Source organism: Girardinichthys multiradiatus, chromosome 1 (assembly GCF_021462225.1).
Source record: "Girardinichthys multiradiatus isolate DD_20200921_A chromosome 1, DD_fGirMul_XY1, whole genome shotgun sequence".
Taxonomy (NCBI): domain Eukaryota; kingdom Metazoa; phylum Chordata; class Actinopteri; order Cyprinodontiformes; family Goodeidae; genus Girardinichthys; species Girardinichthys multiradiatus.
In genome coordinates, this window is record NC_061794.1 from 39,729,133 (window position 1) to 39,791,468 (window position 62,336).

Genomic DNA, 62,336 nt, shown 5'->3' on the forward strand with positions numbered 1-62,336 from the left:
TAGCTGTAAGTGGAAAATCATCATAATTAATAGAAATAAAGGATAGAAAACATCAGTCTGTCTGTAATTAATCTATATAATATGTTTCATTTTGGGAATTTAGCACTTTAGCTTCCCTTCATTGGCTCCCTGTTAAATCCAGAATATAATTTAAAATTCTCCTCCTCACATATAAAGCCCTTAATGATCTAGCTCCATCATACATCAGAGATCTGATTGTTCCATATGTTCCTAACAGAGCACTTTGTTCTCAGACTGCAGGTTTACTGGTGGTTCCTAGAGTCTCTAGAAGTAGAATAGGAGGCAGATCCTTTAGTTATCAGGCTCCTCTCCTGTGGAACCAGCTCCCAGTTTTAGTCTGTGAGGCAGACACCCTGTCTACTTTTAAGACTAGGCTTAAAACTTTCCTTTTTGATAAAGCTTATAGTTAGAGTGGCTTAGTTTATCCTGAGCTATCTCTGTAGTTATTCTGTTATAGGCTTAGGCTGCTGGAGGACATAATGACCACTTTCACCCTCTTTGCTACATTCTCAAACTACTCTCCAATTTTGGATTATTTGCTGTTATTTCAGCTTTTAACTTTGTTCTCTCTCTTTTCTCTTCCTAGAAGCTACACCTGGCCTGACTCTGTATCTACCTGTGACACCTTTCTGGAGAGGGGCATCGTCCAAGCTTCTGCTGGCAACAACTTAATGCTCACCCTCTACAGATGATCCACATAGCCCTGCCTTTCAGTGTTTAACCTTTTCTCTCTCCTAGACATAGCAATTGACTGAGCTTTTACTGTGACTAACTCTATGTGCTCTCTTTCAGACTAACCTTGAAAACTGGCTCAGAGTTTATCTGTTCTTTCTTTCTAGGTGAAACGAGTAAAGGAACTACATCCATTAACATTTACTTTTCCTTCCCATAGAAAGGACTCCTGGATCAGTGCTTCTTTGTTCTTTTTGTGTCTCTGCTCTGTTCTCTCAAATCCCCAGTGGGTCGTGGCAGATGGCCGCTCACACTGAGCCTGGTTCTGCTGGAGGTTCCTTCCTGTTAAAAGGGAGTTTTTCCTCTCCACTGTCGCTACATGCATGCTCAGTATGAGGGATTGCTGCAAAGTCAACGCCAGTGACTGTCCACTGTCTCTACAAGCTCATCCAGGAGGGGTGAATGCTACAAATCTCTGACTTGATGCAATCTGCTGGGTTTCCTTAGACAGAAAAACTTTTTATCCAATTTGAATAAATAACTGTATCTGACTGCACTGTTCAATGATTAGGATTAATTGGAATGTATGGACCTGATTTTTGTGAAGTGCCTTGAGACAACATGTGTTGTGAATTGGCGCTATATAAATAAACTGAATTGAATTGAGTTACTGAAAAAAAAAAATACTTTTAAATAAACGTTATTGAATGGGTCTGTACTCTTTGCTGTTTCGTCCTGGATGTTGGATCTGACATGTAAGCATTGATGAGAACATTATTGCTCTGCATTTTGAGGGCCGGTTTGAACCTCAGACATTCAGTTTGATGTGATCCTGACTGTTGAAGTAACAGTGAACACTGAGGTGAAGTTAAAAGAGCTGCCTGTGGCATGCAGACAAAATACTGTAGAATCGTATGTGTCTTGTAAGGAATATAAATGGGTCCAACAACTACCAACATGCCAAAGTCTGGCTGTCCGAGAAAGTTTACCAAAAGAGCAGATCGCTAAAAGAAGTCTCTAAAAATCCTGAAATGTCATCAAAGGACCTGTCAGGCTTTTGCTGCTGTTGATATGCGTGGCTGTACAATCAGAGAGAGACTACACAAATTTAACTCTCATGGAAATTGTGCAAGGGGAAACCTTTTTTCTCCAAGAAAAACATAAAGGTCAGACTGAAGTTTCCCACAGAATATGCAGACATAGCCCAGTACTTGTGGATAAATGTTCTTTAGACCAATTACTTTAAAATGTATTTATTCAGTCACCAAACCCTTGAACATGCTTGGCATCAACTAAATACACCATTTCAGGAAAGAACCTTATACCAACTGTGGAGCACTGAGGTCGATGGTTTGGAAATGCTTTGCTGCAGCAGAACCTGATCAGCTCACCATCATAGGAACCATCATGAATTCAACCATATATCAAAGACAATCTCTAGAAAAATTAAAGGTGAAACAGAACTGGACTCTGCAACATGGCATTAACCCAAAACATGCCAGTACTGACTAAGAAATGGAAAGTCCTGGGCTGAGCCAAAGCCTGGATCTTGATCTCATTGAGATGCTGTGGCATGACTTGAAATGAGCTGTGTCCATTCTTCTTTTTCCTATTATTATTATTATTGTTCTTCATTTGGATTATAAAGTAAAAAAAGTATGGAATAATCTGGACAGTCATTTAAAACCCTGATAATCTGTGGGTGACTTTAACAAAAACTATAAAGACAAATAATGAGATTTCAGGAACATTTGGAATAACATTACTTGCATGAATGATCTCGTCTGCAGTTCATTTAGTCTGTCTAGAGTTGACTTTGTAAACAAAACATTTCCATATGTATGGTTATGTGTTTTTATTGCATTGTAATTAGCAAGGGGTCAGGTATAAGATTTTATTCTTCCGGCTACTTGTCCACTAATTTTTGTTCAATTGTGTTAAAACTCTACACATATGTGTAAGTCTTTATTTATTAAGCCCCTTTCCAACAGGCATGTATATAATGGATTTTAACACAACAAAAATAAAATTGCTTGGATTATATGTGAATGTTTACTAAAAGACAAAATAATGATTCACACCGTAAAAAAAAACGTAAAAAAATAAAGGGCCAAAAATGAAAGCAAGAAGTAAAAGATAGTATATTCAAAATGTACAATTGCAACCCAGAGACAAGGATTAAAAACCTAAAGGCAATAGCAAAAAAAAAAAAAAATAGCGACATAGGGTGATTTATGTTTAGACTAGGAACTACTATTGAAAAATTAGGCTCAGGATATTCTACACTAACTTTGACCTCAACCCCCAGTGAAAAGAAAGGTTTTAAATCCAACTTTTCTGTGAAACAGGAAGTTGGTTCCACAGTGAAGGGCTAAAATGTCTGACACCCAACTTTGTCTTGGAAACTCTTATAGCCACATAATCTTCTTTCTGAGAGTGCAGTGCTCTATTTGAATAATAAGGACAGAAAAATAATTTCTTATTAAACTCTGCATTGTAAAAGTCCTTTTTTCATATGTAATATTTAGAAGGCAAGTTCAGTGATCTACAAAAAACTTAGGGGTTATTAAGTATTTACTTACATACAAATTAAATTTGTAGTGATAGTAAAATAAAAATAAAAATTTAAGTAGAATTTTTTTAACATTTTGAATATTCTGTTTCATATCTTTTTATTTTTCCCATTTAGAGTGATTCTATTATTACCATTGACTTTACTGGAAGTTAATAAGATATCCCTGACATTTCACCTCCAGTCCAGCAGGTGGCAGCGTATTTTAGCTGAAGAAAGGAACAGTTTGTCCCGTCACCGGCGTTTTATTTAGCAGCAGAAGGTCGTCAGCAGCTGGACGGAATTTAACACAAAAAAAAAAAAATCAGGTCACACCCAGATGAGAGAATCAGACTTTGTTCCAGGTGTTGTGCCGTAGACACAGGGTGATGTGAGTATAAGTGAAAACAGACAGTAACGCGGCCTCACGTCGCGTTTTGTCGGGTTGTTATGAAACCTCGTTAGCCACAGTTAGCCGCTGACTACCATCGTTCGGCTCGGAGCTTTGAGAAGTGACCAGAGACGCGGGCAGTTTGCTATTGCTGTAGTTAACTGCTCTGACATAAGAGAGTTTGGACCCGAACTTTAATTCTCTCTGTCCTCTTCCGTCTCGTTGGACCTGAACCCGGAGCTCCGCTTCTCAGATCCAGGATCATCCTTGTTTGAGCGGAGAGTGGCTGGTTTGATGGCAGCCACAGCCGGTGCCCGGCGGTTACCCATGGGTGTGCGGACGTTCAGTGACTTTCTCCAGATCGCCACTGTGGGCTCCCCTCGCTCCTGTCGTTCGGCTTTACAAAGAGGATGTCTGAAACAAAACATCAGGTAAGACTTTTCTATTAGGACATCTGGCGGAGACCTGCTAAATATTTGTACTTTATAATGTTCAAATGTCTTGTCTAAACAAAGTCACTTAGCAGTGTCGTATGCATCCAGGCAGCAGGTCGCCTGTCTACTATTTTTCAGATGTTATAGTGCTGCTAAAAACATCTTGGGATTGCAGTGTGTGGACCATGTCATGTGATGTTCTGATGTTGTAACTTCAGAGTCGATTAAGTGATATGGGTTTTTCCATGGCAGATACCAACACTTAAAAAATATGGGCCAGCTGATATGCAGATAATTTCTATTTTATGTGGTGTTTTCTTTTTTATTTGTTCTATTGGAACTGGTATTAGACTTTTGCTCATTTCAAATGTCATGTAAGATCTGATGGGGGTTTATCATTTCTCTCTTTCACTACTTACTTCATTATAGATCTTTTGAAATAACATGTAAAGCCAGTAATTAAGACACTTACAGCATTTTAAAAACCAACACGTTTCCCTCAGTTGACAGACTGATTAACTTTGAACTGATTAACTTTTTAAAGTTAGGTTACCATGAAACTTTCAGCACCTTTTTCACAATAACTGTATTTTTTGTGACATGTAATAGTGTATAGGGATTCAGTTCACATTCATTTTCAAATGAAACATTGCCCTTAAATCTTCAACTTAAGATGTAAATAGCTTCAATTTTGACTGGAACCGTAATTATGTTTCCACATATCAAATCGGTAAGTTTTTTGGTATTTATGTACTTGTAGCCATTAACTAACAGACTATTTGGCTGATTTCGGTTAATCAACATGTTCCCGACTCTTTAATGTACATAACAATTACTTGCAACTCACTGTGACCTTTAGCATCACAGCCACTAAAAATATTCACTGAGGGCAATGGAAGTCCATCTAACAGGCCAGATATATTATTGGCTTGAAGAATTTGCATGCTTGACACCTAAAAACAATATCCCTTGACAGCCAAATAAATTTAAGTGATCTACTTGAATCTACCCATAGAGGAAATGCACAAAGTTTTATGGATGTTTTAAAGCTTTGTCCCACAGATAACAATTTTAGCCAGTGCACATTTTTGTTTAGGAACTATAATATTAAGGTGTAAGAAAAGCTTTCAGCATAGTTTTTTTTTAGCCTTCCTGCTGTGAGTGGTCAATAATTAGAAGAAGATGCAACTTCAATCTCTGTGTGTAAGAGAGGAGTCCTTAAAAACCAAAGATTTACTATTTTAAAACAAAGTGATTAAAAAGATCACATTTTTAACTTACTTTACTGTCTTTTATGAGCGATTAGGTGGTTAGTATCACTGAAACATCGCTCTGTGTTCCTCAGTAACTATAGATTGTTACACTAACTCAGAGATTTCCATGAGGCTGCTTATGTTCCTTCACATAAAGAATGAAACTAACACTTTACTGTACTCAGCTAAGCCTTCCTGTTATCTGCTGTGTGTTGCTCTTTCTTATAGCCTGAATTAACCATCAACATGTAGTAGATAATAAAGTTCCAGTTTAAATCGCTTCTTGCATCTCTGTGCTCGCTTTGAGTCATAAAAGGTCATATTTTTGAGTTTCTGGCCATTAGGATCTCACTTATCGTTCTTTTGGTTTTTACCAAGGATGATCATTTCTCTTATGTAATATAAATTAGTCCAGTATTTGACTTCATATCCATGATCAGCCTTGCCTGAGCATACTTGACTAATAACCAAGCAGGAGCATCTATGAGTGTTGATGTAGCTGTGTGAACAGTTAGTGTGAAACACATGAGATTACACTGTCCTTTCAATCAGTCACAACAGCCAGAATTGGAAGGATGGCAAGGAAGGCCCCATCGTCTCTCTGCTACCGGATAACAGCAAACCTTCCACTTGGTTGTAGCTTCATAAGACACTGGCATGGCACTCAGGCTCAGAGCAAGTAGCTCAAACATTATGGGGACTCTCTTTCCTTGGAAAGCGGTGCACAAGCCAAAGCAGATCTGTACACATGATGAGAATCTCCTGAATGCGTCCACCGCCAGATCTCGAAAGCAGTTATTTTTGGGGGCCCTGAGGAGCAGAGTTGGAGAATCTACTGCTTCAGCCAGCTTATAAAAAAAAAAAGACAATATATAAGTAATATTTGATAGGAGTATTTCAAGCCAAAGTAGTTTTGAAAAGCCAGACATTTTTAAGGTGTCTATATATATATATACACACACACACACACACACAGCAGTATGGCTTCTGCCTAAAGGAAAGTGTCAAAGCTCTGATTGCAGGGCATGTAACCCATATCAGATCCCAACATGTTTGGTCAGACCCTCCAAACCCAGAAAATGCCAGCAATCTCCAAACAGTGACCTTTTATACCATTATAGTCGAGCTCAATGAGAGCCTGTGGTAGCTGGAATCCAGAACACAGGAGACCTGCTTAGTTGGTTTCTATGCCCAGGCCACCTTTTTGTCCTTCCTAAATGGAACCTACAGAGTATTTGATTTAACCTTCTAGACACCTGTCTTCATGTGGCATTTTGATGACGAGAAGTCCCAAGGTGCTTTGCCTTCAAGAGTGGGACACGATGGCTGCTGTTCACCAAAGCAGAAACTTCATCAGCCTCACCAACAAAAGGAAGGAGTACTCAGAGCGCCGTATACTTGGGTAATATTCCACTATAAGCTATCACTGATTGTTTAAGATTAAGAAAACTAAAACTTATAACCATTTTAATGCTTTCTGTTGCAGTTATTCCATGCAGGAAATGTACGATGTGGTGGCCAACGTCGACGACTACAAGCACTTTGTGCCTTGGTGTAAGAAGTCCCAGACCATCATGAAAAGGGCAGGTCACTCGAAAGCCCAACTGGAAGTGGGATTTCCTCCTGTGATGGAGAGATACACGTCTATGATCACTAGTGTTAGGCCTCATTTAGTCAAAGTAAGGATTCACTAGTGTAGTAGTGTGAAATATCTGCAATATTTCAGCAAACATGGTTGTCAGTTTGTCTGCCTGCTAATATGTGACTTCACTGTATCTACAATGTCGGCAGTCACCCATTTCTGTCTTTGTGTTGTTTTAGGCTGTGTGCACAGATGGAAAGCTGTTCAATCACTTGGAGACGATATGGCGCTTTAGTCCTGGGATTCCCGGTTACCCTCGCACCTGCACTGTAGACTTTTCTGTAGGTATTCAGAAGCCTGTATCATGAGGTTGTGGACTGGGTGGGGAAATTACTTTCTTTAGCCGGTCACAACGATTGTTGTGGTTTTACAATAAATATAAGAACTAGTTTAAAATTAATCAGATTTTTATAGTCGGGCTTCGTTCAGTAGCTGCTTTATTCTATTAGTCAATTATGTTAATGGTATAATTAATATGTAACTTTTTTTAGTTCTCCGTTGACAAGCGCATTTGTTAAGATTTTATTGTTATTGAAATGTATCATAAGTGCACCTCAAATAATTTGAATATGACTGAAAAGTGTATTTCAGTAATTCAGTACAAAAAGTCAAAGTTGTTTCAGTACATAGATTTTATACATACGTTTTGGCCTAAGCTACAAAAGGTTATTGTTAAAACAGCTGGCTATATTCCAATATACGTGTGAGTGGAGGAAAAGATGCACAAGCAACAGGGAAACCGGCAGCCTTGAGAGGATTGTCAAACAAAGAGCATTTAGGAGTTTTAAGGAGGGATTCATAATGTGTAGAGCGGCTGGAGTCAATGCTTCCAGAAACACCAGGCACAGACGTATTCAGGACATGGGCTACAACCGTCACATTCCTTGTGTTAATCTGGTCCTGAAACAGGGACAACATCTGAATGTCTTACCAGGACTAAGGGCAAAAAGGACTAGGCTGTTCAGTGGTGCAAACCTTTGCAATTCATCTTGAAATCATGGTCCCACAGTCTGGAAGAAGAGTGGAGAGGCACAGAATCCAAGTTGCTTGAGGTCCAGGGTGGAGCTTTTACATTCTGTGAGGTTTACAAGGTAGAAATCAGCTCAGGCGTCTACCAGGGCGTTTTTGAGCAATTTATGCTTCCCTGTTCACCACACGGCTCCACTCTGCTCGGCCTCAGTCTACCCCACACGAAAGCTGTTGTGTTTCCATGGAATTACTGACAGCTGGAGTTATGGCTTGAAGTTCCACCTCCAGCCGTCATGTTGTGCTCTGAGGCAGGTACCAAGAAAGCCAGTACCGGGCTGGAAAAGCTAGTAATGGAAACGGTTGCACAATAGGCTGAGTGGAGCCCATGGAGAAGGGGCAACAGAAAATCTATGGGGTAATGTCAGGAGGAAGATGAGAGACACCAGACCCAACAGTGCAGATGAGATGAAGGCCGCTATCGTAGCAACCAGTGCCACAGGCCATCAGCTCCATTCCACGCCGCCATGATGCAGTAATTTATGCAAAAAGAGCACCGAAGAAAAGAACTGAGTGAATAAATTGGGTAATACTTTCATGTAAGCCAACATTTCGGTATTAAAAATCCCTGTTTTTCATCTCATGTAAATTTCTGATTTTCCTAGAAACTGAATATTGGGGTAAACACATGAATATCACTCTGTTTGCAAAGAATCTATGAGTTTCAATTTCTTCATTTAATTACTACAAAAGAATCAAATAAAATAGAAAACGGTAGACTCTACCTGTTGCTAGTTTTTAACATAGGATACAGTGTGGTGGCATCCTGTTGGGGAAAATTAGATGATGCTGGTTTATCATAGAACAGACTAATTTTTGAGAGCTGCAGTCTTCCTCTATTTATCACTTGGCAAGATTAAGACGAGGCTGAATGTCTACTTGCATTCAACCATGAGCGCTGGATATTTTGTGACTCCTCCCCTCTCTGTTGTGTCTATAAAACATCAACTCTTCCTCTCTTTCACAGATATCCTTTGAGTTCCGGTCCTTGCTCCACTCCCAGTTAGCCACCATGTTCTTCGACGAAGTTGTAAAGCAGAATGTTGCAGCATTCGAGCGGCGAGCTTGCAAGTTGTACGGCCCAGAGACTCGAATTCCACGGGAGCTGATGTTTCACGAAGTGCATCAGACGTGATCTCTGTGGCGGCACGTCCTCATCTGGCCTTAAACCACACCAACGTTCATCCCTGTCGCGCCCTCCGACCCGCATGACCCAACCTGGCTCAGCCTCCCCACATTCAGTCTCCACTGCTGTATAGACATCGCAGGTACAAACAGACCCATAACTCCTAATGTTGGAATTCCTTCCTCCTCTCCTTTGGCCTGTTTCATGTCCGTCTACCTCCAGTTTAGTTCTTGTTGAGCAGAACCCACCATTGCACTAGCTGTTGCAGCTGTATTTATGTTAAGTAAACAGTAAATTGTTACAACACCTGCGTAACATTGACTTTAACTTTAAAACGACTTCCTTTTTATTTTATTTTGAAAACACACAGACGCCCTCAGAGTTGAACCCATGTTTAAGTATCACGGGTCTCTGTGATGTGAGGAAACTGGACGCGGCGAGAAAACGCCACCGCTGATCACACTGCACTATGAAAGCACATTCTGTCTTTTACTTTTACCATTTGCTCCTACTGCAAATGGACATTTTAATATATTCACCAGAAAGTAGTGCTATGCCTTCAAATTATTCATTGTTTTTAATTTATATTGCTGTAGATATTTGAAAACACTTGTTTTATTTGGGCTTATCAATGGTGCCATGTTTTGGGGACATCATGTGTTGTCACTGTTGCAGTATTATAAAAAGTAAAATGCTTCATTAGTAGCCAGCTGCAAACGAGGGTTTGGGAAAAATCGCTTTGACTTAGATGCTGTGCTGCTTCTGTTTTATATTATGCCTTATTTAAAAGTCCAGCTGGAGAAAACAGCAGCTGGACTTGGCAGGAGTGAATGAATGAAGTCAGAGAAATGCTGGAGTGTACTGTAAAAGGGCTAATGAGAGAAAAACATCTTAAGAAAACAGCAATATTTGCCCAATTTTATTTTATAAAATATATACAGGTTAAAGGATGGAAATTAAAATGCCATTTTACATAATCACGTCTTACAGTGCTTTTTAAACTGAAGTAAAACGATGCTAAAAATCAAAATGTTGCAAAGAAGGCACATTTTTCCCTTGTTAGCCAATTGTATTTTTGGTCCATCTTCTGGAGGTGATCAGGACCATGAGATCCTTATTTCATCTTCATTCTTATTTTGAAACATACTGGTAAGCTGTAGAATAAAATGCTGCAAAACTATTGTCTATGGTTTAAATGCTTCTTATTTTAGTGTTGTGATGATTGAAGGTGAGTAAAAAACATTTAAACTGAACTATCATGACATGACTTATTTTGATGGGTCAGAATTTTCACATGATGTGTGCCGTTAGGCTTCTTCAAAAAAAGGTCCAAAGTGAACTATTCATTCATTCATCTTTTATACCATTTCTTCCATAGTGGGTCACGGGGGTAACTGGTGCCTATCTCCAGCAGTCTATGGGGAAGACCCTGGGGGGCATCAGCCTGCACCTCTCCTGAGGTGTTAAGGGAACCCAGGCACTGGTACCTTTGGCAATGTGGTCAGGTGCCTCGGTCCTGCTAGAAAATGAAATCAGCAAACCGTGAAATGCTCTAAAGTTTTCTTAGATGGTTGCTCTGATTTTGCTTCACAATCTTTTCAAGGCTGCACTGATTCCTGTGGCTTGTGCACCTTTCCATGAATATGCTTAGACTGTAAACCTCAAAACGTATAGAAATAAAACCTTGAAATATATCACTCTATAATAAATGTACATATTGTATGGGTTTCATTTTTTAAATTCAGTTACTTTATATATGATATTCAAATTTTATTATGATGCACCTGTACAAGGGATGACCCAAAACAGCCTAATTGTTCTGGATCGTCATGAAATTTTGTTCACAAACTATGTGAAGTCAATCATTTTAAGATGAAAATAGTTTTAAATTCTCAAATTCGATCAATTTCAATAATGCCAATGTATATTTTAAAGACTACCAGCATTGATAACTTTTCATCTGACCAGTGCTTTCCTCCACCTGCAGAGTAAATATTGAACTGGGTGCCTTTTAAAACAGATTTATTTATTGCAAAAGCACAGCAGAGGGACACAGCTGACCAGCAGGAAACCAGAGTGGGGTTAAGGTATGTGGGACAGTTATTAATAACGGTGCATGTGAGAAGTGGGCATTTCTACAATCTTCTTTCCATGATCACGGTGATAGAGACATGAATAAAGCTAAATGTAAACATAGAATCAGTCATAAGGTGGGTCATATTTCATGAGGTGTGTGTGTGTGGGGGGGGCATTACCGTTACAGGACTAAGAATTTAGTTGCTTTAAGATGTGTGCCGCAACTCTAAATTAGCGGAGCTTGTTTGGAAACAATAACCAGAGCTTAATAAAAGAGTAACCATGTTACCTCACGTCTCAGCGCCTTGTAAATGTATACATACCTACTGAGCGTTTTGTCACATTGTTTTCCATGAAAGATTAATTTGTACTTGATTCTATTTACTCCCATACCCCCAAAATAAAATCCAGTGCAACCAATTGCTTTTAGACGTCAGTCAGTAAAGAGACCCTTCCTGAAGTATTTTAAGAATTATTTTACCATAAAGAAATTGTTTAAATGTATACTGCTAACATACCAAAACATGACCATCCAGTTCAACTGAATGGGCAAAGATATTAATAAGCATTAATCAGAAACCAGCCAAGAGGCCCATGGTAACTCTGGAGGAGCTGCAGAGATCCACAGCACAGGTGGGAAAAAAATATATAACTATGATCCACAAATCGGGGCCCATATTTACAAAGATCCTTGGAGTCCTCTCAGAGAGCTCCTATCTTAGTCTAAAATTTCCTGCCAAGGGGTCTTTGCTTGAGAGTGATTCAGTTTGCTGCTGAGAGACTGAATGAAGAGAAATTCCTACCTTAGTGAGGAGGTGGGGTTGACCCCGTTTCTAGGTGTGACCCTGTCTCCTAAGAGCTGTGATTGGTTGTTAAAAAGAAACAAAAAAATGCCTTCCTAGTTATCAATAAAGGGAATTTAACCTATTATATAATTTAGACTGGATTCAAAACTGTGTAAATCATGATAAAACGCTGCAAGATTAAATTAATTGTCACACAGAATCAGTGTTTGAACGTACCTTACTTACATGCTCATTATTTTGATTTGCTTATTATGATTTACTATGTTTACTCGCCCTGCTGGTCATTTTAACTACTTCATCTATTCGATTTTAAAGTGGACAAACACCTTTCGGCATTTTACCGATTGCTTTCTTGTCTAAAGAGTTTTGATTGGGCAAAACGTTCACAACCAAGCGGAGAAAAAAAAGGTGGAGACAACCGATCTCCTCTCTGCCTTCTGCTGCTATCAGAAGGCAGAGAGGAGATTGCTGCACACCAGCGAACCTTTTCAGAGACAAGGGGTTGTAGATGAACATTTAGGCTATGGCTACCGACATCATCATGTACAATGCAGCAAATACTTATTCACCACATTTACATGTTCCTTCTATGTAGATAGTTCTTAGATTATTGTACTGTATCATGTTTTTCCAATTTTTTATTAACAGCATTTTATAGTCTGTAAATATTTAAATAATTCTGTACTATATTGTTTTTAATTTTGTTCATTTTTTATTCAATATTGTTTTTATTATTTATTCATGCTTCCTAATATTACCTTACTAGAGGTTCACCTGCTGATGAAACAGTTTCATTTCCCCCTTGGGGGATCATGAGGCTAATCTTATCTCTATATTAATATTTGTATTGTTATAGAAGTCATTTACTCGACTATTAAGGTGGTGGATCCCTGCACGACCGAGCCGGTAGCGTTTTAGTAATTCACCGTTGTTCATTGTACGGAGAATATCTCTTTTTTTTTTCTCTTCTTCCACCACCTACTCTGCTTAAGACACTCTCTGGCTCACTAAAAGTCCTCACTACTTAACATTTCCTCACGTTCGCTCTCTTAGGCCTAAGATGCTTCGTGAATCACTTTTATCTTATTGAGGGAAAATTCTAAGAAAAATCTTAGAATTTCAGAAATTTAAAGATTTTTCTTAGATTGACATCACTAGGAGCTACTCAGTTTTAGGACTCTTTGTGAATATGGGCCCTGGCCTTTATGAAACAAAACCCTTATCCATAGAAAGTCATGTAAGGGACACAGCATTATGAGGAAGAAGGTGCTTTGGTCAGTCAAGACCAAAGCACCTTCTGTCCAACATGCATAAAGTTATGTGTAGTGCAAAGGAATGCACACGACCCTGATCACACCATCCAACATGTCAACGGCAGCATCCTGCTGTGGGAACGATCTTCTTAAGCAGAGACAGAAAGGCTGGTCAGAATTGACATAAGTGGAAAAGAGTTAAGAACAGGCCTGGAAGAAAACCTGTTAGAAGCTGCAAAAGACTCAAGACTGGGGCGAGGTTCAACTTCCAGCAGGACAACGACCCTAAAGATACAGTCAGAGCATGTTCATGTATCAGAATGGCCCAGTCAAAGTCCAGACCTAAACTGAGTTACACAACCTAAATTTGTTACTATTAATCTTCTCTGAATGAGCTTGAGGTCCACTAAAAAAAGGGCAAATATTACTGCACAAGACAGTTAGACGTACCCCAAAACACCTGCAGGTGTTATTGCAGTGAAAGGTGGTTCTTTAAAGGACTTTTAACTAAGAGGGGTTCAGGCACACCACACTTAACTCTAAAAACCATGCATCCTTCCCCTTTCACATCAACATGTTTTGCTACTTTGTGTTGCTCCATCACATAAAATGTCAATGCCTTGAAGTTTGTGGTTGTAATGTATAAAAATATGAAAAAGTCGCAGGGACATAAATACTTTGCTAGGCCCCGAATTTTCATGGAACAATAAAGAGGACAAGAAATACTAATAAAAACCTTTATTTTTCATTTTTTTGTCTTTTTCAACAATTGTTTTTTTAAACTTATTGTTTTGCCCATTTGACCCATCCAACTCAATCTGCTAAAGCATCTCTTCAATGAAACCACCTGCAATCAGTTTGCCGAGTTACACACAACCTTTGTAGCCCTCTACGATCAAAATGACCACATCTCAGGAACCACCCAATACATGGAAGAACACAAGAAAACACAGATGCCTGATTGAGCCTGAAATCACAGTAGTAATGAATCAGTTGTTTGAACTACCGACTGAAAGTTTGGGAGGGGAGGGGGGGGAGTAAATATGCAGGAGCAGAAACTTCACAAACACGGAGTGCTGACCAACCCAGAACCTAAGAGCAAGCTTGAAACATTTATTTGAAAAGAAAAAAATAAACAAAACCAGCAAGAACCTGTATTTACAAGACAACTGCAGGTTTTTTTTGTTCATTGTCAGAATGAGACGGAGACCAATGCGACCGAACTGGACACCGTGATTACATCGTTGGTAAACTGTGGGACTCATTGTGGTTATAACAAGCAGGTGATAGCATACAGCTCATACATTCAAGCTATACACATATATGTACACAAAGTATAAATAAAACCACAAAATGAGAACCCAAAGATTACTTTCTTTGCATTTTCAACATAAATAAACCCGCAGTAAAAAAAAAAAAAAAAATTACACAATCAAGCTGGAAGGGTTCTACTGCTATTAGGAAACCCAATCAAGCGCTCATTTTCAAGTAGTTGATGTCAAAGCGCTCTCCTGTGGGGATTAAAATACACTACAAAACCTCCCCATCAAACCTTTTAATCTCAAGCTTGCTCTTAAGGATTTTACAGGCAACTACAACACCATTTTGAGTCAAATTTGTCACACTGTTGGTGAACATTCTTCATCATCTACAATTCTTAAGACCCTTTCAGTAGAAACTTAATAAAACCTGAAATTTTAAAGGAAAAGTGACGATATTTCTATGCAGACAGGCATTTTGATCATAGAGGTATCCGAAGTCATTTATTAAAAAAAAAACAAAATAAAAATACAAGCAGGAGAAATGGGGGAGATCAAAGATTTAAAGGGGCAGTAACTTTTAATTAAACAGATATCTTCAACAGATTACACACTGGGTTACTGCTTAGGACCTTTTTTAAATTTATTTCAAACTGGAGTGTTCATATGTGGGAGTGAAACACACCAATTACCTGTATAGGAAAATAAGATTGCATAGAACACAAAAATTTTAATCCAAAGCTGAAGGGTTTTAGAAGATTTTTTAATATCTAGGAAGTGTAGTTCACTCCCACAGCTCCCTTTGAATGCTTCTGCCTATTCAAAGCTCAGACTCGGTGCTCAATGTGAACCATGCAGGCAGTGCTCAGGGAAATCTTACAGATGCTTGCAGACAAGGACTGGAAAACATTTTGAGCCCACTCAAGGTTTCATATGTGCATGTCTGAAGTTTGTTCCTCTCAAGTTCCAAGCATGCAAATGTGATGGGGAAACTTGTCAGTGGTTAACTAAATGCAGGACATTATTGGTGTGACAATTTAAAAGGCCCTTCTTTAGTGTAATAACATTAAAAGCGTACTGTCTCTTTGAATCCCAATAAATCCCTGGGGTTGGAAATGACAAAAGGGTCAACTGATGTCTGCCTTTAGATGTTTCCACATCGTCTCACCCTTCATGCTAACCCCCAGCTCCTTTGAGGTGTCGCTTCAGCCTGACTTGGGTCCGACCAGGGCCATCAGTCCATCTGTGCTCATGGACTTGGGGCGCTCCAAGGGGAAGCCTAGGGCTCTACTCCACACCAGCTGGGCGAGGACGCCCAGAGCACGGGACACACCGAAGAGGACAGTGTAGTAATTCATCTCCGTCATTCCGTAGTACTGCACACAAAGAGAAGACATGAATGCTTTTGCAGGGCACTATGACTGTAGACACAGCACCGCTTTATCTGAAGAACCTCCTCACATTTCGCCACAATGAAACCACAAACTTCCATGTATTTTAATTGTAAGGTGAGTTCATTTATACAGCGCTTTTCAGCAACGAGACACTCAAAGCGCTGTACATACAATTATAATACAATCACAAAGCAAATAAACACAGATACAGAAAAACAAATCAAATGATAAAATCAAACAGAGGTCATTTAAAAAAGTAAAATAAAATAAAGAGAATAGAATAATGGACAAGAAAATTAAAGGAAAATTGGACTCAAAACGCAACTAATCATGCCTAGATGGCCCAGTCAAAGGCCACTCTAAACAAATATGTTTTTAATCTTGATTTGAAGCCACTTAGGGTTTCGGCACTTTTACAGTTTTCTGGGAGTTTATTCCAAATTAGTGGAGCATAAGAACTAAAAGCTGCTTCTCCATGTTTGGTTCTGGGTATGCAGAGTAGATTTGGGCCAGAAGACCTGAGAGGTCTGGGTGGTTGATACACTGACAACAACACTATAGTGTATTTTGGTGCTAAGCCATTCAGTGATTTATAGACTAACAGAAGTATTTTAAAGTCCATTCTCTGAGCTACAGGGACCCAGTGTAGGGACTTTAGAACCGGGCCGATGTGCTCCACTTTCTTAGTTCTAGTGAGGACGCGGGCAGCAGCGTTCTGGATCAACTGCAGCTGTCTGATCGACGTTTTAGGCAGACCTGTGAAGACACCGTTGCAGTAATCAATTCTACTAAAGATGAACGCATGAATTAGTTTTTCAAGGTCCTGCTGAGACATTAGTCCTTTAATCCTGGAGATGTTCTTTAGGTGATAGAAGGCCGACCTTGTTACTGTCTTTATGTACCTCTGAAGGTTCAGGTCTGAGTCCATCACTACACCCAGATCTTGAGCCTGATTGGTGGTTCCTAGTTGTATTAACTGAAACTTTTAAAACGCTTTTCCTTTGGTCCAAAAAAAATTATTACTTCAGCTTTGTATTGATTCAGTTGAAGAACATTTAGGCCCATCCATGCATTGATTTCTTCTAAGCATTTACCCAGCGCTTGAATGGGTTCATGGTCACCTGATGACATCATAACGTATAGCTGTGTGTCGTCTGCATAGTTATGATAACTTACATTGTTGTTTATTAAAATCTGAGTTAGGGGGAGCATGTAGATATTGAATAGGAGGGGCCCTAAGTATGTAACAAACAAACAAGGTCATGAGGAACTGAGAGGAACTTACATTTTGAAAACCATTTTCCTTCCATTTCACAATTATGTGGTAGGTTAAGTTGGTTTGTCACAGAAAATCCCAATAAAATCCAATGAAAGGTGTGGTTGTGACATGACAACATGATAAAGTCCAAGGTGTTGTGGATGGCAAACGTATGATTCACTCTCATCTTACCTGCAGAAGAACTCCACTGTGAGCGTCCACGTTAGGCCAGGGGTTCTTGGCTTTACCCTGCTCCAAGAGCACATTGGGTACAATTTTGTAAAGCTGGGCAACCAACTTAAACATGGGGTCATTGGGCAGATGTTTCAGGGCAAACTCTCGCTGGCAGGTGTAACGTGGGTCAGTCTTCCTTAGGACCGCATGGCCATAACCTGGAACCACCTAGAACCAGAACAGAAATACTGTACTCAGCTAAAATACTACTCTTAAGTATAAATAACTAGAGCTAGTACACAACAGATGAGATCACAACCTCCCTGCATGGCTTTTGACAAAACAAACTCCTGATTGAGTGGCAATGGTTGAGTTTTTACCCTTCCAGACTTGAGTGTGTTCCAGATATAATCCCTCATCCTCTCATCAGATACTTCCCCTCCAAGCTCCTTCTGCAGGGCAGTCAGCCACACCAGCACTTCCTTTAACAGAACATAATTATACACACACACAAGTTATTCAGGTTTCCAACTATGACGTTCATACATAACATTATCACCCGGTTAGTAAAAACAAATGCACCAGTGTGGTGGACACTGGAGAATCTACGTTCAGACACTCAGCGTGGCTCTGAAAATGACAGGAATGTTTTACGTTTTTTACATTAGCTAATGATCTGTAAACACTATGGTCTCAAATAAGTTTAATCATTAAAACACGTCGGTAGGTAAGGAGAACCTAAGATTAATAGGTTTGTGTGCATAAAACATTTTCAGCATCCAGCAAGATTATACATTAAGTGCTAAAATGCACAAAGTTAAAACAAATAAACATAAACCCACACAGAGTCAAAACAAACTAAAAAGCATTTAAAAAGCAGTGAGGCAGAGTTGTAAATATGTGTGGTTAAATTTAGATTTCCTAGTTTAAAAAGGTTACATCTAAAGAAAAAATTATTTCTTATAGGATTTGTTTCTGTGTCACTGGTACCTTAAATCTTCTCAACTGAAACTGTGTGTGAAGAGGATGAGAAAAGTCTTTGTACATCTCAGCAACTTTCTCATGCATGGATCAAATAAACATGTCTGAGACATTAGGGCTTACTTGTTTTAGTTATAAAAAAAATCTCTTCAAACAAAAAAAATTATTTGGTGGTGATTCGAGCTGAAAGCAAAAAGAGCCAAAAACACTGAGAAAACTCTGATAATCATTAGTAACATCTTTATTGTGCCTGGGTATGTTTAAAAACGCTCTGTGTGAGAGGGAACCAGGGTGAGTTAATAAGCTGCTTTAGTTTAAAACAGAAAATGATAAGGTATGTACAAACCTGATTGGCCAGACCATGAAGAGGACCAGCCAGACCATTCATAGCTGCGCTGAAGGACAGATAGGGATCAGAGAGGGCACTCCCTACTAGGTGGCTGGTATGGGCACTTACGTTGCCTCCTTCATGATCACTGGTGTGAAGAAAAACAACATTATTAACAGGACATGACAGCTTAAACATGCTAGCTTTGCTGTTTTACAGCGTTACATTTCAAGTACATAAATAAAATCAAGTTTTCTTCATAGAAAGATTAGATGGCTGGAGGCTGAGTGAGTAACGCCCTCTTCAAAGCCATTTTTGGGACGACGAAGGGTAAAGTTTTGGTTTTACAGCATATTTGTTCCAAGATATAAAATAATCAACAGTCTCCAGGGTTGTGGATCCTTAACCAATTGTAAATTTAAACTATAGGAATCGCAAACAAGTGTTTTAGAGGCCTGCTAAACTCATCCTGAGTGCAACAAAAACAAAATAAAACAATTGTTTAGCATGATCATAATTCCATTTGTTTTGATCTTGATAAACATATTAAGAGACTACAGAAAAAAATAAAATGTACAGAAAAAAGCCAGAAGCTGCTGGAGGAGAGAAGACATCCAAGGAACATTGAAGCTTCCAGTAGAAGAATTTGGGTAATTTTGTAGAGTTATCCGTGTAGGATTGAGGTTCCTAACCCACTTCCTCAGTCCTGATGTTCTGCATATTTGTTCAGGTGTTGCGCTCAAATAAAAAATCTGGTGACAAACGTGAGTACTTTAAAAAAGAAAAAAACAACACTTTGCTAATCACAGCAAGTAGCTTCAATATGCCACATTCAGAACTTCAGAAATTTGAAAACACCACTAAAAACACACTTTATACTTCGCTTTTTCCAGTTCCATATAACATTTAAAATGTTACTACTAGTTTTGCATACAGGGTGTTGCCAACAGCTTATAAAGGTGGAATCCTACAGCCTGCCATTCTGGGTCCCTGAGAAAGACCCTCAGCCCCTGAATGCTCCCCTTGGGATCCGCAAGGAATGGGTAAATGCAGAGGATAATTTCTCCATTGTGAGATCAATAAAGTCTACATTTTAAAATTTTTTTTATTCCTGAATCTGATCTTAACATTTCAGTCCATTAATAAAAATCAAGTTTGTGATGTATAAAGTTTTTTTTTTTGTACCTCGTGTACATAGGGTGTGTTACTTTTTTAATTTTATGTCCTACACTTTATAGTTCATTGTTTTTTTGTGTTTTTCTTTAAATTTTATTAAAATGCTCCAGCTACACCAGGTCAAATTCCTTGTAGAAGATGCATTTTAAGTCCCACCTGTGGATGGTGAGATAGAGCCTCATTAGCTCAGTGAACTGGGCGTCGCTGTAGCCCAGCATGTTGGTGAAGTTATGGGACCAGTCCAGGTTGGAGTCGATGGCTCCGATGCTGCTTCCTTCACGATAAAGGTTGCGGTAGATCTTAGCAGCAATGCAGGGCAACTTGGCAATCAGGTCCATGGAGTCTTCATAGACAAACTAAGAAAAGCAGCATTAATCACTTCATTTAACCAAACAAAGTGTAACAGAGTGGACAGAAGCTTTGTGAAGCTGTAAAGCTTTCTGAGCAAAACGCCAAATTAAGTTTATAATTTCAAAATTAACTTTAGTCCTAACTTTGTCCCGCTTCACCATTTGGGTGTGATATTTTCCACTCAGTTCTAAGCCACTGTTTATTAGGACATGACGGGTTATCTAGATTTACACTCACCTCCCAGTACTTGGACTTGTGAACTCCCTCAGAGTATGCCTGTGCAAAGCTGCTCTCACTGTTCAGAGCTGTGATAGCAGCACTAAGCTGAGACATGGGGTGCAGGTTTGTGGGGAAATTATCCAACATGGTGACAACATGAGAGGGGAGTGCTGCTCTCTTCGCCCACTCTTTGGACACCCAGTTTACCTAAGGGGCAAAAAAAACCAAACAAAAAAAACAAAAAAAAAACACATTACTTACTTTTATGCAACTCCTTCCAGGTCAGCTTGTTTAAGAGAATAAAATATCGGTCTGAATTTTCCTTTTCGACTTCCTTCTTTAAGCCTACGCAGATGGTGTAAATCTCACAGTTAGGACGAAGGAGGTAAAAGCCATTACATGAGCGAATCATAATCAGCTAAAAGAATGGATCTTTTCAGCTGCAGCAATAAAGGTCAGACTGTGATTCAGTTTAATTTTTGGTTCTGTAGGTCAATGTACAATGACAGAGAGGCCCTAATCTATAAGCAGCCATCTCTAACAGTTTTGGAAAACAGCACCTCATAACTGCCAACTGCTTATGTAAATACCTGAATCCTTTCCAAGTGTGGATAATCTACCACAACTAGAACTGACCCACCAATCTAACTTTTATAGTAGCCATCTCAATCCCCATTGTAGGTTCCAAACCAATCAAAATTTTACTCCCGAATAATCAATCTTGTGTTGGGATGCTTTGGGATCCACAGCCATGGATTTCAACATTAAACTCCGGTACGGACCTTTCTGGAACTTTCAAAATAAAGTGCATTAACCTTTTTCCGGCACAGCCAGGAAACGGGATAGCTGCGGACTTCCTGTGACGCCACTACCCAAATAAAAGCACAGCTGTTGCTACATCCGCCCTCTTCCACACGGCCTTCCAGAGGGACTGGATAGGGGAGACAAAGCGCGCTGATGTCTCTTTGCTGGCAAACAGACATAAACTCTTCAACTGGATCCAAGGATGTCATACGATCATCAATCATATGTAAAGATAAGTACAAATGAAATACTGTTTGTGTATCCGGTATTTTCATTCATGAACGGGGGTAATTAAGGTACAAGCATTGCTTGACTCTCTCTCCGAGCCCTGTAGGAGCAAAAGGTGTTCGAGAGAAACCCCCTGCAAAGACGTGGTCTCCCAGTCTGGAAGAAGACAGCAGAGACCGCAGCGGACAGAACGAGCCGCCCAGCTACAGCTCCGGAGCTAGAAAGCGAACGCACCTTCTGATCGTGAGAAGCTGAAGAGGTTAGCGGGAAGCTAACCCTTTTGTTCAGAGCGAACGCACCTTCAACCCCCCGCGAAGCTACCGAGCTAACCGCTTGTTGACTGTGGATACCTTCTTCAAACTTCATCCTTGGACAACGTTTCCTCACCACGGTTTATGAGGTTAAGTGTTTTGGGCAGATTAACAGTTAGGATGAAATGATCTGAATGTTTTCATTCTATGAAGTTTGTTTTTGTGAAACTCGGCTATCTTAGTGCTAGCAGGCTATCTGCAGCACACGTGCCCTGCTTGTGTTCTGTGTTTGTGTGTTTTTAAGTTAAGTCAAACTTTACTTGAAGGGTGATTTTAAACACAGATGATTGATCATAACGCGCCGTCCGCGCTTATGCTTTTTAACCCGTATATTAACAGTATTTTAAAGGTATGTGCTGATTCTGTTGCTAAGCTATTAGCTTCTTTGTTAGCTCAAATGCTAACCGGTAAGAACACGTGCTTGCTACTAAAGAGTATTTAACAGAAAGGTTGTTAGTTTTCAACCCAGTAAATAATAGTTCCTAAACATTATTTTACTAAATTTGATAACTAAGTAAAAACCATTAAGCCCCATTTCTCCAGATAGATTTGGCTCTTTTCCAAAATATTCCCATAATAATATTTCTTCAAATATTATTTCAATAAAGGCAGCTAATTAGACACCGTGGAGAAATGGTCATCCAGAAAGTTGGTTTTATTCAGCAGATCATTCTTTAAAACATTATTTTATTAAAATAATATTGTATCTGATCTTGCATTGTGATTGGTTGTCTAAAGGTTTGCTGATTATTGTCTAAGTTGGTTCCAAGACTAACTTAACTTCATTTCCAGATTCTTCAAGATAATCCTTGGTTCTCAAACATAAACATTGCATGGTAATGTTGCATCACTCTTTCAGTCATGGTTTCAATCATCTTTAATCAACTTGTTTATATTGTACATAGTCCATTAGTCTTCATTATTCTTTAATTCTGCTTGGTAGTTTAGTTGGATTGTTTTAGCATAGTAAAGAGTTTGTTGATTGAAATATGTTTGACTTTGAGTTGACTTATTTTTGTTAATAAATTCTTGTATTTTAAGAAATTGTGTGAATTCATTCCATGTGTGTGCAGAGTTTTGCTGTTTAATAATGTCAGAGCTCATCTCCCACCTTTCTATTTTGTCCTAATACCATCGCCTTACTGGGCCGGTATTCACAGGACAACCCTTAACAGAGCAAAATATTATTTGATAAAATATTAAAAACAGAGACCCTGTGTCATTACTTCTTTCCTCTGAGTTTGACTAATTAATACCTAACAAAAATATTAATATTAAATATTCTCAGATTCATAATCACAACAAATGTGTTCAAATTGGGTGCCTTCCAGTTAAGAAGTGCATTACTGCTTGCATTGAAGAGGCTACTGCAACCATTAAATATATATTTATACTTTAATAGACATCAGATCAGAATTTGAACTTATGTACCAAAGTACTTCATTTGTGTAATTTTCTCAGAAAAAAAACCCAAAAACACATCCCACGCCTTCCTGTTCAGATTTGCCTCCTGATTGGTATAAATAAATAAGAAACTGTGTGGCTTCTTGTTTGCGCTGCTGTCATTTACAGTGAAGCTAAGCCATCATATATAAATCAAATTAGATATTAAAATGTTTCTCTGTACTTACATGTTACTGTCAATAGTCTTCCAGTATGGAGCATAGGTGCAAAATTACTTTATATATATTTTTTTTTTATTCCAGAATAATTTTTATCCTTCAGCAAGTGGAAAATGTACCAATATTTGAGATACAAGTAGAAATAATAATAAAAATAAAAAAAAACTCCTGGTGTACATCAATCCTTGTTTCAATTTACTGCATCTTCCGTCTTACTCACCTGCTCCTCAGTTGGTATTTGTCCTGTTATCAGCAGCCAAAAGAGGCCCTCAGGCAGTGGCTCCTGACCTGCTGGAGCTTTAGGCAGCAACTTCTGACACTCTGGAATGCTGTAACCTCTGAAACGAATGCCCTGCGCAGCGACACAGAGATGCAGAGGAAACACATGATCTTGTGTGAAGAATTAAACGTGTAAATAAAAGAAGTTATATTAAAATGTGTAGCATAAAACCATGGGTACTTAGAACAGATGCACATAGAGGTGCATCTCGATAAATCGTTTTGTTTCTTTGGACTTGTGTAATATTAAAATTTTCTGAAAAACTCGATCTTTGGTGTTCATCAGCTGTACGGCATAACAATAAAACAGAAATAAATTGCTGAAATATACAACTACATAGGTAATGGGTCTGTAGGAGTCCCCCTTTTTGAATTGAATTACCGTATTAAACCAAACTTACAAAGATATTGTAATTTATTGAGCGGTATCCGTACAGCCTATAAACTACCAGGAGTTCTACATAGTACTTAAAAGTACAAAGTTACACAAGCTTTTATTAAAAAAAATCTAATTACGTCTTTCATGTTTGAACAACAAGACAACATTACCAGGCTGAATGTGACTGCAGGAATAATTGATCAACTAAACTCAGTTTTAACAGTTTTTATTTATTAATATTTTTGTTTATTAATAGTTATTAATAGTTTGTCATCACTATGACCCTAATTTTCCTAAATGTTCTGTACTATATTATACATGTTGAACACTTACCTCCTCTGGATCCAACACAGATGTTTCATATACCAGACCCTTCATGCCTCTCATACCACCATAGACCTATCAAATAACAGTAAAAAATAATTTGAAAAACCTTGAGCTGCAGATCACAAATTACCACAGACTTTACTTAAAGCTAATTATTCCATGTAGAAAACAGGTCAAGACTGGAGGTAAACTTGCTATAACAAAATAAAAATAACCAGCAGGACAAATTTCTCTTCAAGCCACCTAAAAACCAGCCAGTAAGCATCATTGCACTGGTGTAAATGCCTGTGAGTCAATACATGCTTGTTTGGGATCTGCAGCTTACAGCAGAGATTGTGAGCGACTCAGCTGAAATATCTTTGTTGGCAGGAATCGGTTCATACTGTGACCTCTGAAGCAGATGACCATACAGTGATACTTGACACAGTACACAAGCTGGAGCAGGCCTAACTGGATTACGTGTTGCAGCCAAGCTATGATTAATCTCTGCCATGGTCAAAAGCAGGGACAGACCTCCCTAAATTAGTATACTGACTCAGGCCTTTTTAAACAGACAATTCTTTCTACTTTCTTTATTCTACTTCTTTACATCCATGTTGGACAGTTCACTTAATGTAACATGTAAAGTGTTACTCACCATGTCAACAGTAATCTGACCTATGTTTGTTTTGCCATACTGTTGCTTAAAGTTCTTAATTCTGGTCTGTTCTTTAGGGATGAGGTCTGCCAACACATCCTTCAGATTCTGGAGAGAAAGAGGCAACATTGATTCAACAAGACGCTTTATTTGATATAGAAATGTAAACGAAACCACACTCCAGACTTTCTGATATACAAGTGCAGCATCACAGAGCTTAGTGTGTTTGACACTTTAAAGATAGAAGTTATTAATAGTATAATACTACATATTGTAAGTCTTTTATTGATAATATAACTATAATAATAATAAATAAAAATCAGTAATGAGGACGCTTTGAAATATTACTGCAAACTTACTGTTGTCGATGCAGTGGCATTCCTAGCAGCCACAAAGAAGTATGTGGCATTCTGTGAAAAAAACAAAAAAGCAGGATTTTTATTTTAAAAGCAACACTACATTTAAATGAAACTTTTCCAACAATTTAAAATTAAACAGCATCTCCAAAATAAACTCATGAAAAACATAACTTTGTTCATTTAAATTTATTTTAAAAAGCTCATAAAAGCCAATTAAAAGGTCATGTAAACTAAAGTGTTCACAGATCAGTATTTAGTACATTCTAACTCTAGTTCAACATTTTACACTTGGTAATCAGTATATAGTTCCTAAAAAGCAGTAGGTCTGGGGCGAGGCAGTGGCACAAGGTTAAAGCGTGTGACTCATGTACAGAGGTTAGAGTCTTTGACTCAGCCGTCACGGGTTGGAGTCCGGGCCCATTGACCTTTGCTGCATGTCTTCCTCTCACTCTCTCCACCACATTTCCTGTCAGCCAACTTACAAAATAAATGCCACTAGTGCCACAAAAAAAAAAAAAAAAAAAAAAAAAAAAAAAAAAAAAAAGCAAGAGGTCAAAGCAAACAGCAACTCTGTACTTTATCAATCGAACTTTCTATTTTTAACTCTGTTGTTCTGGTGTGGCAGGTGGACAACGTCTGCTCAAAACTTTCCAAAGTTTTGTATGTCCAATTTGATGATTACAAGCAGTAGGAGAAACAAAAAGCAGGTGATTACTCCAGAAACCGGCAACTATGACAATCTGATTTATACAAAAGATTGAATAAAAATAAATAAATCAGCTTCTACGAGGCAGCTAGCACAATGTGTGGCAATTCACAACATTTCTTGTGTCAGTATTACATTAAGTGGCATTCTGGACTGAGGAGGAATGCAATCCTATGCAAATGTCTCAGATTATTTTTATACTTTACAAGATTTTTTAAATCCAGACCTGAATAATAAAACTACCAATATATTTTGTAAATCTCTTGTGTATTGTGTTTTTTTCTAATTTTATTGTTTTCAAACATCTTTGATTTTCAACCCACCATGAGATGTTGGCTATGGCCTAATATTATTGGCCTCCTTTATTCTTCTGTTAAACAGTGAATAATAGGTAAAAGTTATCACCTTTCTTCTCCAGCCTGCGTCTTTAATAGTCAGTTTTATTCTAGAACAATTTTGTCAGCATTGCTATTGTTTAGGGTCATTTATAAATAAATGGGTTTGGTAACCAGTATAGATGTTTTGTTAAGGTTTTATTATTGCTATACTGACGAATGATTTTGGTGCTGAAACACTGCCTTCCCTTACTGAGAGGTAAATATTGGATTATTCTAATAAAAGTTAAACAGTAATAAACAGTGTAAAAATAAAATGTACACAAAATTACCACCTTTGTACTGGGACACGATGATGGAAGGATATATTTAAAAACAAAACAGAATAACTATTAGCGCACGTTATTTAAGTATTTGCATCAAAACACTTCTGTGAAGTTGAAAGGTGAGGTAGCTCTTGCTGGACAGTTTTTGTTTTTTAAATCAAATGTATCCATAGATGAGGGAAAACCCTTTGGCAAAATGCACTGCTTCCCCCAAAAGAACCCAACTGAGAAGGGTCAAGCCAAGGGTCACCAATACAAAAGGGAGCTTTTTGCATCACTAAACACTCCTTATGCAGCTGAGAGAAAGATTATGCAACCGCTCTAGGTCTTATATACAGACCCGTAGTTTCACTCAATGATCCCCAGCAGCCTAGAAGGGAGAGGAAGTGGAGAAACTACATTTCACAGAAAGGTTAAAGGAGTTAGCATCCAAAAGGTAGTGTTTATAAAAAAAAACACTTGACTGTCAGCAACTAGCATTTTCTATTGTTTAACAGCAAAACACAATCTGGTTTAGGGATGAAACACCGTCAACAGTATTTAGAAGCGAAAATTTGTGATGCATCAATCAATTGGCAGAGATCAAAACTTTCCTCTGATCACCATGTCAAATTGGTTTTTTCCTACTCATAAAGAGCATGTACTTTAATGCATTTTTAAGTTTAATAAAAATAATGGTTTAGGACATATTTGATAAATAAATTGCGATTTTCAGTTCTACTCAAAACTACAAACTATCAAACTACCTGACCGGCAACAAACTGTGCACCTCTAGAGCATTTTTTAAACCCTTAAATCTTTGAATTTCAATCATTATTTGCCTTCTAAAATATAAATATTTTTTTTCATATTTAACTAAGAGGATGACATTTTTTATCATCTTAGTTTTTGTCATAGTTTGGAGTCATAAGGTGTTATGTAACTGCAGAAAAAAAAGCCAACTCATACTTGTAATCAGCTGAGATAATGATATCTGAATGTGTCAGGGGTCAGCTTCACCTATAAGGCACACTGGACCCAGCAAGGTGGGAAACTACTTAGTCACCAATTTAATGGTGAGGAAAGACACTTTGTAAAGATTTGTTGTAAAAATTTCAGTAGTAATGCACACATTGATATGAGGGTCACATCTGCACTGAAAAGTCAGTCCAGTAGGACAATGGTTTGTAGTCAATGAAAGTTTTGAACTACAGGTATTGGATCACCGACTGGCTGGAGTAGAGCTAGCTTTCCAGATCTAACTTCAGCTGATAAAAGTACAAGACACTCAATTAACTATTAAACATGCCTGTAATTACAAGTTAGATTAGAGTGTATTACACAAACCACATCTACTTTGGAAGACTATGAACACGCAAACAAAAATATGTTTCTGCACCACTCTTTTGATTATTAGATTCATACACAGTAAGCTGCAGACCTTATCCTGGTAGGACATTGGACACAGCTGAAGTATTAATCTTAACGTGAAGGTCAACGGAGAAAAAAGATAATCAGTAAAGTTAAAATTCAGTATAAAGGCACATATAATGTAATATAAACAGTTAAAGCATATAACAGAGGTTGAGTAAACTGACTCCTAAAGCGCTTAGAGGTATGACGGTCTGGCTAAAGAAACAAGTCTAGGTTGAGACTTTAGCAGGCCAGTTTAACAGGAGGAAAAAAAACCCCAAGCTAATATTATCTAAGACGCAATTTCCCCATTACAAATCCAAAGCACGGACCAGCGGGAAAACACCGGCTGTTGTTAAAATACCTTAAAATGTTTGCGCAAGAACCACACAGACTGTTCCCCCAAGTGTAGTACATCCCAGATATGGCTATGCTAGCTAACGTTTACTAGCCATCTGTTAGCATTGTTAGCAGCCTAACCGAAAGTTAGCTCGAAGATAACGTCAGCCGTTCAGACAAAAAAACCAAAAAAACACACCCGTCGTGTGGTTCTTATTGTCTTACCTTTGAATTGAGAAGTTTAGGTGCTAGCCTGTTAATAGTCAGGAAGGACATTGTGTCTATATCAACGTGTTATTTCTACTTCTTGTTTCAAACAAATGGAGCCACTGCCAGTGCACCGCAGACCGGGTTGAAGGTGCCCCTCTTGAAAGTAGAAGGTTGAAGAAGGATTCAGGCCTGCTACTCCCCGCTGTGTTGATTGGATGATGCGCTGGATCGGTGGAATGACGTAGATCGGTTTGATTCGTCAAATGAAAGTGAAGGGTACTGTGATTGGATTGGATGTTAGTTAAGTTTGTGACGACAGGTTTAAACCATGGTCTGTCCATTTTGCCACACTTGTGACATGTACTCTCCGGACCTTTGGTTAACCTAATGTGTATTTCACATGTGACATTGTACAATCCTTTTGGCAGGATCTTCGCCATTATCATGGGGTTCGTTTAACGAATATACCCATCAAAGATATTACATTTTGTGTTTTTATTAATGACAACTATATTGACTATGGTATAAATAACATTTTCCCATTAGCCAAACATTACATAAACAAACGTCGCTTCTTCAAAACCAGGCCAAATTTAATACACTGGAAGAATGAGCTAAATTTACTAAGTCGTTATTTTTTGTGAAGTCTAAAAGTACATTTAGGTTGACCTCCTTTTTTGAAAACATTTGTATTTTAATTATTTACCCTGAATATCATGTTGTATACTAAGGGTTATGTATTTTAAGTTGCAGCAACTTGGTCAACATGGACAATACAAAGAAATGATTATTGACTTGTATAGGTCACTATCTGAGCACCCTCCCCTCCAACCATTACCAACCATGCAGAACACAGAGTTGAAAGCAGTGAATTCCCCAGATTTACTAGAGGCTGCACTTTCTAAAAAAAATGTAAACAAGCATCTCTGCCTATCAGCATCCTCACAATATTTTGTAGAGCTGTGGTGGAGAGTGTGCTAATGTTGTGCAATATGGCAGACAAGATGGCCCTGCAGAGCACAATGAGGGGGACCGATGAGGTCACTGAAGTGTCCTTTCCTTCTTTCCAGGATCTGTTTTAGAGCACCTGCAGGAACAGAGTGCTGAACATTATCAAAGACTCCAGCTGGCAAATCAGGCAAATGTTCAAGCCAAATAAAAAGCAGAACCATCAGACTGGTACATAGCTTTTTTCCCCAGGCTGTTAAAATGCTGAACTGCTGTTTTGTGTTATCCTTAATTTAGAAGTTTGATCTATTTTTTGTCCATTTGTGTTTTCAAAGATCTATTTATTAGTTTTTAAACTGTTATAGATGAAACAGAAATGCTTTCTTATTTTTGTATGCTACTTATTACACTGTACAATGAAATGACAAAGCATTCATTTGAATTGAAGTGCTATAAACATAATACAAACCAGAACAAAACTGTGATCTGTATGTAGAAAGAAGTATAAGTGGCATTATATTTATATCTAAATATTAATCCCATAAAATGGTTCTATGAAACTATGGGCATAACAGATGAAGGAATATTTTTTATGTATTTGAAATAAAAACGTCCAGCTTTATTTTTGAGTAAAATGAAAATGGAGTAGCTTATATTCTGGATTAAGTTGGATTTTGTTTAGTGACAACATGCACTCTTGATAGTTTGATTGCTTTTGTAAGCTTTGACATAATTCCTGAACTGTTTGTGCAAAGAAAAAATTTAATTCTGCATTACACAATAAATGGTTAAAATACCACAATGTATCAAAAAACAGAAATAATACTTCTAAATACAGGGCACAGACACTTACATTTCTTGTAAATTATTATAATGTTTGAACTGAAGCGTGATATAAATAGTCTCTGTTGCATATCAGTTGCATACTTGTTGGTATTCACACAATGCAAACAAAATGTTAAAATTTAAAATCCATAAAATGTTTTTGGCACATTTATCACAGTCCTTAAGGTAAATCCCATAACACAGTAAAAATGTTAAAATAAAGGTGCACCTCAATAAATTATAATAAAGTTAAACAGTTAATTGATTTTAGTAATTCAATAAAAAAAGTTAAACTCATACATTATATATAGAACGATTTATTTCAAGCGTTATTTCTATTCATTTGAGAATTATAGTGTAAAGCAAATGAAAACTAGTAAATATGGTTTTCAATATGTAATGGCCATGTTATTGCCTACATAATCATAGAGAAGACTGCTGACTTGACAGGTGTCTATCAGACAGTCCCTTACTCTCTCCAGAAGGCGTGCAAGTCACCAAAATGTCATTGCTAAACTAGGTGGCTGTTAACAGTGTTGTATCCAGCCATATTAATGGAAAAGTATAGAAAATTGAGTGGAAGGACAAAGGGTGCACAGATAACAGGGACAAGTTCTTACTATCAGTGATGATTTGGGGAGCCATGCCATCTGTTGGTGTTAGTCTACTGTGTTTAATAAAGTCCAAAGTTAGCACAGCTGTGTGTGCAATAAATCTGCATATGAGTTTAACTTTTTTTATTGAACTACTGAAATAACTTTACTATTCCACAGGGATGAAATTGTAGCTCTGATTTTATTCTGAGATCATGCAGGCTATGAACAGACCGGTAACCAATTAGGACGCTTTATTCAACGTTTTGGATTAACATACATTTATTAAATAACCATCCCAAATATTTACTTTTGGAAGACCGATTACCTCATTTCTCAAAGTAATCAGTGTGCTAAGATGTTTACTTTATGAAATACGTTACAATTTTCAATATCTCCCAGTATGGTTTTTGCTGTTGGCAGGTTTTGCAACCTCTAAGACAGGGGTCCCCAACTCTTCATGAGATATTGTCTTCCAACTTTTTCTTGTATGTATGTTCCAGTGCTGAATTAAATCAAAAGCTCATTACCAGGCCTCTGCAGATCTTGACATGTCGAGACGGTAATGTAACCATTTGATTTAGGAGTGTTGGAGCAGGGATGCATTTCAAATTGAAGGACAGTGGCTCTCAAGAACTGGATTTAGAGACCCCTGCTCTGAGCTTGGAAGACAACAACGAAAATCCTGGAAAAATGCACAAAATGCAACAATCAACATCATGCAGCCGTTATGACATGCATGTTTTATAACCTTTGTAAACTTTTTGAGTCAGTGGCAGTCTCATCCACATCATCTCAAGTGAATTTTGTAAACAAACTGTTCCTCAAACATATAACAAAACGGCAGAACTGATTGTGTGCAACATGTCATACAGTACAACAATTTTTCCAGACGTTACAGGAGATGATCTGATACTTTTGGTCCCCACTCATCTGCTCTAATTCTTGGTAACTTGACCCAATGAAATGCATAACTGTTGCATACAGTCCTCATCATGAGTCCTTTCAGAAGAAGAGATGGAGGACTCTGGGTTCAGTCATCTTCTTCCGCTTCTTCCTCTGGGGCATCTAGGAGGGTGCTGTGTTTCAGGCAGTTTTGGAGATAGTTCACCACAGTCCGCTGGAAGTGTTTAACGCTGCGGGGCTCTCTCAGGATGTGGCCCTCATCTGGGTACAACTGCAGGGAGTAGTTGGCCTCCACCTTCACGAGGCGGCTCAGGAGCTCAGCACTGTGCTGGAAGTGGACCCTCGCTTCAGGCAGAAACGCCCAAAACAAGAATTAGATGTGAAATTATTCCAAGAATTGATCATATAAACTAATAAAAACTCACCATCTGCAGTTCCATGTAGAATAAGGAAGTTCTCGTCTTTTAGTTTGTTGACGTCTTCAAGGACAGAGGCAGTCTGAGAAAACATAGCATTTTTATAGAGGTGTTTCATTTAGTTTAACCCAATTGGTCTGCAACAAATCCCACTTTATAAAAATCTTTGGTTCCTGCTAATTTTAAAATGTTGCAAACATGGAAAATAATTCCAGTATATCATTTGTTATAACTGCTGGTAGTTGTTATGCTATGGCTACACCAGATCAGCTATATCATTATCTTTATAACTTTAACTTTGAAAAATAGTGACATTCTTGTTTGTCAGTAATCCCAGTCCGACTGATGTAATGGACAGTGACTGCATTTGATGCACTCCTGAGAACGATTTTTCAAGGTGAAACGGGTGCATCTGGGAGTCGGCTGATGCCGAGCTTTGTTGTTGCTGTGAAAGGTTGTTTTTGCTGTTTAAATGTGCATTGGTGGGCTGGTAGTCAATATAACATTGACAAGAATTCTAACATCCAATATTTCCTTGAACAATATTTCATCAAATGCACCTAATAAATATTTTTGCTCCCTTCACATGAGTTGTTTTAATATTGCAGCAATGAGGTCCTTTCATCTCTGTTTGATGTTCTACACTGAGAGACCTGAACACTGTTTTGTGTGCACTTCTCTCAGTGTAGTACATTAAAAAATATATTGGATTGAATTAGACTGAAAAAAATATTATGTAAAGAACGCAATTCAACTGTTCTGCAAGCCAAGGCCCTAAAGGAAACAGTAAAATTGAATCAACTCCCTAAAAAAATCGAACTTTTATGAAAACAAGATGCATTGCAGGCCGGATTGCTGTATTAGATTGTTTTAGGTTTGGTTGGTTATTTTGGAATTTAGTATATGTCTGATACTTTTATTTTGATTAATTATAAAACTGACTAAAGTGCATGGTGCCTTGCAAAAGTATTTAAACCCCCTGGTCTCTTTCACATTTTGTCACATTACAACCACAAACGTCACTGTATTGTATTGAGATTATCTGTGATTGACGAACACAAAGTAGTTCAGAATTGTGAAGCAGAAAGAAATTGAGACATTGTGATCTAAAGCATTTACTGTACAAATAAGATTCTGGAAGGTTAATTGTACATATGTATTCAGTCCCCCCTAAGTTAATACTTTGTAGACCATTATTTTTGATGCAATCAACTTTGTAGACCATTATTTTGATGCAATCACAGCTGCAAGTTTTGTGGGGTATCTAGCTTTGTACATCTGGAGACTGGAGTTTTTGACTATTGTTCTTTGGAAAAATGGATGGCGTCTGAAAAGTAATTTTCCAGGAAGTCTTGCCACGGATTCCTAATTGGATGTCCACTACAGGACATGACTGCAACATTCTGACATCCTTTGGTCTAAACCTTGCCTGTGTAACTTTGTCTGTTTATGTCTTGGTCCTGCTGGAAGGTGAACCTTCATCCCAGTCTCAAGTCTTTTGCAGCCTCTGAAAGGTTTGCTTCTGGGATCACCCTGGATTTAGCTCCATCAATTTTCTAATCATCTCTGACCAGATGCCCTGTCCCTGCTGATGAACAATATTCCCACATGATGATTCTACCACCACCATGTTTCATGATGTGGATGGTATATTCAAGTTAAGTTTTGATTTCATATTAATACAGCACCTTTTTCCACATGCCACATTTTCTGTCCAGATAAGGTGGATGGCTGTGTCTTGTTTTTACTAATTAGGTGGCTTCTGAAGGTAATTGATTGCAATGGATTCAACAGATCCCACACTCTTCAAATTCTGATGTGAAAACAAATCATGTATCTTTGTTAGTTATGCACTTTCTTGTGTTGTCATACCATATAAAATTAAAATAAAATAGAAAATATATAAAAGAACAAGGGGTTTGAATAGTTTTGCAAGGCAAAGAACCTCACCAAGTAGGCATGCTCCTCCTTTGCTGGAAGTCCAAGATACCTTTCAGAAAAAGCTGCACCTAACAAACAAAAGAACATATTAACCCAACACGTTACTTGGATCTAATTTTCCGTGATACAACTTTCGTGTGCTTGTTGAGAGAATGTTTAAGGGTTGGATCTTAACTCACTATAAAGCCTGAAATCAGTTATTGGTGCCACAGCTGCAGTGCATTGAAATAGTTTGTCTGTTGCAGCTAACATTTTGAGAGTTAAATAACCTCCAAGTGCCTATGATGAGAAACATAAAAGAGTTAAACAGTAATGCAGCTTTACTAAATTCAACGTAAAGTTAAAGCTTCAAATCTAAACAACTGTTGAAACCTTTCCGTAGAGGGCTATCCTTCGATCATCGATGTAAGGCAGCTGCATCAACAACCTGTGAAGTACAAAAGTCCTTCAGTTTGCCTCTTTTAAGGGTTTTAACACTATTCTGCTGTAGAAATTCACTGACTCTACAACTCCCAGATAGTCTTTGACTTTCAGCAAACCAAGCTTCCGAGGATCCATCACTACAGTCTTCTGCCCACGCCCCACCCCGCTCCGGCCGTCCACCCAGGCCAAGGCCACGTTGTGTGTGCTGCAGAGGACCTGAGGCCAGCCGAGAGAAAACCTCTCCGTCACAGTTTGGCTACCAGGAGTGCCATCCCTGAGTGTTTGAGAAAAACAGAATAAACAGTTGTGGTGATAAATTTAGTCTTTTGCAGTTGTTAAAAATAAGCCATGGATCATGAGTTAAAAAACAAAGAAACCAATTTTTCACCTGGATGTTCAGAGACACTTACACCATAATGAGAAGCGGGAGCAGGTTGGCCTCATAGCCCTGAGGTAGAGATAGTTTCAGGTGCAGATCTATAGAAGGAAAGCACTGCAAGTTCAAACACAAGTGCTGCATTGTTACAGATGACATAATGTAACTAAATGAAGGCACATGCTGGTCTTCTCTACCATGGTTGTCTGCTTGCACTGTTCTAAACAGATTTTCAGGGAGCCTCTTGTCCTCTAGAGCTTCAGACATTGGGTTGTTATCCTCCAAAATGACATAACCTACACAGGAAACATCCGAAGAAACATCACCTTTTTACAGTTTTACTTTAGGCATAAGGACTAACTGTATACAGTAAGGCAATGGGCTCATTTTAATGATTATTGCTCCAGCTGGGAGTGACAGACAGATGGCAGTGTTCACAAGTACATCATTAGGGCCTGTTCTAAAACAGTGCCCTCTGCAGGCTGTTATGAGGAACTGCAGAGGCCTAATATTGTATAGTTAATAAGATAGATTTAATACTTACTTGAAGGGTCCCTCGTACTGTGAACCGTCACTTTAGGGATTCCTGGGCCTAAAGGAAAATTAAAGAAAACTGTGTAAACTGGCCAAGAAGTGAGGCTCTCTTATTCATCTGAATTATTTACAATGCTTTGCAAAAGCATTAATACTGCTTGGATATTTTGACATGTTACAATCACAAACGTCAATGTATTTTATTGTACTTTTTATAATAGACCAACACAAAGTTGTAGAAAATTGTGAAGAGTACCGAAAAAGATTCATGATTGTCAAAACTTTATCTAGAAAAGTGTTTGTGCATTTGTCTTTAGTGCTCCAAGTCAACAATTTCTTTATCCACCTTTCACTGCAATCACAGCTGTAGCTCTGGCTGTAAGTTTAAGCTGTTGTCCTGCTGCAAGGTGAACCGCCATCCCAGTCTCCAATCTTACGCAGCCTATTAAAGGTTTTCTTCCAGGACTGCCCTGTATTTAGCTACATCCGTCTTCCCTTTAACTCTGATAAGCTTCCCTGTCCCTGCTAAACAAAAGCATCCACACATCATGATGCTGCAGACCCCATATGTCACGATGGGGATTGTGCGTTCATGGAGATGTGAAGTGAACAATGGCTTTCTTCCTGCCACTTTTCAATGAAGGCCAGATTCACAACTAATAGTTATCCTGTCAACAGATTCTCCAACCCAAGCTGTGGATCTATGCAGCTACTCCAGAGTTATCATGGATCACTTGGATGCTTCACTGATGAATGCTCCTATTGCCTGACCTCTCACTTTAGGTGGACGGACTTGTCTAGGGTTGCAGTTGGTTCATACTGGGTAATGGATTGAACAGTGCGTCCTGGATTGTTTCAAGCTTGGGATATTGTTTTATAACCTTACCATGTTTTAAGTACCTCACAACTTTGTCCTTGACCTGTTTGATGTGTTTCTTGGTCTTCATGATGCTGTTTGTTCCCTAATGTTCTCTAATAAGCTTTTGAAAACTTCACAGAGCAGCTGGATTTACACCGAGATTAAATTACAAACATTCGAATCCATTTTTAATAGTGTAGGGAAGCTGGTTGAACTGGATTTTATAAAAGGGGTATCAAAGTAAAAGGGACTGAAGACAAATACAGACCATATGTTTCAGATTTTTATTGGTAAAAATCTTTTAACATTTAGCATTTTTCTTTTACTTCACAATTATCCTCTTCTTTGTGTTACTCTGTCACATAAAATCCCAATAAATTGTGCTGAAGTTTATGGATGTAATAGGGCAAGAATGTGAAAAAGCTAAAAGGATACTTTTCAAAGTACTGTACGTGTTTGATTTACCTAAACAATAGAGGATGAAGTGGGTTTGATTGGGGCTGAAAACAGCTTTGAAGAAGCCACATCCATCAATGAGGTCACATGAGATGCAATGACGCTGAAACACTCCATTCAGGTCCACACTTAAGAAAAATTGAAGAAAACAAAACTGTGCGTCATTCTGCTGATTGCCATTTCTTTTGAGCTTTTATTTTATTTCCCGTGAAATTGAAGTAAAACTCTCTGTATTTGCTCGCAATCTTGGTCAATAAAGCTGATTCTGTTGTTTCAAGCTGATGACATATTTGATTAATAGTGTATAATTTTTACAGGAAGGAAAAGTTTACAGTTTTCAAAAGTGTATCACCCTGGTTGTCTTTCATGTTCATTTGGTATATAACTGAATTATGCATAATTAAAACACAGCCTGTATCTCCTTGTTTGATCGATATACAATAAAAGAAACTGTGAATTTTCACACAGAGGTGGTGTACCTGTAAAGGTGTCTGCTCTCTCTTGATTCTTCTGTGCTCAGAAAGTAGCTGATAAAGAGACACAGATAAAGCAAAATGATTATAGAATCATAATTATGTGGCTCGCTTTCAGGATGAAGCACATATTAGTTCATAATTTAATTTATCTAAGCTGAATGAGTCAACATTATCTTTTAGGACTGATTCAAACTGAATCTCATCAACTTTACTCAATGAATCTTTTCCTTTCAGAAGTTTTTTACAATTAAATATAGACAGGCTTTCTAAAAATAACTTCTCATAAGTTAAAAAGTTAATGGCAACATGACTCTTGTTTAACTTACAAGTACACTTTGTGATACTCGAGTCAATCTGGTTGGAAAAAATTTAAAACAGATAAAACTGAAATGAGCTTGACTTAATTAAAAACAGCCAACAACAAACAAAAATCATTTAGTGAACCCTTAACTCATCTTAAAGTACCTTGCAAAAATATCCATAACACCTTTTCATATTTTGTTATATTACAACCACACATCTCAATGTGTTTCATGGGTATTTATTGTGATAGACCAACATGGAAATATGCACAATAGCGATGTGGAAGAGAAATGATATATGGTTTTCAAAGATTTTTACAAATAAAACTTTGAAAAGTGAAGGTTGCATTAGTATTCAGCCTCAAGACCGAGGCACACAGCAGATAAGTCAGGGATAACACTGTAGAGAAGTTTAAAGCAGGCTTAGGTCATAAAACAATATACCAAGCTTTAAACATTTGACAGAGCTCTGTTCAATAGATTACCTAAAAACAGAAAGAGAAAATCACCATCCACCTAAACTAACAGGCACGGCAAGGAGAGCATTAATCAAAGAAGCAGCCAAGAGGCCCATAGTAACTCTGGAGGAGCTGCAGAGACAAAAAATTTTTTGAATCTGCCAAGACCACAACCATTAGTGGGGCACTCCTTAAACCTGACTTACATTGAAGCATGGGAAGAACAAAGCCATTGTTCAAAGAAAGCCATCAAAGGTCCTGTTTGTAGTTGGCCACAAGCCATGTAGGGGGGCACAGCAAACATGTAGAAGAAGGTGCTCTGGTCAGATCAGACCTAAATTCTACTTTAGCCTACATAGACAACGCTATGCGTGGAAGAAAAGAAACACTGCCCATCACCGTGAAAACATCATCTAAATCGTGAAACATACTGGTGGCAGCATCATGCTGTGGGGATGCTGTTCTTCAGCAGCAACAGAGACGCTGATAAGAGTTGAGCGGAAGATGTAGGGTGCTATATACAGGTCAGTTCCTCAGGTAAACCAGTGACAGGCTCAAAAGACCTGAGACTGGGGCAAAGGTTGAGTTTCAACCTTTAAACTTCCACCCAATGCTACTTAGAATGGTTCAGATCCATGTATATTCATGTGTTAGAATGGCCCAGTCAACGTTCAGCCCTAAATCCAATTACGAATCTGTGTTGAATTGAATTTAGATGTTCACAGATGTTTTCCATCCATTGTGACTGAGCTGTGACTCTTGTGCAGCGAAAAGTGGAATTGATTTAGGGGTTCTGAATACAAATAAACACTTCAATAAACTAAACTTTTCAATAAATCAAGTGTTATTTTGAAGTTATGCACTACTTTGTGTTGGTCTATCATCAGAAAATCCCAATAAAATACATTGCAGGTTGTGACTGTAACATAAAAGAGGGTGGAAATGCTTAAAGGGTACGGATACTTTAACAAAGCTCTTTAAAGTAAAAACATTTTATCTAAGATTGTTGATGCGGCAAAACTCATATTTTGTGTCAAAGCTAAAACTTTGACGACGACTAAAACGTCAAACTTTGAGGTGTCCCCACATCATCCTTCATTCTGAGTATACATTATTCATGATCACAATCTATCAGTACTCATTTACATACTTCAGCGTTTTAATAAAGTCAGCCTTGCACCACAATGCAGTCATGTTGACTTCCCACGTCTGCGTGAGTGTATGAAGAGGAAGAAGTTGTTTAGAGGCAACAAGCAGTGACAGCCTGAGAGCTGTGCTGCTGACGAGAGCTCACTGCATTAACAGCGGGCTTTTCTGTGCTCGTCCGTTGAGGATTTATGCCCCCGGCAGGATGAAGGCAGGTTTTAGCAATAATCTGCTCATCTCATGTAATCCTCAAGTAACCCTTTGTCCTCTTTTCTGTCAGTGCTTTTACTACTCCAGTCAAAGAGACTGTAGGCCCAGATCAATACTACTTGTTCAGATGTCTTATTTAGTCATTTCTAACTCCAAGGGTATTAATTCTTGACACATAGACCCCAAGTAAATCAGGGATTTTTCACTCTAGCGGTTGAGACCTTTACATTATAATCTCTATTTAGAGCAAGATATGATCATTATGGTGACTGTAACTTATGTTTTCAGATAAAGATTTTCCATAGTGTGGCTCCGACATACATTTTTCCAGCATTCTCATCTAAGGCGCAGAGCAAGGTGACATCCCAGCTCCCCGATGTCAAGAAGCGAGGGGGGACAGAGGGGGTGGCAGGCTGCATTACACAGACACACAGAGAAGAAGAGCAAAACAGAAGCATTCACTTACACAGAATAAAAATAGGTACAACTGTACAGCAAGGTTCTGTCAGACCATGGCAGGAGGAAGGGCAGGTCGAAAATGTGAAATTCAATCAAAAGACCGGTGGCTGTAGTTTGTTCACAAAAAAAGAATCCTGGAAGATATTTTTATTATGATGGCAGAAATTACAGTGGAAAAAACCTTGGAAGTGGGTCTTTGCAGAAAAAGTTGTGTAGGAAGAACCTTATTGACAAAAAACAGTATGTACTCCTCTGGTTTGTTAAAAGAACATTAATATTTTATTCCAAGTTATACCAACAAAGATGAGAGCAATTTTGTTTTTGATTAGAATATTTCACCTTTAAAATAAATATCACACAAATTATTTTAAAAAACAAGTTATGCATGTTTCAGTATGTTTCTGTATGCGTCTTTTAAAGTCATTTTTAAGCCCATTAGAAATGAAATGTAAGGCCTTAATAAAACAAATCTAACATAATAAATTTATAATTTCTAAAGTTAATGAAAGATTAAGCAAGTTAAATAACTTTGTCAACTTAAACTAATGTTTTTAGATCTGGCATGTGACTTGAGGACTTGGGTTGTTATAACCAACCTATAATAAAGAGGTATGTTTTTTAAGAAAGAAAAAAAAATGTTTTAAAGCACTTAAATGACAAAAAAGATGAACAACATCGTAGGAACAAAAAAACTTTAACCCCTGAGATGCTGGCATCTGTAATCCCACAGTTTGTAAAGGGGCAGAAACTGACTCACCTGGACCGTCAGACCAGCGATGTGGTGAAACTCTCCACGAGCGCCTTGTTTTGCAGGTAATATCGTATAAAACATTGAACCGTCCGATGTAAACAAAGGCACGTCCTTTTGATAAAAGGATGAGGAAACATAGCGGTAGTAAATGTGTGTGAAGAAAAATAAAGAATAGAAAGAAATGTGTGAGGAAAACTTTCTCCAACACTACAGATACGTACCTGTCGCTGATTCTGCATTATGTCCATGGCCATTTTGTGTTTCTATGGATTTCAAGACGAAAGACAAAAAAATATTTCTAAGTATTTGAAAGAAAAATACTGCTTTATTTACTGTTGATCATTACTGAATCAATCTACCCTCCTAAAAACAAGCCTCCAAATGCACATGCCTCTGATGACATCACATAAGGCAACCAATTAGAGTACTTTAGATTACGTCCATTTGTATTTTTCTTCTTTATATGTATGTTTTTAACTAAATCCTTTCTTGAAAGGTAATTACTTTTATTCTAAATAAAAGCACCAGATTGTTTTAGCCATATGCGTAAACACAAATGGATTTCAGGAAAACAATAACAGTCGTGGAAGTGATTTTAGAAGGGGACCAGAGCAGAGATTGGACGGAGAGCATCAGGAGCGTACATTTTCAAGATAAGAATGTCAGCTGGATTATATCCAGACTTTGACTGGACCATTCAAACAAATGAATGTGCTTTGATCTAAACCACTCTATGTTGGTTCATGGTGTATGTTAAGGGCTGATGTAGCACTAAAGGGTGAACCTTCACCTGGTCTTTTGCATCCTTTAAACATGTTTTCTTACAGCATTGACTGTATTTAGCTTAACTCTGACCAGCTTCCCCACAGCATCATGCTGCCACCTCCATATATCATGATGTGGATAGTGTGCTCAGGGTGAAGTGCATTGCTACTTTTCTTCCACATAGTATTTTACATGTAGGCCACAAACTCATTTTGCTCTCATCTGAACAGAGAACCTTCTTCCACATAATGCGGCCCCTGCATTACTTGTGGAAAACTGCACATTGTACGTTTTATGGCTTCCTTTCAACCTTGGCTTTCCTCTGCACAGCTACTAGTGGTCCTGTCAGAGGATTGTCCTGTTTGGGCAGTGGATCTCTGCTGCTCCTCCAGAGTTACCATGTGCCTTTCGGCTTCTCCTATTGCAATTCTGCAATTGTGATTTTCTCCAACTATAAGGACACTCCTAAACCTTGTAGAAGATGTTTACAGAATAGCTAAAGCAGCTAATGCTGGCAACGGTGTATCCATCAACAAACTGGACCTTATAGAAGCTCTTGTACATGTAAAAGTAGACAAATACTTTTTGCAATATTGTGTATATGCATGCCACACTTTCAATTTGTAAAAAAAATTGAAAATCCACATAATTTTATTCTAGTACACTTTTCAAAAACTATATATTTTATGAACCCCTGCAGTAAAAATCCCAGCTTGCTTCTTATTGTCAGTGTACCTGTTAGTGAAGAAATACACCACTGGATAGTAACTTTAAAGTAACGTTTTTAAAGAAGGTTTAATAAAATTATTTGTAATTATTGATCACCGTCATAGATTATTAAACCTAGCTTCTAAATATAAAATTGCATGAATTTCCTTAATACCAATGCAGTAAAGTTCAGTCAGTCACTGAAAATTCTTCTCATGTAGCAAATGACTTCAAATATTAATCGAGGCAGAACAAATCAGAGGTTCAGGAAATCAATCTCAACTCCCCAAACTGTGTAAATTAAGCAAAATTCTATTAAAGCGTTATATTGCAGTGGAAAGCCCTTCAGACTATTAATATGGAGTTAGCGACAGCCGCTCACCTCTGAGCATGCCCCCGTGGTGGCCTCACACACGCAGAGCACTGATTGGTTCTGGGCACGATTCAGCCAGCGAACCGAAAGTCGGGTGCTGCTGATCCAGCTCACCATGGAGATGTAGTTTTCCCTGAAGAGGTGATGCAGAAAATGATATGCAGAGGAAGAAAAGTGATAAAGAGAAGCAGTGGCTGGGAACGGTATCTGGACAGTGTAATCATCTCTGACAGGTGCCGTCTGAATTCACAGAGCTTCATTCTAAATTCACAGAGATGTACCTGGCCCTGAGGGAGTCGGGAGGCAGCATCTCCAGAGTGTGAGCTGGACCATAAAGGTTCACTACAAGCAGACTGACTAATGGGATACTGGAACCAGCCTGTAAGCACATGTAAAATAAAAATCGCAAATAAATAATGTTAAGAGCATATTCTGGCAAATCTTTTTTGACTTGCGGCACCCTGTGTAGAATGTGAAGGCTGTGTGATGAAAAAGACCCAAATCCAAAACACATTGGAGGAAGTGGACAAAAAGCTAGAGGTAATTTAAGGAGGGAAAACATTTCATTTGGGATAACTTGTAAAGCTACAATAGAAGATAAAGTGGGGATCTTAAAAAATCAAATGAAGGGTCCAAAAACATTATGAAATGAGATACCAGAACTCAGAAATGTTTTGAAAAAATATATATAATATTTTTGTTTTATACAGATGCATCTCAGTAAATTTGAATATTAAAAAAAAAAAAATTCAATAATTCAATTGACAAAGTGAAACTCAATTATACATTTTTATTACACAGGCAGGGATATATTCCAAGCTTCACTTTCCGTTACTTTTGATGGTAATGGCTTGCAGCTCATTAAACCCCTAGATGATCACAAAGTGCAATAGACAAGCATAACCACAAGCTTGAGAGGATTGTGAGTTAAATCCAGTTCAACACTTTTTGAGACTTAAAAAAGGCACAGACTCCAGAGCAGAGCACCTTCTAATGAATGGTTGCACTACCCCCTTTACGCCGTGTTGCAAACTGCAAATAGGTCTTTTCTTAAAGCTTTTTTTAACATTGGCTTTCTTCTTGCCACTCTTCCATAAAGGCCAGATCAGGTAGTAAACAACTAATTGTTGTCTTGTCAGAAGGTTTTTAATAACCTACTTAATAACAGGCGACTTCTGATATTTAAGGGTATCAGAGGTTAAATATGAATGCTGGTGTGACTCATTTCAATACAGTATTTACCTTTGGGTAGGGGAAAATCATATTGGAGGGGTAGAGGCCTCCAAGGAAGTGAGGTATTTCCATCACAGGTGTAGCAGAGTTGTTGATGCGGAGATACGCAAGCCGGGCACCGTCCATAGACCACCAGTGGGCGGCATATGTCAGAAGCACCTCCTCTGTATTTGAAGGCATAAAAGTTTTGTAAGGCATAAGTACTTATGCTTGTGATTGTTGTGATCTTTAAGCGGTCTACATCCTACCTTCATAGGTCCAGTCAGAGAGCCCGTTCACCACCTTCTGGTCCTCATCAGTGGACGTGAGACACAGCGGGTTGCTCGCCACGTTGGGCTTGTAGTAAATGTCCCCGTCAAACACAAAGGCCTGGCACAATGGGCACAGGCAGACATTGCCTATTTATTGTCAAAGACAGCAAGGTTGCAGACTTCACAGCTGGCTGCCTGATTTGGTGAATGCCTTCCAAGTATGAATGAATCATTGGCCAGCACACACACAGCTCAGAGCCAATACATCTTTACTTGGCAGTTAATGTGGTGCAGATGAACACTGACATAGCAGCAAAAGCAATTTACAGCAGAGGTACACGACTGTAGATGGAGTTCATCTCTCTATGTATCACTGATGTTTTCGTGATGAAAACTGTGTCAAATAGAGGACGATATGATAGTTAGGTGAGATAAGCTCCTAATCACATCCCCAGTTTTAGTTAATGGAGACAGTAGCACATTTATCTGGTAAATGAGTAAGTCTTCCTTACCAGTTGATTCCCCTGGGGTCCCCAGGAAGCATATTGCAACTCTATCGTCTCCCTCTCTGGAGGGCTAAGCTCCATCAGATCCCTGAAACACACATTAAAGAAAATCCGACATGACCCATTGCCATTAGGGACAGTTGTCCTGCTTGAAGCCCTCTAAACTCTGCCCATGCCCTGCCCTTGAGAAAGCAGCAGTACTGACAGGACAAAAGAGCAAGATGCAGAGAGGGAAAATTAAACTGAGAGTGGGGTTGGCTCATGCAAGGTATGGAACATTTTTTTTTCCATATTTACATTTCTCTCAGGCCGATAAACATTTTCCAAGGCATACTCAGACATTTAATATTTTTCTCAAAATCCTTATCATCTCTCGAAGTTCAAGCCATCACCCAAAGCCACATCATGAAAGTTATTCCACTCATAATGCTTGAAATAAATCTCAGGCAGTGACATCAATGGTACGACAGTGTGCAAACCTTACAATAGGTTTGCTGATGGAACCTGGAAAGCACACTCGCAGACAAATGCATGATGCAATGAGACGCACTTCAGGGGGACATTTCTTTTTATCAAACTGCAGGTCTGCTTTGTTAATGCTCATGCCCCGTGCATCCCATGCATTTAGGCATTCACAGTTCCACCTACCCATTAGCCACACTGTAGATAGCATAGGAAGCTGTGAAGGACTGAGAAAACACCTGAAAAAGGTAGAGGATATCATGCACAGAGCTGTGTCGCACACAGGTGAAAACACTACCAGTATAGATAACATGCTCCTGCATATGCAACATGAGGCTAGGTTTGGTGTCTTTATGTACTTGCAAAGTACAAAGCATAGCTTTAAATTGCAAATGGCCTCAACGGTAGAGATGCAATGAGAAATTGGCTTGTGACTGTAATTGTAGATTTGGGTTAACCACAACACTCTTCAAAGTGGATATCATGACTGTGGGAAGAAGACCCAAAGTTAGTCATTTTCCATGCCAGTGAGGTGTAACAAGCTATGTAGAAGTTGTTCATTCAGGCTGGCACAACAGAGTTGGACTTTGGTGGGTGCTGGTCATATTGTGTTTTCAATCATTTAGTACCTGACTTCTTGAGGTATGAAGCAGAGCTGTCAGCCATAAAACATCAATTAGTACCCGTCTTTGGGATATTTGTTAAAATTGGTGAAGGGTTGAGTTGACCTGGAACTGACAGATATCAGGGAGGCTGAACGTATTATGAAAAACGTTTTTGTGGATTCCACCTCTATTGGAAAATCAAATTAACAAACATGTAGCACTGATAAGCTCCAACAGCCATATAGACCAGTTGTTCTGGCATATTGATTTTTGCTTCATCAGAAACTTCTCAAAAGAGAAGTGCAGAAGACATTATTTAGAGAACTCCTTGTATGAGCTGAAGCAGGTGATTTAATCTGGATTTGCCTGTAACTAAGACAATCATTTCTTTATGCGTAACTCACCATGAACATGCTTGCAGCAGTTACATTCTTATTTCAGCATCCCTGTGATTGCAAGTGAATAAAATAAATTTCTACCCTGGAGTCCAAAAGATAAAAAATAACGACATGACAAGCGAAAGAAAAATAAAAAACAGAGACATTCTTGTTAAACGGCATCGTTATTAGCAATATTCCTCCCATTGAGCTCTATTGTGGCTGGCAGCTGTGACACAAGCATCAGTGGCAGCAAATTATTAAATTAACATGCTGAAGGAGAGGACTACGAGACCCGAATCATGAGCATGCGCACTTGTATCTGTTATTTTTCATCTGATCTAAAGATCACCAAATGAACTGGAGGTCATGTATTGATTTCTACCCTTTTCTCCGTTTTTCAGTCAAAGGGCTTGAAGCGGCCTCTTCGCTTGCTGACCTCTGGGAGACCCGGCCCCTTGGAAAACCAGCCTCTACAGTAATTGAATGTCACATCCTCTATGCAGCACACTTAACAGTGAAATTGGATTTTCCTACAATGTTTTTTGTCTGTTAGAAAATGCATGGCCTTGGTGGCAAAGGTACAGGAGCATAAAAGAAAGGAGAAATGCATTCGGAGGCTGCCTAAATGAGATCGAAGTTGTGGAGTAAAAGTCTAAGGATGGGGGGGCAGAGGTTACTAGATGGAGGAAAGGAGCTTTTTCGGAAAAAGAAAAGCGGCATCAACTGGTCAAACGTGAAGGGAAAAGTGAGGATAGGGAGACAGGATGTTGAAGGGCACTTTACAGCAGCTCCATCAGCACTATGTTCAATCAGCTGTTCATCATCTGTTTAGAAACCTGGAGATTTTGCCTCCAATTTACCTCTGGCAGTCGCTGTGTTATTATGGCTGCATGAGTGATAAACAGAAAAGGAGAAAGGGAGCATCTGTCTTGGAGAGGCAAAGAGAATCCTAATGTGAATGCCAGGAACAAATCATAAATCCTCCACTTCTCTGTGCCTGTCAGCCCCCTTTTTACTACCCACATGCAGTGTGCTGCCAAACCATAGGAGAGGGGGGACTACACACAGATTAAACACTCGGGACAATGTGATGAAGGATATGAGGGGAGATCACAATAGGCTTTGAATAAGCACAGATATTTGGAGCTATTGTACAATTCACAATGTGAAGATAATAGCTTCCTTTCTGCTCTACATTGTTCTTGCCTCACAAGCACTTTCCTATAGCAGTGCTGCCTTGAATACAACAGTAGAACTTATCACCGTTTGCTGCAGAGAGCAGACATCTCCCGTAGTGTTTTATTTTTACCTAAACTATATAATCTTTGTAGACTGCACTTCATCTACTTCAGTGCATCAATCCTGAGGTCATCCACTAAAATCTTCCCAGCACTTAAAAAAAAAAACACTTGCCTAGGGGGCCTAGAAGAAGTATCCATACTCTTAAACTTTTCTACATTTTGTCAATTTACAACAAGAAAACTTCAATGCTTTTTACTGGAAATGTATATAATAAATTAACAGAAAGAGTTGCACAATTGTGAAGTGGTTGTAGTACATGGTTTAATTTTTGAAACCAATAAAAATCTCAGGAGTGTGTTGTGCAATTGTATTTAGTTGTCTGAGTCAATACCGCCTTTCACTGCAGTTACAGCAGAAAGACTTTTGGGGTATGCCTCCACCAGCTTTATGCATTGTGTGTCATATCCACGGTGATTGTGTGCAGGCTGGGTGTGGCCTGCATGTGTGTGTGTTTTTCCTCTCATTTCCAGGGTGTGACTGGCAGGTGCTGCTACACAGCTGTTGCTCATCTGTGAGCAATCAGCCTGGGCTTCATAAAGAGTGGAGAACCAGAGGGAGGCGTCAGCTCGTTGGCTCACTAACGTGGTAAACAGCTCCACCTCTGCTGCTCTGAAATCCCTGCGATTATTCACCTGACCTTTTTCCGTATTTTTCTCTGCCTCCTGCTAATTCAAGCCATGCTCTAATGAGTATGGAGATTCAAGTCTCGACGCCTCTGCTGTGAGCCTCTGCTCTGACTTCCTCCTGGACCCAGGCTTCCTGGAGTCGTGTTCTAAATGCGGCTGAATACCTCCACCTGCCTATTCACCCTCCAACGGGTTCATCCTCTTTCCAGGAGAATCACCGAAAGGAGAGAAACACAAACTCTGTACTTTTCTCACCGCTGCACCCACCTGCCGACCTCAGCCATCGTGGAAAAGACTTATCCCTTCCAAATCTCAATGAGAACTCAGTCTCCGTATGTCAGACTCATATGAACTGTCATTTATTAACAAATGACCTTTTATTTGGAAATTCCTAAGCCTCCGTGTTTCTCTTTTAGATTGATCCCAATCCTGCCCGCTGATCCAGTCCCGGTTCCTGATTATTTTCTTTTTGTATTGTTAAATAAACTGTTAAACGCTGCCCTGATTTCCTCGAGGTTGTGTCTCTGAGTCTTAAAACAAACCATTATGACATCTTGAGACTGAGTGTTTACCCCTACATAAAATCCAGTGTTCCTAATGACCTTCAATAGTCACTTAATTAGTATAGTGTGTCCATCTGAGTGTACTTTAAACTCTGAATAAATCCAGCTGTTCTGTGAAGGCCTCACGTTTTTGCTGGAGAACATTAGTGAACAAACAGCATCAAATAAAGGATGGAGTTTGGAGAAGTTTACAGCAGGGTTAGTTTATAAAACAATATCCCAACTTTTCAACATCTCACAGAGCGTTGTTCGATATTTCCAGCTCTATATATAAAAAAATGGAAAGAGCTTGGCAAAACTGCAAGACAGCGGTGTTCATCTAAGTCATGGCCCAGTCAAAGTCCAGACCTAAATCCAATCGGAAATCTGTGGCAACATTTGTATAAACTGATGTTCACAAATGTTATTCATCTAATTTGTCTGAGATCCCAATAATCCCAATAAAATATACTGAAGTTTGTGGTCGTAATGTGACAAAATGTTAAAACGTTCAATGGGTATGATGCATGTTTCCATCTTCTCTCCTCCCATACAAGCACAGACTCCTCTGAAAACAATCTGGACTAATTCAAACAGGCTTCAAGGGGAGATATTTTCCTGCACGGAATCTGCTTTGTCTTGTTGCTTTGTGCCAAAATCCCCAACAAGGTTCTACATATTCCCTTTATTTAAACAAAATCCATTTATTCTCACCCAGCAGGCGCCACGCCTCCAAACCCTACTGAGCTAATACAAAATCCAGTGAAGCCTTTTAACCTCACACATAGCCTGCTCATTCATCCCTCTTTCTTGCACCTCTCCCCTTCTTGCATCTCTGACCCTCTTTGATAAACATTCCAATTGATTTCAACTGGGCACTGTGTCTAAGGGCAAGCGGAGCACGTCCCATTTATCATCCCCCTCCACCCTGAGTGCACGGCTTTCTGTTTTACTCTTGCATTCTCTGCCACTCCGAGTGGCATGCCGCTTCTCTTCTGAACGCCAGAGCCAGAGCTTGGTGCAAACTGCTTCAGTCAGCACAAATCCCCCCCAGAGATAGAAGAAAGTGAGCGAGAGTGAGGAAAATGAAGGAGGGGAGATGGAGAGACAGCTACAGAGACAGACTGAGTGGGGAATGGAGAAAGAGATCCACAAACAACATATAAATACCCTTTTCTGAACAAACAAATGCTTCCAGGTTGTGTGCACCCTAGCTCATAATATTTATTGTGCTTATATCATTGACTTTGCAGAAGAAAACAAAATCCTACTGATATCAAAGGAAATATGGTAATGACTTGCTATAAATCAGCCAACAGAGTCCCAAAGATCTGAGCCTGTTTCCTTTCAAATATTTGTGAAAAACAGATTGAATATATGCATAACCGTTCAATAATTCAGTTAGTATGGAAGCTCTGTGTTTTGTGATGAATGCAGTAACACAGCAACAGGCTCATTCGTTCCCCACACAAAGTGAAAATGTGATATGCAGTGATTAGCGGGAGCAAAGGAAACCCAGAGAGATACAGGAGACAGTGAAGCTGAACAAATGAGGGCAGGATAAATCTGTTGGAAGATTTTTAATAAAATGTGAGAAAATGTGCAGAGGACCTTCATTTTCCTCCAATTTGGGTTTCCTTTGCTGCTGATTACTTGCACGTTACACAACTTGTCTTCCATTTGAGGAAACGAGTCGCAACTATGCCGGAATTTGCGATGTAAAGTGATACAGGTGGAGGGCTGTGAAACTGGGCTAAGGATCTGTTTTATTTCGTCTTATCTGTAACCAACATCTTATTAAAATTCCCCAGTGAAGAGGCAGGGTTTTTTCATTACTGCAGCTCCAACATTACCTCTTCTTTGATCCCCTTTCACTTCTTTGCACCTCTTCTGCTAAATACTTCACAGTGATCTCTCCTTCTGAGCCACCCTCTACCCACTGCACCTTCTGCAATAAGCCAGTTTAAATATTCAACTCCTCATATGTTCTCCCAGTCATTTGGAGGATGGGTGTTACAGACTGCTGCAGCTGCAGAAAAAGAGCTCTCACACATACATACACACACCCTCTCCTCAACCTCCTCCAGGCTTTTGCTGCTTCTCTCTGTTGTTTCAGCAAAGCTCTGATAAAAAATTCACGTCACCTTTGTTTAACAGCCACAAGTGGCCTGTCAGATGTGTGGAGCTTTGTTAGCGGGGCTCACTTGTCCTTAATATTTGAGGAAGATTTATGGCTGTGGATGTATTTTGAATGCAAACAACAGGATAATGAAGTCTGGAGTCAATTTGAGGCCACTTGACTGGTAATGTAAAACTTACCGGTCGAATGTTGTATGCCAAGAGGACAAACCTCTTGTCTGCAGACACCTGGAATTTAGCTGAGGTCAGGTCCTGCAGAAAAAGGCAGAGTTAGAAGTAAGTGAGAAAGTATTTCCCTCACTTTCTGAAGTAGAACAAGTAAAACAAGGCTAAAAAAAAAGTCACATTTTACAAGACTGACCAGTGTAAGCCATGAAAATTACTTCTACATTCATTGTGACTTTCACTGTGTGGGTCTGTGAAAATGTTCTAACTGTAAGTTATATCTTACCTGCAGCAGATGACTTTTTTGGGATCTTCATTCAATTGAGGTCAAGATTAGATTGTCCTTGAGGCTGAAGCTAATGGTTAGTCCAAGAGGGGTCAAGACCAGTTTATGCAAATGCTGTTTCATGAACCTTTAAACCATTATTACATTTGAATTGGGTTGTTATTTGCACAGAAGCCAAGAATTATTGATTTGGGTAAGGAAGAAAGGAGGCGGAGCCCCAATAACGATCTTTGTGTGAAACGAAACATGTTAAGCAAAACAGTTTACGAAGCAAAAATATTAAATCAGTTCAAGTGAATGCTATTTTTCTTTCATTTTTACACTTTTTATGTCAGCTAGTCTGACTGGAAACACTTTACCATGTTTTGTTTTCAGTACATGTTTTGCACACAAGATTATTGGTACTACAGCACCTCCTACCACCATGTCATCAGTAGAAGCTACAAGTCCGCTTTGGTCTACTGGACAGAGAGGGACAAGCCGTTGGTCAGTCTTTGGGACCAAGCAATCTGGATTTATGCTAAATGAAGATGCCAAGACAGTCACATACTATTAACTTGCAATGTACAATGTACCTTAATGTACAAGTCACTTTGGATGAGAATGCTCTGACGAAAATGGAGATGCATTTTTCAAATCTATTAACTGGCTTGTCCTCAGTGAAATCATCTTATATTCTCATAAAAAACTTCTGTAAGTATCAAGCATCATTCTCAAGCTGCTGTCACACTGTTTCCAATCTAGCCATGTAGGTAAAAAGTTTTATGTGTTTGAAGATATGAAGCACATTTTATGCAACATCAAGCCCTGTCCTGTCCATGAAGTATCCGTGTCCTTTAGGACGCGCCCTGTTATGCAGAGTACATATGTGGAGTGTGGGAGGAAGGATGTAAAACGTGCAGTCCACTCTACAAGGACAAAGTACCATTAACAAATAAAATTCATAGAAGATGCCTATGTGTAGCTAAGAAAAGCTCTGCATTCTCATGAAAATCTGATTTCCCTGTCTGTACTAACAGATGGTTTTTGGAGATGAATGGTTGGATTCCTGTGAAAAAAATCTCTTGTCCCAAGTGCATGGAGGAGGGGGGGGGGATAAAGTTACTTGTGTCATTTTATTGTTTCTTCATCCCCCACTGTGTTGAACAAAATATATTAGTTGAATTAATCAGAAAATGGGTCGGGCTGCCATCAGTTGGAGCTCCAACCATTTGGCAGGCCGAGGTGAGACAAACGTCATCAGTTTAAGCTGATCATCTGTATATCGCAGCATGGGATTAAGTAATTTAATTATTGGGTAATTTCTGCAACATTTACATACCATATGCAAAAATGTTTTAGTTGAGTCACCTATGTGCTGTATATATAGTATCCTAAGTATCTTTTTAAGTTGCCATACCATATCCGTGGAAACCTGGTTTAGCCGGAAATTAAATTACATATTTAATAGTATCAGATGCACAGGAAGGCAATGCTGAAACACGATTCAAATTTGATTTAGGCAGCATACTTTCCCACGCTATTGAAACCCAGGACAGACATGTTATAGAGTGATGGTTGTATTATCTTACGAAATATTTTGGAGCATTTAAAATTGCATTTTACTTGGGCCTAACCATACTGTTCTGCCACGTATATAAAATATGTGTATCATTTATGATGCACCCTTGTTTGGTATACAGCGTGTGTAATCTGATGAAGGGTGTGTAAAATGTAGTGTGCTATTGCATAAAAAGTAATTTAATTTCACTGTGCCTTCACTGTCCTGTATTCTTTCTTTATCCATATTTAATGAAAACTTAACCCTCCAGGGTTGTACGCTCAATGCTCCGTATAGTCCATGAGTTCCCTATAAGTGGTCATATGATTATTAGATGAATTAATCACAAAGTAGGTCAGGCTGCCGTCAGTAGGAAACGCGCCAAGCATTCAGCATGCAGATATGACTGAAACTTCGTAAGTGCAGACAGAGAGTTAGCATCGCAAGATAATATCAGGTAAACTGTTGCAGCATTTGAGCAAGATTTAAAGACACTTTGTAGCTGTGTCTCTATTGTTACTAGAACACAAATGATGCTAATGATACTGACAGTGTAACACAACAAGATTTACCTTACTTTTCTCATATTAATTGATTATGCAAGGGAAAACCAAGAAATAATAATGCATAAATAAAATATTGCAGGTCAAGAAGTGTTGTTCATCAACAGCTCATGTAACCACATGGGCAAGATATTATTTTGAAAGTCTCAATCAAGCCCTATAGTTCAGATTTACATTTATAAGTTTCACTTAAGATCTGTGCAAAAGAGAAGTCTTATGTTAACCTTGTCGCAAAGTAACTTCATCTTCCCCATGCTGTGAGGCCTCTAGGATTGACTATTCCACATAAACAATGTGGATTTCAATAAATAAATAAATAAAAATAGTATTCCAGATCTTCTTTAAAGAAATGGATACAATGGGCTCTGGACCATGAAGATTGTTCTCAGCAGCAAATTAAAAAGTCAGGCTCTGTGTTGGTATGGGTATCACTGCTATTGGCTCATTTTCACTTCTGTGACGGCAGCATTATTGCAGAAAACTACACTTCACATAAAAGCAAAGCTTTGGAGATTGCGTAATTTCCAGGGACATCTTTGCACTTTAGCAAGTTATTAGAAAACCATATTCTGTAAACGCTTCAAAGATATGACTGCATATTAAAAAAGGTAATGGAAAGGACTGGACTGTCAGCTGCCCTGAACTGACAACAGTAGAATGAATGGGTTGACAATTTTAGAAAAAAAAAGAATACAATAACAAAAACTGCATTGGCTTGCACACCTTAAGATGTGCTTGCAGAAAAATGTCAAAAAAACAGCAAAGCAATTACAGTTTACAATTGGATGGGCTGAAAACATCACCAAGTAGTAAAAGCTTTCCCGCCTCAACATTTCTGAATGTGTTGCAAGACTGAAATGCAGAAACGGAAACATTTTCAATTAATTCATGATGACAGGACAAAACATGAACTATTAAGGGGATTTAATGGCAATGAAATAAAAGAGCCAAACATCGGAATAGTTATTTATAATCACTACATTAATTTATTTATATCCTCCTAATTTATTTGCATTTATTTGTATCATCTTAATTTAAAAAGATAAGGACAGAGAGCTCTTAGATAAAGTGGCATAAAAAAGATTAATGAGAGCTTCTTCTAATTTGTAATTAGTGGAGTATCTATGAATATTAAACAACACCTACCTTATTCTAAAGTCAGTGAGAATATTTGGCATCATACTACGAGAATAGTACACACACTCATCATAAACAATGTCTTTATTCATATTGGGCTGTTAATTATGTATTTGAGCCATTTTTTTCCAGGGTGGAATGATGATACAACTTTCTCTAATCTACACAGGGTCAAAATATACAGACAGACTCAAAACGATACACTCCAACTAATATTTGGGTAAATGTCTTTTGACAAGTTGCACCTTGACAGCCTTTTGTTGATTAGCTTTTGTCATCAATTTGGCTGGATATTTGACCACACTTTTTGGCAGAATTAATGGAGGTTATTTAATTAACTGTTCTCCTGACACAGACCTAGTTTTGAAGCATAAGTTATTTTTAAATAGGGCTGATGTCAATGCCATTTTAGTTAACCAAAAAAATTTTTATGTGCATTTTGGATCATTGTATTTCAGCCATCCAGTAGTTTGAGGTGAAGCTGAAGAATTTGCAGGTAGTCCTGTTCTTCCTTATGGCATTCACCGGCAATGAAACAGCTCCACAATATGATGCTACCACCACCGTGCTTCACAAGTAGTAGAGGCGTTTTAGTTTGAAACCCTCAATTTGACTCATCCTAACATATTTCTTGTCAATAGCGCCTTTCAAAAAGCAAAGTGAGATTAAGATGCCGTTTTACCATCTCAATGTATTTGAGAAAGGACCAAGGCCATGAGGGAGTTGAAGTCAACCTGCTGCTGTCACGCCCCAGTCTCAGTTACAGCTCCGTCTCAACTGACTTGTGAAAGGGTAAACCGGTGTTAGAGGTCAGAGGTTTGATGTAGCAATTACCAACAAAGACATAACTGTTTCTTCAACAGCAATTATGCTCAAGTAGGAAACAGTGACTTACTCCGCTGATATGTTCAAGCCTTTCAGAGACTTATGATGCTTATTTTTTGTGTAAAGCTCCATATCAACCCCAAATGTATTCATTTTTGAAAACTCACATGGGTGTGGGATATTGCTGGCTACATTTGTGAAAGAGCAGATTGTCTTTGCGGGTTTAAGACAAAACTGTTTTGCGGAATAAACCATTGTGGTCAAGTTCCTCAATCTTTGTCTCGTCTGGTTATAAAACCTTTCTCCAGAAGACGTTTGACCTAAGCTTTTGAAAAAGGTCCTTCTTTGTTGATCAGCACCTGCGTACTCCTGATAAAATTAGCGTGTTTCAGCAATTTATAATAGGTTTGAACCTTTTTGGTTCCTGGGTTTTTCTTGAACATTGTAACCAATTTCCTTTCATCTGCGGGTGACAGTTTGGGTCGATAGGGCACATTTGTTAGGTATTATTAAGTAAACTCAGAGGCAAGAACGATACAGTCAGTTTTACTTGCAGCAAGGGTAGTTCACTTTGCAGTGCAGACTACAAAGTATTGACACCCTATCTCTTTATTTATATGCTGTGGTCCAAACACAGTTCAACAGACAGTTCAGACAGGGTGTGTGTGTGTGTGAGGCTGAGAAGAGGCTGGTTCTCACAGGCCTCTGGTGTGTGTGTGTGTGTGTGTGTGTGTGTGTGTGTGTGTGGGTGTGTGTGTGTGTGTGTGTACAAATAGATAACGGAATCCCACACACACAGGGAGAACTGCATACCAAAGCATGATACAGAGCAGAGTGCAGGTGCATTACAGCACAAAGTTTTTACATGAGTGATAACAAGTCCTCGCACCCATCCAACAACATTCAACCAAATATTAGGTGTAGCTGTATATTTATACCTGTATTTAAAATTTTAACCCAGTGTAGATCAGAGAAAGTTTGAACCTAGTTTAGAATTTTGAACTTTATTAAAGCTGATCTATGTGTTATTATTCAACCTTGAAAGAATATTAATTTAAATAAATCAGTAAAAGCTCAATATTAAATTACATTATGCAATATGATTGGTGTATGTAAAGGCCTGATTGGAACTTTCTTCATGTTTATAATTATCATCCTGCACATTTAAATGTATTTGTAATTCTGGATTTGTAATTTAACAGTTTTACTTCTAACCTACATCATATTTTAAAATGTGAATTGCAAATTGACTCAGCAACTTATTTATCAGTGCCTCTTGATATTCATTCATTCATTCATTCATTCGTTTTTCATGGAAGCAGAAGCAGTGATGGCAAACCGTCACCTCAGTACAGGAAAGACTCTTATCATACTGACAACACAACCCTGCTTTGAGCATGCCTGCGATGACCCATATAAGTCTGTTAGTGTCGAGCAGAGGCGGCGCTCCAAATGACGCATTCACATGGAAAAATCTCTTTGAAGGCACATGTTGGGGGCTCACAGAGGAGCCAGATTTTGGGGAAAATATGGGCCGATACCTTTAACGTGCCAAGTCTTTTTTTGTCTAAAATATGCCATGTGGTGCAGCAACTCTCTACAGCATCTGGCTCTCAATTTTCATTTCTATCAACCTATTTGTTCATTTTGTGAGTTAATATGAGACAGTCGATAAAGCAACCCGTCCTACCAGGGAGCTGTTGTCCAGCAGAGTTGTGGTTAGGTTGTTTTTGAGGGTGAACGTCAGCACATGTCCCTCTCTGGTGCGCAGGGCCACTTCATTATCTGTTAGGGGTTCAGGGAAGAACATCCTGAGTTTTCTGAGAAACATGCTGAAAATTAACACATTGTCAGTCTGAAGTAATATGTGATGTGGAATATAGATCCTCACTGTTCAACCATGCTGCACAGGGATCGTGAACTTTAAACTTGTCGCTCTCCAGATCCTCCATGGTCAAATGGGAGCGGAGTAACAAGTGAGACTCATCTTTAAAGGCAGAAATACAGAGCAAACTGTGAGAGAAGCCTTTGATCATATGGAAGCAGGCCTTGGACTACTTTTCAGCATCATGCTGGATTTATCTCTTTAGTAAGAAGCACGGATAGGCTACATTTAAATAGACCAATCAGTCTCGTGATCTATAAAAAAAATCTATCTGAAACAGGAATTCTGTACCACAGATAAACGAAACATGAGAATATTTCTGTAAATTTGTTAGAATTCATTTTGAATCAATGCTAAAATGTACACTTCAATTAAAGAATATAATAGAAACCAAAAAGAACTAGTAAACAAGAATTTATTAGTGATCATGCTAATGTGCAGGCCTTAATGATTAGTTAAAGGGAAAAGGAACACACACACAAGCAAAGATAAAAACAAAAATACAACACTACCTCTTCTCAACTACACTGATCAAAGAGAAGCTTAATGATGAGGAAATCAGCATTTAAAATATTACAGTGCTGTGAAAAAGTATTTGCCCCCTGAGTTTTCTTCTGTTTTTGCTTTTTGTCACAACTTTTTCATAACATTAAACTAATTTTATTATCAGACAAATTAGGATTTCATTTACTGATGAAGAAGCTTTCCTGTCTCCTTTTTAAATTCTAAATTAATTTCCACATTTTTGTTTAAACTGTGTTATGTTTCACTAGCCACAACCAGGTATGATTAATGCCAGACTTGTAAAAGCAAAAAAAAACAGCTAGAACCTATCTGACAACATGAATTGAGCTAAAAAAAACAAAAAAAAACAAAAGACAAACCACCATGACCCATTATCTACAAAAACAGAACAGTGGCAAACCTTCCCAAAGTGGCAGGTCTAAAACTAATCTAAAAGTGCATCGACGATTAATACGGGAGGTCACAAAAGAACCCAGACCATCTAAAGCACTGCAGACCTCACTTGCCTCAGTTAGGGTCAGTGTTTATGACTTAATAATAAAGAGACTGGGCAGAAAGGCCTCTATGGGAGAATCTTAAGGCCAAAACCACTGCTGACCAAAAGTAACAGCAAGGCCTGTCTAACATTTGCCTAAAAACATCTTGATAACCGCTAGGATACACCTGAACAATTCTGAAGGGCAATGTCCAGTCATCAGTTTATAACCTTAGGATGATCCAAAGCACACCAGGAAGTCCACCTCTGTCATGTTTGGTTTGTAGTAGGACCCAAATGCAGGCAGAACCAGAGGCAGAGGTGAAATTACGAATATATAATAAAAATTTACTAAATACTGACATGAATGCAGGTCCGCTAATCAGAAGTTAATGTGGAGCAGTTGAGGCAGAAGGAGGGCAGGGAGACTAATTAACACAGAGGAAGCTGAACTAAGACCAAAAAAAGACTTCTGACCAAGGGGACAAGACTAATGCCTAGTTTACACTGTAAGATTTTAAAATAGTTGGTTGATTTTCAAAACCTGAGAGACCCCGCACATGATAAAAAAGTCTGCTTGGTCCTCCAGTGTGTGCTGTACAGCCACACGACAAGCACAACACACACAAATAGATTTCACTCACAAAGATTCAGATGTCAGACGGGAAATCTCGCAAACCCTTTCAAGATCTCAAACCCTCTCGAGAGATCAAATGTGAGTTCAGATTTATTTCCCTTCCGTGTTTCCGTGCTCATTTGACATCGGGGAACACCCCACACGGTAGGATATCGGGCCAAGACAATCCAACATGTAGAATATCCCCGATTTGAGGTTGGAGTGGTCCTGATCACCTTCCGAGCAGAATAGATCACTCTTAACACACCACACACAACGGAAATATCTCAAAAGATTATCTTAAGAGCCATCACGATGATCGAGGTGTGTTCAAAGTGGAAGATCGGGTCAAAAATCGGCATAAAAATCCTGCCATGTCAACCTCACATAATGCTGAACTGAGAGAAATAAATCTAAAGCAAAAAGAACAAAACACAAGAATAAACTAAGCAGGTAAGCATGAAGGAATGAACTAATATACTGGAAATACCTTACTAACAACAATCAAACACAGAGAAATTAACTGAATATGGCAAGAACACTAGAACATAAATAAACAACAAGGAAATGGTGAGAACACAAAAACAAATGAAAAATAAAAGCTAACACTCAAGGTTTATGACAACTTCTGAATGATAAAAAAAAAATAGAAGTAGTACAGTCAAAGTTCAGACTTAAATCCGATTGAGATGTCCTAGCATGACTGTAAATGTGTTGCTCATTCTCAAAAGCCCTTGCAGGTCACAATTTCTCCGAAGCAAAGCATTGCAAGTCATTGCACCCAACCAGATATGAGGCTTAGGGAGCACTTTATTATTTTTTCACAAAGGGCCAGGTTGGCTTGGATAGTTTTATTTTCTCAATAAAAAAATTCATAAGTTGAAAATTGCTTTTGTATTTACTCAGGTATCTTTGTTTGATGATGCAATGTTGTGCACTGCTGATATTTTGGAGATTCTGCAGGATTTGACTAGATCTAAAAGTCAGCAGATAACATTTTGAAGAGGCATGGAGGAAACCAGTTAAAGTAGCTGAACGGAAGTGTGCTGAACATTTCGTTGCATCTGCAGCAAAAAGTTGTGGCTAACATTTTCAGGGATGACAAGATCAATGCCACTCTTATGCTTGTCCTTCAAATGTGAGGACATAGAAGATAAATTAGCAAACAGAAATGAATGCTAAGGGATACATCCAGCCTCTCTCTATAGCATACTAATTAACACTTTGTATTGTGTTTGTTTAATTGGTGCTTAAACCAAAGTGTTAAAGCAAAAGGTCCCATTTTATGGGGTTTTATAATCTCTCAGAGACTATTTAGCCAGGAGCAGTAACTTCTCGTGGTCTCCTCTGGTTGCCTGGCAACTGCTATGAGACAAGAAAGAGTCAGAGATTTTTAACCCCTCCAAAAGGCTGAACTATTTTATTTATGTTGTGGATCTTGTACAGATTAAACAAACATGCTGGACCACTAGGTGGATTTTTTTAATTTTATTTTAGAATATTAGTTCTGTCTCCTATTCGGCTCTTTGTGTTAAGTCAAAGGCTACTGCCTGCAGGCAAGAGCGTAAAACTTGTTCATTTCATGTAACTTTTAAAGCTTTGGATCCAAATTGTGCTTTGCACTTTGATTCTCCTACTGTACTCCACTGCTTTACCACATTTTTTCTTACCAGGTGTGAGGATGACGACGGAGAGGATGACCAGGGACATAACCGCCAGGATCACCACCATGGCGATGCCTATGCCCTTCCAGTTCCGCGGGGGACCGTCTGAACTCCCCAGGTCCTGATGTGAGATAGAAAACAAACGTAGTGATGAATGTGAGCCGAGCTAAAAGGGAGGACATTAGTGCCGCTTCATTTCCACCGTCAGACAAATTGGTTTGTTGAGCCACGGGGGAGCGGGACCAATCTACAACATTACTTAGACTTCAACAAATTGCACAAGTTTTCAACTGGAGAACTGCGTGACACTGTTGCTTTTAGGAAAGCAGTTTTTAATTGTTGCAGAAATTAAAGCTGGCACATAGTTCTTCTTCTTTTCCTTTGCTTCATTTCACCTGAAATGATAGACCATTTACTTGGATATAATAGTAATTTGGAGAAATATGTTTCCGGAAACTGAAATGCACATTCAGGTACCTACCCACCTCCAAATGTTTTTGTTTTTTTTATTAAAACAATTACAAATAAAATTTCAATGCACTATAAATAGTAATTACAAACTTTATATAATTGTTTTATACTTTTATATTTTTTATAGTCATCTTTTATTTTTTATGTATTTTTTCATAGAAATTCTAAATTCAGAGCCAATAATGTTTTGCATTTTAACAGGTTTTCCTCTACATCGTTCAACATGGTTGAATATATTAAAAGACAGGAACAAAACATTTGGCGAGGCTTTCCAAGGCAAATACGTGGAGGAGATTTGCAATTTGTTGAGGACTTTGCAGACAAATGCTTACCCAGTGTAAAAATAATTTTAGTTTGCAATACATTTGTAATTTTTCATCACCTAAAGTGAATAACAAAAGAGTCCAGAAAAAGCTGAGATTTTTTTTGCAATCAGAAAATTGAGTGAGTCAGCCATGTCACTGCAACGTAAGCAAGTCCTTTGGGGTATTTCATGTTTTTTTCGACGTTTTCTTCCAGGGTTGCCCTGTATTTAAATCCATCCATCTTCCTATTAATGCTGACCTGCTTGCCTGCTCTTGCATCTCCACAGCATAATGCTGCAAATCCCCCTGATTTAGGGTGAATTGCTGTTTTGAATGTAGGCAAAAAAAAAAAAAAAATCAGCTTTGGTCTGATTTGATTACAGAGTTACCTTCTTCCACTTGCTTGCTCTATTCTCTACATGGCTTGAGGCAAACCTTAAATAGGGCTTGCTTTAAACCACGCCTTTTTTCTTGTCACCTTACCATGACGCCCAGATTTCTGGCGTTCACAACTAATATGCTAACAGGTTCTACCACCTGAGCTGTGGATCTCTGCAACTCCCTCAGAGTTTCCATGAGCCTCTTGGCTGCTTCTCTGAATAATGCTCTCTTTTCCCAGCCTGTCAGTTTAGGTGGACAGCCATGTTTTGTTGGTTTGCAGTAGTGGATTGAACAGAGCTCTGTGAGGTGTTCAAAGTGTATTATTATTATTAAAGTATTAACAGTATTATTAAAGCCTAATCCTGCTTTAAACGTCTCCAGAGCTTTATCACAGAGATGTCTGATGTGTTCCTCCATGATGCAGGTTGTTCACTAATGTGCTCTGAAAACTTCTGAGGCCTTCATAGAACAGCTGGAATTATTCTGAGAATAAACTACACACACTCTCCAATATGGTGCACTCCTACATAATTAGGTCACTTCTGAAAGCAATTGGTTACAATGGATTTTATTTAGGGTTATCAGAGTAAAGGGGGCTTAATACCAATATGTGCTGCACTTCAGATGTATATTTGTAAAAAACATTTTTAACCATGTATCCTATTTCTTTCACTTCTAAATCATGCACTACTTTATGTTTGTCTCTTAATATAAAACATAAAACAAACATCCAACATAAAACATAACATAAAATCCCAATAAAATACATTGCAGTTTGTAGCCATAAGGTGAAAAGATGGGAAAAAGGTCTAAGGATTTCCAAGGCCTTGTTTTCAAATGGAAGAAATGGTAGACATGCAAAAAAAACTGGGGCCAGTTCTG

The 62,336-nt window shown here is 38.6% G+C and overlaps 3 protein-coding genes and 1 long non-coding RNA gene across 4 annotated transcripts; 2 read left to right on the plus strand and 2 right to left on the minus strand.

The window, feature by feature from the left end:
* The first annotated feature begins 3,481 nt into the window (after positions 1–3,481).
* coq10a (coenzyme Q10A) lies at positions 3,482–10,297 on the plus strand. The gene is made up of 5 exons (XM_047363579.1): positions 3,482–4,066; positions 6,575–6,724; positions 6,809–7,001; positions 7,144–7,245; positions 8,958–10,297. Exons 1-5 carry the CDS (start codon positions 3,930–3,932, stop codon positions 9,123–9,125), a joined length of 750 nt encoding a protein of 249 aa, XP_047219535.1. The 5' UTR covers positions 3,482–3,929; the 3' UTR covers positions 9,126–10,297.
* A 3,677-nt stretch (positions 10,298–13,974) lies between these two features.
* cs (citrate synthase) lies at positions 13,975–28,829 on the minus strand. The gene is made up of 11 exons (XM_047363568.1): positions 28,661–28,829; positions 25,338–25,388; positions 24,979–25,086; positions 24,348–24,413; positions 23,577–23,708; positions 20,410–20,598; positions 19,978–20,177; positions 18,664–18,793; positions 17,717–17,818; positions 17,355–17,564; positions 13,975–15,886 (listed from the first exon to the last, which is right to left on the minus strand). The coding sequence occupies exons 1-11, from the start codon at positions 28,709–28,711 to the stop codon at positions 15,716–15,718; spliced, it is 1,410 nt and encodes a 469-aa protein (XP_047219524.1). The 5' UTR covers positions 28,712–28,829; the 3' UTR covers positions 13,975–15,715.
* Positions 28,830–30,335: 1,506 nt separating this feature from the next.
* LOC124872027 (inactive dipeptidyl peptidase 10) lies at positions 30,336–60,647 on the minus strand. The gene is given in 25 exon segments (XM_047371682.1): positions 30,336–32,262; positions 32,343–32,415; positions 34,284–34,342; positions 34,454–34,553; positions 34,647–34,701; positions 34,777–34,971; positions 35,108–35,174; positions 35,271–35,369; positions 35,618–35,665; positions 36,932–37,050; positions 37,402–37,449; positions 39,836–39,927; positions 40,731–40,835; positions 40,946–40,987; positions 42,580–42,703; positions 42,852–42,949; positions 43,813–43,967; positions 44,052–44,172; positions 44,567–44,648; positions 45,209–45,261; positions 50,797–50,868; positions 56,823–56,917; positions 57,024–57,119; positions 60,304–60,422; positions 60,424–60,647. Coding segments are annotated over 25 exon segments (2,391 nt in total). The 5' UTR covers positions 60,480–60,647; the 3' UTR covers positions 30,336–32,044.
* LOC124872038 lies at positions 46,871–48,433 on the plus strand. The gene is made up of 2 exons (XR_007039189.1): positions 46,871–48,267; positions 48,352–48,433. It is a non-coding gene; the product is annotated as an uncharacterized LOC124872038 (long non-coding RNA).
* Positions 60,648–62,336: the final 1,689 nt, after the last annotated feature.

Bases quoted from the DNA above. Each gene is read 5' to 3' on its own strand.
- coq10a (XM_047363579.1), top strand. From the start codon at position 3,930: ATGGCAGCCACAGCCGGTGCCCGGCGGTTACCCATGGGTGTGCGGACG. The intron at 6,725-6,808 runs GTAATATTCCAC...TTTCTGTTGCAG, and splicing joins TCAGAGCGCCGTATACTTGG to TTATTCCATGCAGGAAATGT. The intron at 7,002-7,143 runs GTAAGGATTCAC...GTGTTGTTTTAG, and splicing joins TTAGGCCTCATTTAGTCAAA to GCTGTGTGCACAGATGGAAA.
- cs (XM_047363568.1), bottom strand. From the start codon at position 28,711: ATGTCCTTCCTGACTATTAACAGGCTAGCACCTAAACTTCTCAATTCA. The intron at 18,794-19,977 runs GTGGGACTTAAA...TCTTCACACCAG, and splicing joins CTCTATCTCACCATCCACAG to TGATCATGAAGGAGGCAACG. The intron at 15,887-17,354 runs GTAAGATGAGAG...CTTTGTGTGCAG, and splicing joins ACAGTGGAGTTCTTCTGCAG to TACTACGGAATGACGGAGAT.